Source organism: Electrona antarctica (assembly GCF_951216825.1).
Source record: "Electrona antarctica genome assembly, chromosome: 2".
Classification (NCBI taxonomy): domain Eukaryota; kingdom Metazoa; phylum Chordata; class Actinopteri; order Myctophiformes; family Myctophidae; genus Electrona; species Electrona antarctica.
In genome coordinates, this window is record NC_136807.1 from 52708905 (window position 1) to 52780993 (window position 72089).

The window sequence follows — 72089 nt, forward strand, 5'->3', positions numbered from 1 at the left end:
ACATGCAGGGAAGCCTGAGTGAGTTCATCCAGGATAGCAAGTCACTAAAGATGGCCCAGGGACACTTTAATCGTTTACCCGCCAGGAACATAGGAATTTTAAAACGTAGAATCTTGTAGCCTGCCACAAACGGAAAAGCCGTTTTAACAGCGATGTATTCATTAATGCATGTTTTAATACGATCGTATCGAAATCTACCGTCAGTTAGCTTTGTTATGCTTCTGACACAATGGGCGCGGCCATTTTGAAAATGCGCGCGCATCCACTAACATTGTCGGCTCTGTTTTCAGACGGCTTTATCTCACAGAAGCGACATTGCAGAGGACGCTTTGTCCCAGACAAGCGTTTTCAACGGCCTGTAGCAGGCGCTGTGATACTCGCGGTCCACTTTTTCCACCACCGACCGAGAGAACGAGCACCAGCTTCGTCAACACACACGGAATGGTTTCATAGTAAAATGCGATTACGGATATTTGGCTCTTCAAAGTAAGTGTCACGCGTGATTAAACCATGGCAATACGCAATCGAGGGATTAATTAATGGCGGCAGGCTAAGAGTTAAGATAGTCAGTTTGCAACAGCTGTGAGTTCATCCTGTCATATAGTACGGACAGTGACTTTTACCACTCAGGAATCCGTTTACAAAAGGACCCCTGCTGTGGTAACTTGCTGAACCTGTGGTAACTTGTTGACTGAGAGGCTTAAGGGTCAACACACACACACACACACACACACACACACACACACACACACACACACACACACACACACACACACACACACAGGAACAAGGTGACACCCACAGAAATGTATAAGATGGACTGAGAGAGTGAGTGAGACACAGCAGAGAGATACAAGGGGGGACTAGGCATTCTGCCTGGGACGAAGGCCTCGATTTGCTGTAACTATGGAACGATGATATCTGTAACCTGTCTGTAAAACTGACCAATAAATGGAAAGAAGGATATGTGCCTGCTTGGATCTCCTAGTCATTTCAACAGCAACTTCAACAAAGGAATTAGGTAATCTCCACAGAACCCTGAAGAAAAGAGACATCAACGTGTAGATGTTTTCGTGCATTTTGATCAAAGATCCTGGGAGGAGATGCATTTTAATTGATTTTCATATAATTCAAAATGGCGGGTGATCTAGAGGTCAGAGGTCAAAAGTAACAGCACGGAACTTGTTCGGCATGAGGAGACGCATATGTGTGTCGAGGTTTCATTGCCGACGGTTTCTCCTAGTTAAAAGACAACATAGATTCATACAAGAATAAAATATCAAGTACAAAACAATACTCTGACATTAAATAAATCCTAAAGACTAGAGGAATGCATGTAAAAAAGCATAGCCAGATATATAGATTTCATGTCAATTATTTTGTATTGAGGGGTCTCGCTAGGAAACCCCCGACCAGGTGAGTGCGTTGCCATGGTAACCAGACGCGCTGTCAGACACATACCGCCCTCGGACACAGATACATACCGAACCTCCTCCAGCAGTGTGAAATGATGCCGGGCCGCGCCCTAATCAGCAATCAGCGGCAGCCGGATCCCCCAGGAGGGTCGATATAAAAGACGTCGTCATTCCGCGTCTGACAGCGGCTGGTTTACCACGGGCACAACGGAGGCGCGCCTCACTAACGACGTCGGGTGGTAAGTCAGATTCACACTGCCTCGCACCCCCCACATATACATGTGCCAAAACTGTCCACTTCCTATGCTAAACGCTATTCTAAAGCCCTACGCTAAAGCCTAGGCTATACCACTCATCTCGCCATCCGCTGGGTCCACCACCGCCACCTAGAAGAGAAAAGAAAGAAAAGAAGCCAGTTATTGTTTAATTATCCCCATCACCGCCCCTCCAGAGAGGAGCAGGCCTGACGTAAATTTGTGGCAACAGGCATTCTGATTGGCCACCAAGTATGAGATGATGCATGATGATGTATGATGATAAGAGCGCCCCTCACTTCACACAAATGTGATTTTTTTTATACAGAATTGTATATTTGTACGTCTCAAAATGTTCTTATGAATTGAAAATGGTGGACCCTATTGTAAACAAGTGTAATGCTTTATGGTGCCGTCCACAGTTAACAGTTTTTGTATTGAGTTGTGCTTGTATGTACCTATTCTCCATACTGTTAATAAATACTTCAATCAATCAATCTATCAATCCATAGACGGTCATTGGATGGTGTTGTGGCCTGATTCTCGTCAAGAAGTCGACAATCAATTCCTTGTTTTTGGGGTTTTTTTTGGTGTACACATTACATATGCCACTAACATGGAAAAACACCCTACCAACAGGGTATCCGGAGAACTCGCAAGTTTACCAACTCGCCACACCGAAAACCCCTCATCAATGTCTCTCATCGATGCTGTCTTCATCAGTGTAGTATGTCAAACTCACAGATGTTATAGTTCATTTCCAAAGTGATCAAATTATTTTGTGCAATGAAATGGTCAGCTATTCAATGATAAAAGGTTGAGTATGTGAATACCAATGATAGTAGGCCTATTCAGGATATTGTTTACTAATGAATTACATTGTTTTGGTACTTTGGTGTATAAACTTTAGCATTCCCACTTCATCTAGTGTAAACTCTAAACAACTATCCTCTCTGTCTCAATTCAATGCAATTTAAATGAAGGTGAAATAAAACTAAAATGCACTAAACCGCAGAGAGTCGGTATACTGGCGAGTTCTCCGGTATCCGTTAAGAAATGTGAAGTCCCTAGACTCCTTCAAAACCGCTCTCACAGAGCACTTGCGGGCGGCTGCAATTCAAAACTGGCCCCTGTAAAACATTGAAGATAAAATTGAGGATGGAAAAGTGAGGACACTAATAGGCTATATATGATGACACACTTCATACAGGTGTGATTTCCTTTTTTTTCCCTTTTTTAACTTTCTTTAACTAGGCTATATGACGATTTCCTGTTTTTCATAGAAGTGTACATTTGTACGTCATTAAATGTTCCAGTGAATTGAAAATGACCCTGATGTAAACAAGTCTTTAGTGCTTTTTTCTGGTTTTACTTTTATCCCCATTTGCAGTTTTTGTACTGACTTGTGCTTTCTTTTGAAATCTATCTCATCTTCATTCAGTGACAGTTACACACCTCCTCCACAAGGCGGCGGATTACAACAGTGCTTGGATCCTTTGCTGCTCGTGCTTGTAGCACGTTGACCCGGAAGTAAATGAGTGTTGTTTCTTTTTAGCGTAATGGTGGGAGCATGCTGCGTCCATTGCTCTTTGTCGACTTTGTGCCTAAAGTTTACACATTACTTTAGACGTTATAATATAAATATATTACAGTAGGAACAGAACGCGTGGATAAAATGTGTCCTAAAGGAGGTAAAAGGAGTCAAATGGAGTCTGTACGGCTGAAGATGAATGAACACATGACGTTGGTGGGAGAGGAGATATTGTGTGTTTTGGACAAACAGCGTGGTGTTGATGTTTGTAGTGTGACGCTTAATGTCAGAGTTTTTGTGTTGGAGCGCCTCGGCGCGGTGGGAGAGTTCATGTGCAACCTTTTCCAGAGAGAGATGGAAACACTAGAAACTCTGCTGGAGAAACGGAACAAACTGTTGGACGTGATGCTGCAGCCACACATCAGACTACACAGAGCAGGTTGGTAAACACATGAACTTTTACAAGTAGCAGCTGCCTTCTAGGAATGACTAGGAAACATGTCCCTTTTTACCTCCATTATGATGAATTCCTGTTCTGTTCTTTGTCTATATAGAAGTGTCTTATTTGTACGTCTCTAAATGTTTTGATGAATTGAACATGGTGGACCCTCTTGTAAACAAATGTAATGCTTAATTGGGTCGTCCACTCACAGTTAACAGCCTTTGTATTGTGTTTGTGCTTGAAATGTACTGTAATTCTGCAAACTGTTAATAAATATTTCAATCAATCAATCAATCAATCAGGCTGCAGATGAGCCAAAACATTTTTTATAGTGTACTCTGTGTTGTTTTTCTCTAGATCGAGACAGTCATAGTAAAACACACAGTGTCCCGATTGCGCTCTGTCTAGCTGCCACATATTAGATCGCAAATATAAGACTTCCGGTGGACGATCTGTTAAAAATAAGAGTACCCTCTAGTGAACTGAATCCATTGAAAAACTATTCATTTACACATTACAACTATAAATTAAGCATTTGATTCTCTACAACATTATGTTTCTTTGTAAAACTAATAATAATAATAATTTTAAAAATATAGCTAAATGGATACATTCTGAGTGCATGGCCAAATTGGACGCTGGACAACAATCGGTTCTATGTTTCAACTGGTCTGACATACGCACACGTTCAGATAGACCTCCTCTACGTTCCACATTTTGGTGGCATAAGAGCGAAATGAATTTAGTCCCTTGTTTGTGCCGAATCTGGGTTGCACATGGTTTGTTGAACTCCCTCTGGTGTTGTGGGTGTGGACTTCATTGACATTAAGGAAGTATTTAGACGGGTACATGGGTATCTTGGTGGAGTAGCGAATCTTGTGGACCAGACCCATTGCAAGATGCTGTACTCTGGCGTTCAGGGAGTGAGGCCAAGTAGTAACCTAACCAGTTTGTTTTGGGACGTCTGGAGCCTTGTTTTAACTCTTTGAAAGATTCAAGTCAAATCAATGTAGTTGATGGACTTCTCTATGGGAGAATATTTTGAATGATTTATTGAAAATTCTCTGTTGTGAATGTGCGACTGAAAGACCTTCAGAGACAGCTTGACTTGTCTGCTTCCAGGAAAGAAATGAACTGAGTTGATAAAATGTTTAGTTTTTGTGTTGGAAGCCATTTAAAAGCCTGCATTTACACTCTGTAGTGTTTCTAGGACAACAAAAAAAATGATGCCCGTTTGAAGTTTTATTTTCCAAATAACTTTTTTTCTGCTGGGCGTACATACCCATGCCATATCTCATTTTAAAGGGTGAGTTGTCTAGTTTCTCACATGCCATCTATAAATAGCATGGTCAGTCATGACCAATCTGACCAATCCATCTAAAACTGCCGATATCTCTGAATTGGAACATGATAGAAACTCATTTTTTTGGATAAAATTAGACATTCTAACGCACATTTTGATGTATACCATGTTTACATAGTCTGACCAGTACCTTGTCTATTCATGTATCTCAAAAACCTGTTATGAAGAAACACAGTTTTGATAAAAACACATCCAAGGACATTGTTTTGATATGACTTGGTGCCCATGATATGTATCAAAATATAGGCCCTCATTTATCAACTCGGGTGCATGTGGAATATGGGTGCATGCCGAAATCACAGCAATTTTCGGCATTTACCATTTCCGCAAAACCTTGAATTTGAACGTGTGCCAGGACAAAAATCACGTTAGGTCGGGAGCTGTCGTACGCTTTGTCCCCACCTGTTTTTCTGTCGTAGAACATCGGAGCAGCATTGTTTGACCAGCTGAGAGGCTGTCACAGGCATCTGTTTTCACTCCTAAAATGTATAAAACTAATAATACATGTGAAAAAAATATATTTTGTAAAGGCATGTCATATGAAATTGGTAGGATATTTATAAGTGTGCAAGCAATTAAAATCGCGCAATTAAAAACAATGTTGCAAGTCATGCTTAAGCCATGTTTTGCATGAGCACATACCGGTAGCCCCCCCAATCCCCCCCCCCTCTAGTTAACTATACCAGTAGTTCACTTCCATGACATGGATCGAGAGGCATTTGCATAGCTGCACTGCTGCAGCTATATAGCTTTTATTTTCGCAGATAAGTAAGCCTGGGACCGAGGCTATGCAGCTATAGTCAAGTCTACCAACCAACTGCAATCTACAGCCATGTCTTTCTCGCATTACGTCTCGTCCTTTTAATTAAGGATAAATCTGACGCGCTCTAATGCCAATAAATGTGACATGCCGACAGTGCCGAGGCAGCGCAAGTGGGGACCGCATCTTATTATTATTTTTTTCATATGGAAAATCACGGGGTGCCAACTTCACGGACGGCACTATAGCCTACCACCTGTACCACATAAGGTTTAGGCTGCGCAGGGAGGCAGTCTAATATACAGTAATGTCATAAACGTGCACGACAGTGACCTGCATGTCACGACAGTGACAGACAGAACAGGAGCGGAGGAGGAGATGCAGCTATTTGCAAAACAGCATTTGTCACGGGTTGTGCGTGTCCAAACTCATTCCAATGACGTGAGCAATATTATCTAATTAATGCTTCACAGAATCACAGGTTCAGGTTTTCGCTCACTAATCTTGTTGTATATTAAATGAATAAACATTTTAATAATTGTATATACAACTAACAACACACAGTGACAGTTGCTTGCAAGTTGCGTGTGCGTGCGTGCGTCTGTGTGTGTGTGTGTATGAGAGGGGGGGTGAGGCGGTCAGCAAGGCAAGGCAAGGCTTGACTTTTTTCGTCATGTAACTATGGTTTCCAAGGTCGTACTGCAGTTGTTCATGTCGCAAAAACGAGGGCGAGGCTTGATTTCATAGGGCGTGCCAGCCGTCACATTTATTAACGTCGGAACGAAATTAAGGAAGGATCAGCTGTTTGCGATCACTTTATAAATGTGTGTGTGTAGGCTAAATAAAAAAAACACCCACCCACTTACTGCCCCCCTGAAATGAATGAATGAATCCGGTTCAGTGTGTCATGTTGCGCCTGAAATGGGGGGGAGCAACTCCATCGCAGTCTTAACTCTTCATCATCATCATCTTTACGCCAGTCATCCTCATCTGTTGCCAGTTCTACATATATAAAAATAAATAAACATTTAGCTGTAGTCAGTGCACACTACTATTACATTATTTTGGTGTAACCTAATGCATACACATTTTGCCAATCACATAGTAATCGTAGCCAACCGACCATTCTTTATTGGCGTGGGTTATTTTTTACCCGGCTGGTAGCGATCAAATTAATTTATTGTACCGTGGCTTTATAGGCCAAATCATAACATGATCGCTACAAATAGATGCTTGTATAATTAGCATCACGATACAATAATATGGCGACGTGAGAATGACACACCAATGTGTGATCGTGGCTAGCAGTGATGAGATCCTGTATAGGCATTCTTTGGTTGACTTTTTTTTATTACATTGGTGGCCATTTCATCACCGGAAAGATTTGCCTCCAGGATGGAACCTAGGTAGGTAATTTCATCTTTTTGTGTGATAATATTGTCACCCACTCTAACCAAGAAGCCATCAGCCTTGCTGAGATTACTATTTGATCCAAAGAGAATGGATTCAGTTTTTCCCAGGTGTAAAGATAGTTTGTCATCAGCGAGCCAGGTGCAGATTCTACCGAGCTCAGAGCTGAGGGCCTTTTCTTTTCTTTTAATTTTTATCCCACGATTTTGCAACCCATTTTTTTCCACCCATTGTCGATTATTTAATGTAATCCTGGGTGCTACACTTCCTCTGCCAACCTGGGGGGGGGCAGCGGACTGACCTCATGCTTCCTTCTATGCATGAGGAGTCCAAGCTGCTTCTTTTCACCTGACAGGGGGGAGTTTCCCCGGCCAGACATATCGTGTGGAAGGAACACGTTATTCCGACCAGTTCCTTTCCCCTCCATCAGCTGCCCTGGCTGGTCAGGGGGAGGTCGTTTAAAGACCAGGATTACTGCATGTTTTTTGTGAGGGTACCTACCCTAGGCGACACGGGGAGAACATGCAAACTCCACACAGAAAGGCCCTTTCGCCAACCCCGCCTCGGGTATGGGCACTGATGACGCGGAGGAGAGAACACGCCCACAGCGTCCCCAGCGGGAATTGAACCCAGGACCTTCTAGCTGTGAGACGACAGCACTACCGACTGTGCCACCGTGCCCCTCCTGAGGTCCTTTTCAACCATCAGTTTGTTCCTGTCCGAGACCAGCAGTGCTGAGTCATCTGCGAACAGGAACAAGTTGCAGTCACAAGCAGATGTCATGTCGTTTACATATATTAGGAACAGTAAAGCAATAATGCTTCCTTGTGGAAGGCCACAGCTCACTGGGAGGAGGGGGGGGTGGGGGCAGTGTTCCGTTCACCGCCACCATCTGTTCTCTTCCCTCCAGGTAGGATTTCATCCAGCTCACCGATATGCTATCAAAATAGTGGAATTGGCCATATCGGCCATACAAATGCCATAGCGGTATCGGATCAGTCTTATCCCGATTATTTAATATATGAAAAATGTAAACAATCATAAATTAGTTCAATATAAATCAAGTGTGTCTATTATGTCAAGTGTGTCTAGAACAAAAGCCAAATCAAATACTGTGTAAAATGTTACATTTTATTTGTGTATTAATCTCATTCAGTAGTCATTCAGTTGTGAAAACACGTGGAAAATTATAGGCTTTTTTATTTATTGATTGAATACTAACTTACTTTATTAACAGGCTATGGGCCAAGCCACTAGGGCCTAGGCTTGTTTCCATTGTGGTATAATCAGCAGATATGACCCTGCAAATAATCGGAGTTCGGATATACCAATGAGGACCAATTAAACTAGGATAGGCTGAAAAGTGGTGAAGTGGTCCTTTAAGTAATAATTATGTCCTTATTGTATTCCTTCATTCCAGACCAGTGTGTGGAGTCCAGTCTGCAGGGGAAGATCAGTCCTCCAGCCACCACTGTTTCTATTAAACAGGAACCTAAAGACCACCTTAAACAGGAACCTGAAGACCACCTTAAACAGGAACCTGAAGACCATCTTAAACAGGAACCTGAAGACCACCTAGATCTCAGTAAGTTTCAAGCACTCTGTCTTCATTTATTTTATTGGTGAAAGTGGGTCGGTACTGAGGGTGTAAGATGAACTGATATGAATCATTTCTCGATGTAAGCATTAACAATGTGACTTCATTGATGCATTGATCTAAATGTACCATGAATCGGACAATGGTTGGGTTGTACAAATATTTACTAGTTAATTCTACTTCAGTGTTAACTAGCCTGCTGTAGAGGACTCACTGAAATCATGTCAAGTTCAAACCTTTTATAGAGTTTCACTGTATCTTTTTCCTAGACTACCTGCACATCCCTGTTTTTTCCCTAGACATCCTGCACCTCCCTGTATGTAAAGAGGAGGTTTCATCTGAAGAGGAGAGGATCTCCAGTCTGGTCCAGGAGGAACCACAACCTCCACAGATTAATGATGAACAAGAGGAGCTACCCCAAAGGCCAGAGGAGGCTGGTGGGTCAACGTTGACAATACTAGCAGTGAAAAGTGAAGATGATGATAAAAACAGAGAGGACCAATTAAACTAGGATAGGCTGAAAAGTGGTGAAGTGGTCCTTTAAGTAATAATTATGTCCTTATTGTATTCCTTCATTCCAGACCAGTGTGTGGAGTCCAGTCTGCAGGGGAAGATCAGTCCTCCAGCCACCACTGTTTCTATTAAACAGGAACCTAAAGACCACCTTAAACAGGAACCTGAAGACCACCTTAAACAGGAACCTGAAGACCATCTTAAACAGGAACCTGAAGACCACCTAGATCTCAGTAAGTTTCAAGCACTCTGTCTTCATTTATTTTATTGGTGAAAGTGGGTCGGTACTGAGGGTGTAAGATGAACTGATATGAATCATTTCTCGATGTAAGCATTAACAATGTGACTTCATTGATGCATTGATCTAAATGTACCATGAATCGGACAATGGTTGGGTTGTACAAATATTTACTAGTTAATTCTACTTCAGTGTTAACTAGCCTGCTGTAGAGGACTCACTGAAATCATGTCAAGTTCAAACCTTTTATAGAGTTTCACTGTATCTTTTTCCTAGACTACCTGCACATCCCTGTTTTTTCCCTAGACATCCTGCACCTCCCTGTATGTAAAGAGGAGGTTTCATCTGAAGAGGAGAGGATCTCCAGTCTGGTCCAGGAGGAACCACAACCTCCACAGATTAAAGATGAACAAGAGGAGCTACCCCAAAGACCAGAGGAGGCTGGTGGGTCAACGTTGACAATACTAGCAGTGAAAAGTGAAGATGATGATGAAAACAGAGAGACAGGGCCTGTAGCCGGCACCTCAACTGAACACATGAAAACACAAACTGACTGTGGTACATCACAACCAGCTAGTGATGAGCAGCTCCTCTCTTCACACTGTTCTGAATCTGACATCACTGAAGACAGTGATGAGTGGGAGGAGACTAGGGGAGATCAGTCAGCTTTAAACGCACTGAAATCACAAAACACACAACTTGTGGGAGGACAGCGCAAGCTGTCCCAGGACCTGAAATCATCTAAACAAACTCACTCCATGAGGAGTCACACAGGGAAGAAACCTTTTAGTTGTACAGAGTGTGGCAAAATGTTTAGATCAAAGCATGATCTGAAGCGGCACACACTGATTCACACAGGGAAGAAACCTTTTAGTTGTACAGTGTGGCACAATGTTTAGATTAAAGCAAACACTGAAGCGTCACACAATGACTCACACAGGGAAGAAACCTTTTAGTTGTACAGAGTGTGGCAAAATGTTTAGATCAAAGCACAGGTTAGAGAGTCACACAATGATTCACACAGGGGAAAAGCCCTTTTATTGTAGTGTTTGTTGTAAAGGCTTTACTCAGAAAGGTAGTCTGAAAACACACATGATGACTCATACTGGCGAAAGGCCCTATTCCTGTACAGTATGTGGTAAAGGCTGTTGCCACACGTAATCTAAAATTACACATGATGACCCATACAGGGGAAAAGCCCTTTTCTTGTACAGTTTGTGGAAAAGGCTGTGCTCACAAATGTCATCTAAAAATACACATGAGTCATACAGGCAAAAAGCCCTTTTCTTGTACAATTTGTGGAAAAGGCTCTGTTAGCACAAATTATCTAAAACTACACATGAGGAGTCATACAGGTGAAAAGCCCTTTTCTTGTACAGTTTGTGGTAAAGGCTATACTCAGAAGGGTAATCTAACTCATACAGGGGGTGAAGTCTGTTAGTATAAATTTGTCACACACAGACAATTATATGATCATTCAGTCTAATCCAGGATGACAATGACGAGGATACTAAAGGAGAGAAATCACATAATCTGACAATATCAACATGTTAAAATAAAGATGAATAGTTTGTTGGATGGATTTTTGTTTCATCTTGTGTATGGATCTTATTTTCTTATTTTCTTATATGCATTATGATATTCATGCAATCATTATTATGTTCATTGATATGCAGTAAAGGCTGTAAATAAAGGTTCCATAAAGTGCTGACATGCTGCTATTCACTGTGTTGACGTTGTGTGTTGTTTGGATTGTTAAATGATCATAGTACATCATATGCTAGATTCCAGAGACACGGTGTACATCAATGGTTCATAAACCTTTTCATGTCAAGGACCCCCAAATTGACACTCATTATCCCTGCGGTGCGGACCCCCCATTTGAAAATATATGCCAAGGAGAAGATTTTTACGACTCTAGCAGTGATTTTCAACCATTTTTATTTCAAGGGCCCCCTATTTAATGGCATTTCTATCTCTGGCCCCAATGTATATTGTAAAATCAAAGTTAATTTAACTCCATTTGGTTCCATTTGTACAATCTCTGATTTACAGATGCATAAGGGTCCATTTGATTTCCTAACTGTCTTCATAGAGGTGTTTTATAACCTCATTATACTGTTGTGTCTTCATAGAGGTGCTGTTATAACCTCAAAGATCTCCTTTTATGCCTTTGGGGGAAATTATATATGTTTTGTCAGTTTATCTAATAAAGGTTTCACCACTACAGCTCCTCTGTGTTGTGCTATATCACTGAAATGTTCAACTTCTTGTTTATGCCCAGAAGGATATCCACGGCTTCTGTAGAAATGTGTTATATCAAGTACGAAACAATACTCTGACATTAAATAAATCCTAAAAACTAGAGGAAAGCATGTAAAAAAGCATAGCCAGATAAAGAGATAGATATAGATTTCATGTCAATTATTTTGTATTGTGGGGTCTCGCTAGGAAACCCCCGACCAGGTGAGTGCGTTGCCATGGTAACATGGCAACGTACTAGACACATACTAGCGCCCTCGGACAAAAGACCCGCCCTCGGCACGCTGATAGATCACAGATACATACCGAACCTCCTCCAACAGTGTGAAATGATGCCGGGGCCGCACCCTAATCAGCGGCAGCCGGATCCCCCAGGAGGGTCGATATAAAAGACGACGTCATTCCGCGTCTGACAGCGGCTGGTTCACCACGGGCACAACGGAGGCACGCCTCACTAACGACGTCGGGTGGTAAGTCAGATCCACACTGCCTCGCACCCCCCACATATAGTTGTTTGATTACTTTGTCTATTTACTATTTGTAAAATTATCTTTGGTGAGAACCACATATAAGCCCTCCATGGGTTTCTTTTCTCACCTGCACATATTTCTCTTTTATTGATGTTACCCTTTTTTTTGTACTGTTTTTATCGTGCGAATAAACTAAACTAAACTAAACTATAAGCCCTGTGCTAAGAGGCCTGTGCTAACTGCTAATAAGGCTATACAAATGTGAAATGGCTTGCCTTTTGCAGTCAAGGAACAGGGGCGCTTGTTATAAAGCTTCTTGTAAAGCAATTTCTCGTTCTTGATCAGATAAACAACTGTAAATGCTAGCAGTTTTTTTAATGTGTAGCCTTATGTTTTTATCTTCATATTGTAGGCTACATCCTTTAATATTGTATGAGGAGAGTCATGTAATTGTTTGCCAGAGATGGCATTTCTATGTTTGATTGCAAATAAAGGGATTGCTTTTAAAGCCTATAGGAAAACGAATACAACACCAGGGTATAATCATGGCAAACAATAATAACCTATAGCTGCAGTTATTACAAGGAAATAACGGCAAACTGTAAACTCACAGCTCTGACCATCTAGAGATGTTTTAAACTCACAGCTCTGACCATCTAGAGATGTTTTAAACTCACAGCTCTGACCATCTAGAGATGTTTTAAACTCACAGCTCTGACCATCTAGAGATGTTTTAAACTCACAGCTCTGTTGGGAAATGTTGATGGCCTGGATGCCAGTGGACAACCTGTCCTCCTCTCCCTCCAGCAGCTTCCTGTAGGTGGCGATCTCGATGTCCAGCGCCAGCTTGACGTTCATCAGGTCCTGGTACTCTCTGATCTGGCGGGCCATGTCCTGCTTGGCTCTCTGCAGAGCGTCCTCCAGGTCCTTGATGCGTTCCCTAGCGTCCCTCACGGCCATCTCTCCCCGCTCCTCAGCCTCAGCAATCTGGGCCTCCAGGTTGGCCCGCTGATCGAAGACAGAGAACAGAAGACATTAACCACTGAACCCTTGTATGGTTGAGTGAAGTCCCTCAGGGATCTGTGCTGGTGTGTTGGTTTTTTTTTTACAACGCGTCACGTTGTCAGCTTGCCGATCTGTTTTTTTCTGCGGAAGCTTTCCCCACAATACTACAAATGTGTCAATGGTGAGAATTAAAAAAGTTCAGAAAATAAAATTGTGTTATTCTCAGTTAAAACTGGCAAAGCTAAAATGTTAAAAACAAATGGTTCAGTGTTTTTCAAGTGTTTTTGCACATCTACTGTGCCATTCCTGGTCACATGACAGTAAGAACAAAAATGCTGGAACAATATCTTTATGATTCTCAAAGACTAATGTCGTATGGCAATTAAAATGACTAAATTACTCTGGGATAAGTTGCAATGGTCCAAAATAAGAAAACAATGATGGCAACTACAGAAGTCTATTCTGAGCTACATAATGTTTTACCTGTCCCTTGACGCCATCGATCTCTGCTGTCAGTCTCTGGATCATGCGGTTCAGGTCTGAGATCTCTGTCTTAGTGTTCCTCAGGTCATCTCCGTATCTGCCGGCAGACGTCTGCATCTCCTCGTACTAAACAGACATCAGGAAAACAACCAATCAGTATTTTGAAAGCCTCTTGATAATGCGCAGAGAAATGTTAACTTTGTGATTTCAAATGTCATCGTTAGGTGCCAATTCAATTTGCCTTATAGCGCTGTCGTACTTTTTGGCGGATCTACAAGCTCACGGCGGGCCGCACTGTGACACGTTGTGAACTTGCAGATCAGCTATTTTCAAGCGTATACACACAGGCACACAACTAGGTTTTGCCTTTGGCTTTATTCCACATGATGAGAGCTACACGTGTCAGTGTGTGAGTGACCTCACCTTGGACTTATACCACGTCTCGGCCTCTTGGCGACTGCGGTTGGCTACGGCCTCGTACTGAGCGCGCACTTCGGCCACAATGGCGTCCATGTCCAGGGAGCGGCTGTTGTCCATCTCCACGACCACTGAGGTGTCCTTGATCTGTGACTGTAGTTCACGCAGTTCCTGGAGGAAGAACCATGACAGACATGGGATTAAAACACCAGGCAGAAACTAATTCTGAGGCTGTTTAAAGCTGCAGTCCACAACTTCCGTGTCCTACCCGCGATATGAACCCAGGTCGCTCGTGCAAGACGAGTGCAGAACGTTTTACTGTAATGCAATACCTCTGGTCAACCACTAGTGGTCCTACCTGTACACAGCATCTACATGTCTCAATAGAAGGGCAGGGAGACCAGACCACACCTCTAACCACTGCAGTTATGTTGTTCTTATTTATAGTGTATTAACAACATACTCTACCATACATGATACAGATTTATTTAAATTAAGTTGTATTCACTACAAAAAGTTATGGATTGAAGCTTTAAAACTATTTGATATATTTAAAAAAAAAAAAGATCATTTCCAAGGATCAACACGGTCCTTCAACATTGTATAAATTAAAATCCTCAATCCTGTCAATTCAACCCAAGTTAATTCAACCATCTCCTTCAGTTCCAAAGGTAGGGCAAACATCTCGTCAAGATGCTAAACAGATGTGGAAAAACCCATGAATGCAGTAAAGTAACAACCCACACCAACATGGCATCATAGGGACCATACTGTACCATAACTCAACAAAGACAGCTCGCTAATTAAACCCGGAATAATGTTGATGAAAGCAACCCAATTCATCTGTTTGCAATCAAAATAAGCCATGCTTGCTACACGGAATTGCTACCATTTCTACTCTGTAACCTTTATGATTCATCAAGGATGGTTTTATAATTTCTTCTCTTTGCTTCTTTTGATTTTATTCTAGTGAGTCTGTGAGTAGTGAGTGCAACCAAGGCCCAAAACAGCTGGTGCTTGTGAGGCCCTAGGGTTTGTCTGAGCCAATCAGGATGCAGTGGGTGAGTGACATCAGGCAGTGGATCATTGCTTACCTCCTCATAGATCTGTCTGAGGAAGTTGATCTCATCTGTCAGGCTCTCCAGTTTGGCCTCCAGCTCGACCTTATTCATGTAGGCTTCATCGACGTCCTGAAACATACGGAATCGTCAAACCGTCAGGGACAACAGAGCACAGAGAACAAATATGTTCAGTTTCAAATATTGAATCTGGATACTGACCTTCTTGATGAGCACAAAGTCGTTCTCGCACTCTGTACGCCTGTTGATTTCATCCTCGTACCTGAGTGCAAACATTATTGAGACTGTCATTAGTATAAAATTAAAAACAAAATCACACAGACAGAGCTTTGACAGGATTCTATCAAGTCATGTTCATAATCGTCGCTGTTGGGCAGAAACATTGTCTCCATACTTCAACAAGTTGCATAAATCATCACAATGGGATGCGTTGTGGGATTGTGCTGTATCTTTACTACTTTTCAATTTGTTTGAAAAAAGATTGTTGAACATTCTGAAAACCTGCATGCCCAAAATGAGAATGCCAGTTTAAAGGTGATTAAGACTGTCTGTACGTTCTATGAATAAAATATTTAACATTGGAATGGAAACACATGTTCCATTTTCATGGACATACAAGCTAATATGCTACTTCAACACTAGGAGGCGTGAGTACTCTGTCCCTGGTGCTGCACCGGTGCAAAATGTTGATTTAGAGCAACTTGTGAGTAGTTTCAGGTGTTCATATTTCTCCCTTTCAGGCCCCCTCTGACTTCAGTTAACATGCTCCAGGTGTCTATAAGAAGCCAATAGATTTATGCAGCACTGCATCGTCTATGCACTGCTGTGCATGGGTGTGTTTGTGTATCTCGTGCATGTGAAAGGTTCATGTCTCTAGTCATTCTGTCTCTAGTTATTTTGTATTGTGTTGGTTTTATAAATCAGGACATGCCTATTGTGTGCTGTCATTCCCTGCAGATCTGCGGTCAGACAGATGTGGGGAGTAGGTCACATAGCGATCAACTCCAGCGTACGGCTCGTTCCGTGTAGTGTCAAGTTACTTGAAACTTAATAATTTCAGAACTTGTTTGAACCCTGAGCCTTGACTGTTCCGAGTCAGTGTATTTTTTAATTTAGAACAGATGAGACATGCATGTCCATAAAGAATATGAGTCCACAGAAAGACCAACAAGAATCCTTTCACCTACATGTTCCCTTAAACTTCATTGGAATAATGCATCCTTCTGTGGTTTAGGGTTAAGCTTATTTTCACACCCTTGCTCCTGATCTTCTAGTCATGTGTATGTCTGGTGACATCTAAACTCAATGTTGTTTCTAAAACTGAGTTTTAGGGGAAAGGAACTGCATTGTGGAACCAATGCAAATACTTTAAAGGTGGTCCTTCATATTAGATCGGTGATGTGATTGGTTTTCAACGCAGTGCATGGTCATTGTCTCCACTGTTCTAGCCCCTACATTGACGTTAGAATTCCACCGACATATCAGTAGGCGGAAATCTCTCATCGTCTGGCTAGGCAAGACTACTGACGGTAGAGTCCGTGAATCATAAGTTCCAGATCTATCCCTCCCACCCTTTCCTCCTGTGTTCTTCCTCCCTTCCCTTCCCACCACCTAAGGGTTGGCTATCACGTCCTCGCATAGAGTATATAAAGGATAGAGACCGAACTGGAGCGTTAGCCCCGCCCCCCCCCACACCCCCCCGCTATTCATTTCAGTGGAAGTTGCTCAGTGGCGTTTTGAAGCACCCGGAAGACTTCCGGAAGTATAATTATAACTCAATGGCTCGAGTGAGCGGAAGTTTAGCCTAGCCTAGCCCCGGACCTCAACTTTGAGGTCCGGGCTTTTCACGTGACGTCATGAACGTCCGTCGACTTCCATTAAGTGCTGCAATTCCACATTTCGCCAGTAGGTAGTGGCAACTTCAACGTTGGATAGCCTTACTGGGGGCTTGGGTCCTCGTGCCTCACAGACACTCACTTGTTCTTGAAGTCCTCTACCAGGCCCTGCATGTTGTGCAGGTCCTCTACCAGGTCCTCTACCAGGTCACTCACTTGTTCTTGAAGTCCTCTACCAGGCCCTGCATGTTGTGCAGGTCGGCCTCCAGCCTCATCTTGTCGTTTCCCAGGCCGTCGAGCTGCCGGCGCAGGTTGGTGATGTAGGCCTCGAACATGCTGTCGATGTTGGAGCGCGTGCAGGTCTGCCCCTGCAACAGGTTCCACTTGGTCTCCAGCATCTTGTTCTGCTGCTCCAGGAAGCGCACCTGGTATGGAGAAAGATGAAGGCATGTCATTATAGGCAAACATTTCCCGCGAATTTCCGAAATTAGAACGAATAAATAGCCTTATCATAATGTAATAATGGAAATGTAACTATTCTTCTTGGACAATATAATAGGGGCGCCAGGTTGTAATTGCCTGTAATGGTGATGGAAACGCTGCTCGCTGACATGAGAACCACATACAAGGTTGGATATCATCCTGGACATCAACCAAAACGGCAGGATTCAGCCGCTATTCACAATCAACTGTGTTTATTGTTCTAATCTGCGTGGGCCAGCTGCTCATTGGTCATTCCAGCGTGTGTCTCTCTTTCCATAGGAAGGCCACGCTGTACAAGCATCCTGACAGGAGGTCGTGTACTGTGGAGGGAGGTGTGCATTTCGGGTTTGGAAAAATGGATGACGAGGAAAGAGGTATTTAACCCCATCCCTCCCTTTGTGTCTTCCTGTTTTCACAGAGCAAGGGAGACTGATGTCCGTTGTCACGGGTGCCAGACCAGATGAGAGGAGGAGGGAGGGGGGAGGGCATGGTTATGAAGCTAGGCAACCTTTTTCGTTTACATACACACACAAGCAAGGTAAATATTTAACTGTGAGCTAGGTGCGATGAGGGGAAAGAGAGATTGAGAGAGGGGGGGGGGGGGGGGAGAGTCACTCCATTGGGGGTGGGAGGGGCTGGAGAAACCCGTGGGGGTGGGGAGGCGAGAGAGACATTTGTGGACATTAATAACAGGGTGTGACAACAGGTATGTGATGGCCAGCGACTGAACCTTGCCCCTCCCCACCTCGCTGCTGCATTCTATTCACAGAGCAGCTCTGAAGTCTGGAGGACAAAGCCTCTTGACAGGCAGCTCCTTTGAGCTGCAACAGACATCCTAAAAATGAGGAGGCACGTATAGGAACAGACCGTTGTCACCAATTATCAAGCGATAAGCCAGTTTCCCTATAATCTCTCTGTTTGACGGTCCGCAGGCCTCAGAGAGAAGAAGAGTGGTTATGTAACCAATCTACCAGTGTTGACCAGAACATGAAACCAACTGGCCTTCTAAAATATGAACCTGCTGTGGCCTGGGGAGACCTAACTATACGCCTAGCAGCAGCAGAATGGGCTCAATGTCAGGAAATACCTTATGAAAAGCTATAACATTGGACACTACTTTGTCATGTCATTGGCATGTCACTGTAGTGAACATTTCCGTTATTGTCAATTAGGTAGATATGCTTGGTTTCTGTGTCACTGGTGTATGTGTGTGTGTTTGTGTCTGTGTCCGTAAGGGCCACATATTAAGAGCCACACCCCAGCAAAGGGCAGGCCCGTTCCCAAGGTAACTCGTATCACTAGCTATGGGCTTCATATGGACACACCCTTCGCTCCCTTTCCTCGCCCCTCGCTCTCCAATCCTCGCTCCTCCGCGTGTCTGTTTTCCATCACTATAAAAGGACTGCCAAAAAAGCATTAGATATGAGCCCTGAAGCCAAACCCCTAGAGACAAACATTCTTATCTCCTGTCTTGACTGCGTTCCGTGGGAGGTGATGAAACCATAAGGGAGAGTAAATCTACTTTTTCTCCACGCCGTCGAACCCAAGGTATTAGCATAGTATTGCAGACACATGGATCAAACCTTTGATCAAACACAGCTTGCATAACCATTATGGCTGAGAGAAGGAGGAGAAATGGGCTCCCCGTGTATAATTAAGTTGTACAAGCACAAGGCAACCTCGACACAGAGAAGGTTCACACACACACACCTACAAAGTGAAATCATCAGTATCCAGAGGGTCAGTGTAACTCAGAGAGGTCAACGCGGACCTGTAAGGGTCAGTTTTGACCTCTCGGAGTTACATTGACACTCAGGGTTTCACTGCATGCTCTTATTGTACAGCACAAGCACTGACCTTGTCGATGAACGAGGCAAAGCGGTTGTTGAGGCTCTTGATCTGTTCCTTTTCCTGGGTGCGGACGGACTGAATCTTGGGGTCGATCTCCAGGTTGAGTGGGGCCAGCAGGCTCTTGTTCACCGTGACGGCCTGGATAGGGACATGGCCGCCCATACCCATACCTCCACCCATACCCATACCTCCACCCATACCCATACCGCCACCCATGCCCATGCCCAGGCCCATGCCACCTCCGTAGGCACTGGAGCTGGATATGTAGCCGCCACCGGAACCTCCTCCAAAGCCCCTGCTGGGTCCTGAGCTGCGGACGCTGTAGTCCAAACCTGGGCCCGTAGCGCCTCCAGCCTTTCCAATTCCAATTCAAGCCGGGCGAGGAAAGGTCCAGAGACGCGGTGGTGGAGGTGATCATCATCATCGCGTTAGCGACGAGTCCAAACCTGGGCCGAGTGGTGTAGCTCCAGCCTTTCCAGTTCCAGGCGGGCGAGGAAAGGTCGCGAAACACCGCCGCGGGGGAGGTGGAGGAGGAGGTGCTGCTGGCGACGAGTCCAAACCTGGGCCGAGTGGTGTAGCTCCAGCCTTTCCAGTTCCAGGCGGGCGAGGAAAGGTCGCGAAACACCGCCGCGGGGGTGGTGGAGGTGGAGGAGGAGGTGCTGCTGGCGACGATGCCATACCGGGGCCCAGTGTCGCTCCAAGCGTTACAGCTCGTGGCCGGTCCAGTGGTACCCGTGGGGGGCGCAGGCTTCCGCTAGCTCCGGGCCGTGGTCAGTCGACGCTGGATGCGTTTATCCGTGCCATCCCCCGGCCTGATACGGGTTCTGAGTTCGAGAATGAAGAGGAAGATGAACCACAGCATTTGATCAAGTTATCCCAGTCTTCTATTCCGATCGATCCTGGTCAGTCCATCCATCCTGTTTCCCTCCCATCATCCCAGTCTTCTCATGTGTCGGGTGCGTCGACTCCACGTTCCCGTCACACCCGTGCATGGTTGGAAAGACAGCGGCTAGAGTCTCCATACAGCTCGCACAATAGTTTACATCAATCTCCTCTCAAGTCTGGGCTCGATTCTGGAGACGAGAGTTCCGGCCAGTCTTGGTCACCGACGCGTGCACGGCGCAGCGGCAGGGACGAGCGACGATTTACCGATGGTAAGCGTATAGGCCAGACCTATTTATGTAATTATTTATTTATGTAATATTTATTTGAATCGCTAAAATGTAAGTTGTTAGTCTGGATAGTGTCTAATTCATGCATATTGATTTGTATTCTTTTTTTTTTTTTACCTTTTTGTAGAGCGATCTGACGAGTTTACCTGGACTTCTTCTGACGAGTCAGACCAATACGGCTCGTCAGAATACGAAGATGAGTCGTCTCTTTACTCTGGAGGCAAGATTTGTTTTATTCATTTTCAGAACTAACTAAATTGCAACTGTCTGGGACTGTCTGAATGATGTCATTCAAGCAAAAAAATAATCATATAAAATAGTGCACATCACCCTAGATTGTTGATGTTATCTGACTAAAATATATATTGTATGGTCTGCGCCATTTTCAGATGTCGAGATACGTGATGCAGCTCCCCCGCCACCAGATGCCGCTGTTGGTGCTGGCAGGACAGGCAGAGGTAAGCTACAGTGTGTGTGTGGGGGGTAATAAGTAATTATGTATGTGGGCTCTATTTACATCGATATATTTTATTGTGAGCTTGTAGATTGGCTATTTGAACTATTCAAATAGGTTTAAAAAAAAAAAAAAAGGCAAATAAGTTTAGGTATAAGGGGTTTAGCATGTCATTCAAGCATGTCATTCAAGCTGGGTGTGCACATCCTATATTATCTATAGGAGTGCAGTTACATTTCTGCACTATTGCACACAAAATTCATTTATGTGTGTGTGTGTGTGTGTGTGTGGGGGGGGTAATAAGTAATTATGTATATGCATTTTCAGGTCTGAAGAGGTCTGCATCTCTCCAGCCCAGTGATGGTGGTGATCCATTTGACTTGGAAGGTAACCTATAGTTATGTAATTTCAGAACTAAATGGCAACTGAGACTGTGGGGTCTATTTACATCGATATATTGTATTGTGAGCTTGTAGATTGGCTATTTGAACTATTAAAAAATGGTGAAAAAAAAGGCAAAGAAGTTTAGGTACAAGGGGTTTAGCATGTTATTATTCAAGCATGTCATTCAAGCTGGGTGTGCACATCCTATATTTATCTAAATAATAAATATATATTGTACTGTGTTTTCAGCTAAGAGTGCAAGGGAAGCGACACCACAACCACCCGATGCTGCTGTTGGCAGAGCAGGCAGAGGTAACATTACATTTCTTCACACAAATAAAATGCATTTATTGTATTGTATATGTAAATAGTGTGTTTATGGTAAATAATTATTTATTTCTTTATAATTCTAGGTCGGGGAAGGGGAAGAGGAAGGCCTGCACCTCACCAGCCCACTGATCCAGAGGCCGCTGTTGGCAGCACAGGCAGGGGTACGTTTATTTTTCTGTATATCACACTTACACACACAATGTCCATCCATCTTCAACCGCTTATCCGTAGTCTGGTTGCGGGGGCAACAGCTCTAGAGAGCTCTAGATTTCCCTCTCCAATTCACAAAGTATGTATTGTATATGTACTTGCATATCACACTTACACACACACACACACACACACAATGTCCATCCATCTTCAACCGCTTATCCGTAGTCTGGTTGCGGGGGCAACAGCTCTAGAGCGCTCTAGATTTCCCTCTCCAATTCACAAAGTATGTACTTGCATATCACACTTACACACACACACAATGTCCATCCATCTTCAACCGCTTATCCGTAGTCTGGTTGCGGGGGCAACAGCTCTAGAGAGCTCTAGATTTCTCTCTCAAATTCACAAAGTATGTACTTGCATATCACACTTACACACACACACACAATGTCCATCCATCTTCAACCGCTTATCCGTAGTCTGGTTGCGGGGGCAACAGCTCAACAGCTACAGCTGTTGCCCCCGCAACCAGACTACGGATAAGCGGTTGAAGATATTTATTTATTTATTTATTTTTTTCACATATCACACACACACACACAATGTCCATCCATCTTCAACCGCTTATCCGTAGTCTGGTTGCGGGGGCAACAGCTCTGTTGCCCCCGCAACCAGACTACGGATAAGCGGTTGAAGGATTTCTTTTCTTTTTTCACATATCACACACACACACAATGTCCATCCATCTTCAACCGCTTATCCGTAGACTGGTTGTGGGGGCAACAGCTCTCTAGAGCTGTTGCCCCCGCAACCAGACTACGGATAAGCGGTTGAAGATTTTTTTTTTTTTTTTCACATATCACACACACACACAATGTCCATCCATCTTCAACCGCTTATCCGTAGTCTGGTTGTGAGGGCAACAGCTCTAGAGCTGTTGCACTCACAACCAGACTACGGATAAGCGGTTGAAGATTTTTATTTATTTATTTATTTTTTCACATATCACACACACACACACAATGTCCATCCATCTTCAACCGCTTATCCGTAGTCTGGTTGCGGGGGCAACAGCTCTCTAGCTGTTGCCCCCGCAACCAGACTACGGATAAGCGGTTGAAGATTTCTTTTTTTTTTTTTTTTTTTTCACATATCACACACACACACACACACACACACACACACACTGTCCATCCATCTTCAACCGCTTATCCGTAGTCTGGTTGCGGGGGCAACAGCTAGAGCTGTTGCCCCCGCAACCAGACTACGGATAAGCGGTTGAAGATTTCTTTTTTTTTTTTTTTTTTTTCACATATCACACACACACACACACACACACACACACACACACACACTGTCCATCCATCTTCAACCGCTTATCCGTAGTCTGGTTGCGGGGGCAACAGCTAGAGCTGTTGCCCCCGCAACCAGACTACGGATAAGCGGTTGAAGATTTTTTATTTTTTTATTTTTTATTTCTTTCACATATCACACACACACACAATGTACATCCATGTGTGTATGTACTAGAAGTTCGGGCCGCTTCCCTCTAGCGCTGATGTTTATTGTAAGTAATTATATATTTCTATTTTTTCAGGTCGAGGCAAACCACGGCGTGTCCAGACTTCACGCATTGAGCCAGAGTGGCGTCATCTGGATGAGAGTGGTTGGCAGCCCCAGTCCTTACCATTCACTGGAACCACAGGACCTCGCAGCGAGGCAGCGGCACTTCAGTCTGTAGAGCCTTCTGACTTTGTAGAACTTTTCCTCACCGATGAGTTGCTGACTCTGATGGTGAACAAGACAAATGCTTATGCAGCGCGGAGCATTGCAGCGATGCCACCAACGGGCCAATCCAGGGTCAATGCATGGAAGGATCTTGACCTCAAGGAGCTCAAAGACTTTTTCGGTCTTGTCTTCCTTACCGGGCTCATACACAAACCAGAGCTGGCGGACTACTGGTCAACAGACGAAGCACTGGCCACGCCGTACTTCGGGAAAGTGATGGGTCGGAACCGGTTCCAACTCATATTGAAGTTCCTCCACTACACAGATCGCCTGGAGGATAGAGAGGACCGGATCTTCAAGATCCGTCCCATCCTGGACTACCTGGTGAAGAGATGGCGGGAGATGTATGAGCCGGGTCAGAACATCGCCATAGATGAGGGTACGTTGCTATGGAAGGGACGCCTTTCCTTCCGCGTTTACAACCCGCTGAAGCCCGTACGCTATGGAATAAAATCCTATATCCTAGCAGATTCCTCTACAGCGTACTGCCATAACCTGAAGCCGTACATTGGAGAGTACCACTCCTTGTTGGACACTGTCACCACTCTTCTTGGAGACTTGGCAGGGAAGGGTCATGTCTTATACATGGACAATTTCTACAACAGCGTGTCCTTGTGTGAGCACCTCCTCCAACTGAAGACCCATAGCTGTGGGACCATTCGGGGTAACAGAGGCCCACCCCCAGAGATCCAGGAGGCCAGCCTTTCCACCCTCAAAACCAACGACAGAATAGCCATGACCACTGGCAAAGTGATGTCTGTTGCTTGGAGGGATAGCAAGGTGGTGAGGATGGTGTCGACCTTCCACCAGGACACTGTGGTCAACGTGCTAAAGTGGCAGAAAGGTGGGACCCAGTTTGCCTACGAAAAGCCCCAGTCGGCGGTTGACTACAATCAGTGGATGAATGGGGTGGATCGGCTGGACCAGCACATCACCTATTATCCCTGGACCAGGAAGACCTCGAAGTGGACTACAAAATTCCTCATGTACCTTTTTCAGATTAGCATGTACAATGCCTTTGTCCTGTACCGTATCCAAAACCCTGAAGGTTGCTGTGGAGACATGAAGAGCTTCATACATTCAGTGATCCTGAAGTGGTCTACACCCAAGCGAGAGACCCGGAGAGCGCCTTACAGGAACCCAAGGGTCAGGCTAACAGCCAACATTGCACCCCTGCCAACACTCCATGTCCTGGAAAAGCTTCCCCCCACTCTAAAGAAACAAAACCCTGGCAAACGATGCAGGATGTGTAGCCAACACAGAGAGGGGGGCCCACGCCGTGAGACCTGTTTTCAGTGTGTGGTGTGCTTCGTCCCTCTGCACAAAGGTCCATGTCACATCCGGTACCACACGGAACAAGAACTACCCTATGAATGATGTGACATGCACCTTTGTACAGAGGGACGAAGTTTTTTTTTTTTCATGTCATGTTTCTTGTCTGTATTTCTTTGTTTTTGAAGAGGTGCTGTACTGAAAGAGGATGGCCATGTATCAGTGTTTTTGGCAGCACATGTTGATTGTAGTTTTAGTCACCTGGGATGTGTTAGTCTAGTTTTAGTCGACTAAATCTACAGTTTATTTAGTAGACTAAAATGTATTTTGACGGGCCTTGATGCCGTCGTAATGGCTGATTTTACACTGGCTGAAAATAGCCGATTGTTTTTCTATTTGTCTATTTCTATATTTCTATATTATCTATATTTGCGTCACGACGCGTTGTGAGTTTGTAGATCTGCTGATTTCAGCACGCAACCAAGTGATTTAGTAGACTAAAATGTATTTTGGCCGGCCTTGATGCTGTCGTAATGGCTGAAAATAGCCGATTTTCTATTCTATTTTATATTTTTCTATTTCTATATTATCCATATTTGCGTCGCGACGCGTTGTGAGTTTGTAGATCTGCTATTGTCAGCACGCAACCAAGTGTAAGTGATTTAGTAGACTAAAATGTATTTTGGCCGGCCTTGATGCCGTCGTAATGGCTGATTTTACACTTGCTGAAAATAGCCGATTGTTTTTCTATTTGTCTATTTCTATATTTCTATATTATCTATATTTGCGTCACGACGCGTTGTGAGTTTGTAGATCTGCTGATTTCAGCACGCAACCAAGTGTAAGTGATCTCTTGTCCACTTCCATGTATACTGTCTGTAAACTACACTTATTTCTCCCTGAAAAATAAATTCATGGTGGAGAGAATTCAAAAGTGGCTGTGTTCTTTTCTCAAACCAAGGTGTATGCAACTGCCTAGAAGTAAAGCACTGAATATGCTAGACACTTATTATTTTTGGGTAAAGTAGAGTCCTTGATGTTTCATTTGAGCTATTTCATGTCTTGGTCATCATATCACATGGTTTATATTGGCCTTTATATTGGCCTTGAAAGAGTTCATTCAGAAATGCCTGGATTTCTCAAAGGGCCTTTTTTCTCAAACTATTGTTTATTCAACTGCCTAGTAAGTAAAGAACACAACATTCTAGAAACATGTCCTTCCTCCTGTGTAAAGTAGAGATTTAGAGCTTCCAAATGAGCTATTGTGTGTCACTGTAGTCATATCACACAGTTTTTTATAGGACTTCAAAGATTAGTGTAAATGGCCTAAAAGCAGGGCCTACTTTAGTCAGAGCATGGTGTTTTCAACGGCCCATAAATATAGAATGCAACATGCTGGAAACTTTTTTTCTTTTTTCTGGGTAAAGTAGATATTTAAAGCTTTAAAATGAGCTATTGTGTGTCACTGTAGTTAAATCACACAGTGTTATATGGGGCTATAAACGTTACGAAACTAAAACGGCTTGTAACTCAAAATCGGTTCTCAGAAGGGAACCTTTTTCACTCGAACCAAGGTGTACTAAAATGCTTATTAGTCAACCATGGAACATGCTACGAACATAATCTTTTTTTCTGTATAAAGTAGACACTTGCAGCTTTAAAATGAGACATTTCTTGACATTGTGGTCATATCACACATATTTCTATTGGCATTCAAATATCTCGTCAATAGCTGGCATAAGTCACAATAAGCTGTAATTAGGGGGTGGCAGCCTAGTTAACCGCCAAAGACGGATATATTGGTTTAAGGATTATATTGCAGAGTTGCACTCAAGGACTACTGTCCCTTTTTACCGTGTGGTGTTCTTTTTGGCTTTTAGCCTTTGTGTTATTTTGCAGTGTTTAATGCCAACCATATTTGGCTCAGAGTGCTATTGCGTTTCTTTGCAGTGCTTAACTGTGTGTCTATGGACATAGGAAATGAGTGCATCCTAGTGCAATTGATTCAAATCCCTTTTATCTGTGTAGTGGAAGACTTGATAACCTTTTATTGGTAACGCTGTGAATAGTGAATATACGTTTTAAAGGAAATGTCAATACTGTGAATAGTGAATATACGTTTTAAAGGAAATGTCAATACTCTGTACTTTCTCCGAATAAAGTTATGTTCCCATGAAGCAACCGACAATTATTGTTCACTCAACTGAACACTTACCTTCATATGTATTCCGGGTCTCCCACCCTGTAATTGGGAGTGGCGTAGTATCACTGACATTAGGAGTACGTAGCGACTCCATCTGGTTACAATTGGCGTAGTCGGCAGGACTTATTGTTGGTCGGTTGGAGAATTGTACGTTGTATTGGCATTTGTTAGTAGCAGCATAGCAGGTTTTTATTTTTTATTTTTTTAAAGAACAGCGGTTGGCACAGTCAACTGCGGTCGCTATGGATGAAGAGCTCCAGAGACTACGGGAAGAAATGGCCCAGCTTCGAACTGAAAATGAAAGGCTGTCAGGTCGAGCTGAGAGACTTTCAGTGTCAGACCAAATATCTGACCCTTCTAACAATGCACTCCCACCCCCACAGAGAAGAGAACAGACTGTTTACCTCCCTAGGGAGCGGAAATGCCACAAATTTTCAGGCTCTTCACTTGCTGGGGTTTTAACTGTGGATGAGTGGGTGGAGGAGGTGGAGGGTTGTTTAAGGGCAAGGCACATGTCTACCATTGACAAAGCATTGTTCGTGTACGACCATTTGGAAGGTGCTGCTCGTACCGAAATTAAATTTAGAGATCAAAGGGTAAGGGAGGATTCTGAGCAGATTATTGCAATATTACAGGAAGTCTATGGGTGTTCAAAATCATATGTGTCGTTACAACAGAAGTTCTTTGACCGAAAGCAGAAGGAAGGAGAATCACTGCAAGATTTCTCCCATGCACTTATGATGTTAATGGAACGAGTGACATTGTGTGAACCTCAAGCTATGTCCAATTCACAGACTTTGCTAAGAGACCAGTTCTGCGAAAACGTACGAGACCATATGCTGCGTAGAGAGCTAAAGAGGATGGTGAGGCAAAATGGAGAGCTGTCTCTACTCGACGTCCGTAAGGAAGCAATCCGATGGGTTGAGGAGGGCCAACCCACCAGAGAAAAGTATGTACGCCCCCTCCCTCAAACATGCGAAGCTCAGGCCACTGCCACTAGTGAATCAGTTGGAATAGGTAAATCCGAACTGGCAGAATTAAAGAGCATGTTTATCAAACAACAAGCCCAATTGGATGTAATTACACAAAGATTGGATTCTGGTGGGGGAGCGAGTAGAGACAGATCTTTCTCCCGGGGTAGCAGGTACCAACGAGCCCCTGACGGCCGACCCATCTGTATTAAATGTACGCAGCCAGGTCACATAGCTCGTTACTGCACACAGGGGAACTCACCCATACAGAATAGCACTGCCCCTGCTCCGACTATGCCGTCGGGAAACTAGCACCCTCCAGAGTCACACACTGGGAGGGGGGTTTCCAGACTCTAATACTGTACCCCAAGAAACGATTCGCAAGTTGATTGGACCCTGCTCGGTGGTGGTGGTGCCCATGGGTGGTGTGGATGTTCCCTGCTTATTAGACACAGGCTCCATGGTCACCACCATTACCGAAAGCTGCTTTCATGAACATTTCTCGCACCTGTCTAAACGTGAACTGCATGATTGTAGGTGGCTGGGTCTCAAAGCAGCAAATGGGTTGGACATACCTTATCTGGGCTACATTGAGCTGGATGTAAAAGTGCTAGACACGTGTTTGCCTAGTATGGGTATACTGATTGTAAAAGATCCACCGGAGGGTGTCCTCACTAATCGTAAGAGGGCTACACCTGGTATTCTTGGCATGAACATTATCATTGACTGTTACCGGGGGCTATTTGCACAGCATGGCACCAACCTATTTCAGAGTCCCACCTTGCAGGCTGCTGCTGTGGCATGGAAACTGGCCTTTCGTCACTGTGAGAGGGTGGAAGCCATAGTAAGTTCCTCCTCTGCATTTAAAGTTAGGGTTCAGGGTAAAAGCCCCATATGTATTGCTGCTGGAACCCTTTCCATGATCCCTGTTACTTGTCCCCAGGTCCCACCTATGGAGTTTTTGCTGGAACCCCTTGGTCCCTTGGACGTTGGCCTCCCGGAGGTGTTGCTCGTCTCCCCTGCATTAGTCCATGCTGAGAGAGGTACCCTCCATGCCCCTATCACTAATGTAGGACAGTCTGATGTGTGGCTAGTGCCACGGAGAGTGATAGGAACGGTACAAGTTGTTGAGGAAAGGGACGTTGTAACTGGTGATGCACCACATGTTGAACTCTCTTTAGATGAGTCCACAAGAGAATGTACAGCCTTCGTTTCAGTGCAGTCTGTGCACATTGACCATAATGTTGCGAGCGATGTACAACAGTTTAACTTTCCTGGCCTCGATCCCAGTGACACGGTTGAGGCTAGGCGGTTACTAACTAAATACCAGCATGTATTTTCTAAAAATGAGGGTGACTTAGGCTGTACTAACCTTAATACCCATGAAATCCCACTGTTAGAAGAGGCACCAGTAAGACAACCCTACCGGCGTATTCCCCCTTCACAGTATGAGGCAGTCAGGGCACACATTAAGCAATTGCTGGATAGCCAAGTAATCAGAGAGAGTTGCAGCCCCTATTCTTCCCCCATTGTGCTGGTGATGAAGAAGGGAGGAGGGCTACGTATGTGCGTTGATTATCGGCAACTGAACGCGAAGACACGGAAGGACGCCTATCCACTTCCAAGAATTGAAGAGTCCTTGGACGCCTTAACTGGAGCAAAGTGGTTTTCCACACTAGACTTGGCAAGTGGATATAACCAGGTGCCAATGGCTGAAGCTGATCGGGCCAAAACAGCCTTTTGCACTCATTTTGGGCTATTTGAATTTAACCGAATGCCCTTTGGTTTATGCAATGCGCCCGGGACCTTCCAGCGCTTAATGGAGCGCATGTTTGGGGACCAACGTTTCCAGTCGGTCCTGTTATATCTTGATGACATCATTGTTTTCTCATCTACAGTTCACCAACACCTGGAACGCTTAGAAAAAGTGTTCTCGCGACTTGACCAACAAGGGTTGAAGGTAAAACTGTCCAAATGCCACTTTTTCCAAAAGGAAGTAAAGTACCTGGGCCATGTTGTCTCCGAACAGGGGGTAGCTACCGACCCAGAAAAGTTGGCTGCGGTGCGGGAGTGGAAGCGGCCTTCGCACTTGGCCGAGTTACGCTCTTTCCTTGGTTTCGCCTCTTATTATAGAAGGTTTGTGGAGGGGTTTGCCAAGCTAGCAGCTCCCCTCCATCACCTGGTGGCAAGGTTGAGTGGGCCCAACAAGAAGGGTAAGACCCCTAAAACCCCCCTATCAGATTTCTGGGATGAGCGATGCGAGCATGCATTCCTTGCGCTGAGGGAAGGTCTGACTACAGCCCCAGTCCTGGCTTATGCAGACTTCCAAAAGCCTTTCATTCTTGAGACCGACGCCAGCCATGGTGGATTGGGCGCAGTACTCTCGCAAGACCATGATGGGAAGCGCCGGCCGATAGCCTTTGCGAGCAGAGGACTTAAGCCAACTGAGCGAAACATGGATAATTATAGCTCCATGAAGCTCGAGTTCCTGGCTCTTAAATGGGCTGTTACTGAAAAATTTAGAGAATACCTCCTAGGCAACAAAGTCACTGTCTACACAGATAACAACCCTCTCCGGCACCTCCAAACGGCCAAGCTTGGTGCACTGGAGCAGCGATGGGCTTCTCAATTGGCCTCTTTCGACTACACCTTAGAATACCGTCCAGGTCGTAGTAATGGAAATGCTGACGCTTTATCCAGACAGTACCTGGACCGGTTCACCACTGGGATGGAAGTTCCCCCAGCCCCACGCCACCCACTGTCGGATTCCTCTGTCTTCCGGGAAACTCACATTCGTGAGATGGCTGCTATGCCAGGGTTTTCACAACTTGAATTGGCATCTTTACAGAAGCAAGACCCTGTCATTAGCCCGGTGTTGAAGTACTGGAAGGAAGGACAGACCCCCGGACGAGAGGAACGTGAACATCTGAGCCAGGAGAGTAGGGAGCTACTTCGCCAGTGGGGACGCCTGGTGGAGAGAGATGGAGTGCTGTATCGGAAGATCTACCCCCCCGGAGGTGGTAAAGAACTATTCCAAATACTATTACCCCAGTGTCTTAGAGAAAAAGTGTTCCAGAGCGTGCATGATGGCCACGGACACCAGGGCGTTGACCGCACCTTACAGTTGACACGGGATCGTGGATACTGGCCAGGTATGGCTAAAGACATTGAACATTGGTGCCGTAGCTGTGGGAGGTGCATGCTAGCAAAAGAAGGCCCTCGAATCAAGGCATACAGAGGAAGCCTCCAGGCATGTCGACCCAACGAGCTACTGGCTATGGACTTCACCTTACTAGAGCCAGCCAGTGATGGACGGGAAAATGTCTTAGTCCTCACGGACGTGTTTTCCAAGTTTACACAAGCTATACCAACAAGAGACCAGCGGGCGAGCACAGTGGCAGATGTCTTGGTCAAACACTGGTTCCACCTGTTCGGAGTCCCCAGCCGCATTCATTCAGACCAAGGTAGAAACTTCGAGAGCAAGATCATAAAGCAGCTGTGTGATACCTATGGCATTAAGAAAACCAGGACTACCCCATACCATCCTGAAGATAACGGCCAATGTGAGCGGTTCAATCGGACGCTCCACGACCTCCTTCGCACTCTGCCACCAGAGAAGAAGAGGCGTTGGCCCCAGTATCTGTCCCAGGTAACCTACTCCTACAATACCACTGCTCATCAGACCACCGGTTTGGCTCCACATTACATCATGTTTGGCCGTGAACCCCAGCTACCGGTCGACTTTCTCCTTGGTGCTGACGAAGGATCTGGTGAGGAGGCCCCAGAGGAATGGGTCAAGAAACATCAAGAATCCCTAAAGACAGTGTATGACCATGTCCGACAGCAACTGCAGGCCAAAGCAGAACAACGGAACCGAAAGCACAACCAGCAGGTGACCAATCCTGGTCTAGAAGAGGGTCAGCTTGTCTACAGGAGGAACCACCAGGTTAGAGGCAGGAACAAGATCCAAGACCTCTGGCACCCCTGCCTCTATCGAGTGGTGAATAGACCCCTCGATCAGGGAATGGTGTATACCATCGCCCCTGTCCACCAGGATGGCCCTGCTCTGCGAATACACCGGACCGAGCTGCGGACTGCACCAGAGGGAGGGGGGCCCGATGCCCAACCGGTGACTCCAGTACAGGTCACTCTAGACCATACACCTCCAGTTGATGCCACAAGTGACTCTGATGAGTCTATCGTTCTGGTAGTAGAGGATAATGAGAGAGGAGACCCAGGTGTACGAACACCAGAACCGGAGGCTCATGGGAGCCCACCGCATCCGGTACCAGACCAGGGAGGTAGCCCAAGATCAACTGAAGGCTCGGAAGAACATTTATCACCACCTTCTCCTGGCCTGCGCCGCAGCAGCCGGTGTAATGCTGGTTTCCACCCCAACCCTCACCGGCTACCATACAGACAAACGGTGTCACCAGCACAGGGGGGGAGAATGGGGGCCTGCTCGTCCCAGTACCAGGTTGATACATCGTCGGGACGCCGATTCAATTTAGGAGGGGCGAATGTAATCAGTGGGACAGTCCCACTGGGACTGGGAACCAATACGTTTCATAGCACCACCCCCTCAGCTCAGCATATAGGGTAGCTGGCCAGGCATAGGGAATAGGCGGTGTTTTACCCAGGTTGTTTCCTGTTCCAGTCAGGCTGTTGGGTGGTGTTTTGTTTGTGCTCGTAGCATCGAGGTAAGCTCTTGGTTTTACTAATATAGGGTTACCTGTCTCTAGGTTGATTTATGTCAACAACCTCCAGTTTATTTATTCTTTTTCTTCGTCAGAAACTGTGGAGCTCTGATCTAGTGACAGCCCTGTCAGCGTGTGTGTGTACACAGTTCAGAGAAACCAAGGTAGGCTTGCCTCATACCGCAACAGCACAAACGAGCCGTTACGTTAAATTGTCTCCCAGTTAATTATGCAAATGCTTGTCTCGTTGTTAGACGCAGCGGCGAACGAGCCGGCTAATGTGTGTGCGTGTGTGTGTACACACCAGAGTCTTGAGGTAGGCTTCCGTCCGTATTTTGACAGCATAAAAGTTTGTGTTTGATGAATGACGTGAGTCCTCATGATACGTTTGTTACACAGACTGTGTTTCTACCCAGTAATACACTGACAAGAGCTGGCTAGCGTGGTGTCCGTTGTGCGTGTGTGTGTAAGCATACACACCAGAGTTTAGAGGTAGGCTTGCGTCCATACTGCGACAGCATAGCAGTCTTTGTTATGAGTAAAATGCAAGTCCTCATGATATGTTTATATTACACAGACGGTGTCCCGACCGAGCAAACACTGACTGTTTTACCAACAACCTGGATGCCCTGATCACCTTAACAGGGTATGTGCTCATTAGCAGTACAAAGTACATTTAATGCATGTTATGTATGATTGTTTGGCTACCTCAGCGTTGTACTCAATCTGAGTACAACCATGAAAGCGCTTTAACTATATGGTAAATCATGAGGCTAATTGAGGTTTGTGTTCCATTACAGATTGGACCTCATACTGTGAACCGCTGTTCTTTTTATCTTTTTTGTTTTGAATTCAAGGCTATGCTGCTATAGTTTTTATATTTGTTTTGTACTAGATCACACCCAAGTGGTGTTTTTATAAGGGTCCTCACTTTTACTGCTCTAACCAAGGAGTTAACTAGTTAACCGCCAAAGACGGATATATTGGTTTAAGGATTATATTGCAGAGTTGCACTCAAGGACTACTGTCCCTTTTTACCGTGTGGTGTTCTTTTTGGCTTTTAGCCTTTGTGTTATTTTGCAGTGTTTAATGCCAACCATATTTGGCTCAGAGTGCTATTGCGTTTCTTTGCAGTGCTTAACTGTGTGTCTATGGACATAGGAAATGAGTGCATCCTAGTGCAATTGATTCAAATCCCTTTTATCTGTGTAGTGGAAGACTTGATAACCTTTTATTGGTAACGCTGTGAATAGTGAATATACGTTTTAAAGGAAATGTCAATACTGTGAATAGTGAATATACGTTTTAAAGGAAATGTCAATACTCTGTACTTTCTCCGAATAAAGTTATGTTCCCATGAAGCAACCGACAATTATTGTTCACTCAACTGAACACTTACCTTCATATGTATTCCGGGTCTCCCACCCTGTAATTGGGAGTGGCGTAGTATCACTGACATTAGGAGTACGTAGCGACTCCATCTGGTTACACGTGGAAAAACACCCTACCAACAGGCTATCCGGAGAACTCGCCAGTTTACCAACTCGCCGCACCGGAAACTCCTCATCAATGTCTTCATCGTTATGCTAACATGCTGTCTTCATCAGTGTAGTATGTCAAACCAACAGATGTTATAGTTCATTTCCAAAGTGATCAAATTATTTTGTGCAATTAAATGGTCAGCTATTCAATGATAAAAGGTTGAGTATGTGAATACCAATGATAGTAGGCCTACCAATTCAGGATATTGTTTACTAATGAATTACATTGTTTTGGTACTTTGGTGTATAAACTTTAGCATTCCCACTTCATCTAGTGTAAACTCTAAACAACTATCCTCTCTGTCTCAATTCAATGCAATTTAAATGAAGGTGAAGTAAAACTAAAATGCACTAAACTGGCGAGTTCTCCGGTATCCGTTAAGAAATGTGAATCCCTAGACTCCTTCAAAACCGCTCTCACAGAGCACTTGCGGGCGGCTGCAATTCAAAACTGGCCCCTGTAAAACATTGAAGATAAAATTGAGGATGGAAAAGTGAGGACACAAATATATCTATGATGATAAGACCGCCCCTCACTTCACACAGGTGTGATTTTATTTTTTTCCTTTTTTTAACTAGGCTATATGATGATTTCCTGTTTTTCATAGTGTACATTTGTACGTCATTAAATGTTCCAGTGAATTGAAAATGACCCTGTGCAGTGACGACGACTACGTGGGGGCTGCGGGGCTCGAGCCCCCTTGATGATTTTAGGGGATTTCTAGTTTTTCTACAATTCGCGCAATTCTCGTCTTGCATTGACTGTGTATACAATCGCGCCGCTCTAACCATCCAAGTCTGGCACCTTAACACGTCTGTTTTTCTCACTGTCCGGGGCGGGGGTGGTGGGGGGTGGACCGCGTTGCCTGTCCCTTGTACATGATGTATCTGAACCATGAGAGCCCCGGAGAAAAGTTGTGACACACGGCAGACAGCAGAAGCAGATCCGAGATGATGTTGTTTATTTCACAAGTACACAGCGCAGCAATGCATACAGGTTAAAGCTCACGCCAGCCAGAGATGGCCTGACGTGCATCCACAAGGCTCGCGCCCGACTGACAAAGAGTCCCATCTTGGTCAACCTTTTAAGCAGTTTACATGAGTGTAGGGTGTCAACAGACATTTTTAGTGACAAGTCCTTTGATCAATCAGTCTGTTCCTTCATGTCAACAAACTCCTTTGTCACACAAATAGCCACAGGAAGGCACATATAGCAAATGGCATGGCCCTCACCACATGGGACTGGGTGTGTGAGCCTGGAATGGAAGACAGTCACACACACCCTACAGACACCTCCAAATGAAAGTCCAAGATGAGCACAGTAGCACACATTACTAAGAATTATGAATTCCAGATTCATCATAACCCCCCTTATGACCGTCCAAAAGACTGTCATACTAAAATATGGAATCATAATTCTTACCACCCCCCTTGATCCTCAGCTGGACGGTACATTCAAGACATCAGAAACAGCAGCATTACAGTAGGACCTTCCCCAAAATGGTTTACAGACATTTAAGATTACAGCTTGTCATAAATGATTACATTACATTACATTTCATCTTCGATGTGCTTTTAGGACTCTCTCTGTGTTACTTTAATCTTAGGCTAAAACATAAAAAAATAAACACTTACAACATTCACTTCATGACCCCTTAGGTCATGAACGGACCAACGCGAGACCTGACCACCTCTTTGTGATTCACACCCACGGAAACAACATATAAAAAACTACATTTTAGCTTAAAAACCACAGTAAAAATCCCCTTTACACCTCGATAACTCAGCTGTCTGTAATTCAAATCATTTTTCTGACAAATACCTAATCCCAAACAAAGAATAATGGTCAAATGATTAGTACAAATAATAACTGACATTTAACAGACGTTGCCGCTTTCAGGAAATTTAGGACGTGCAATAACATATACGTTTATAATGCTTTAGATAAAACTCTGCTCTACTAGGGTAGTACATAATAAATGACGCTGGACCCCAGCTAAACAGTCTGGACCCCAGCTAAACAGTAAGAAAAGATAAAAATACATTAACAGGCCAGAGTTTAAGCAATATTTAACTAATATTCTCTACACGTCTCGAGGAAATTACCTAATTGTTTCATAAGTAGGCTACTCATGACTCAACTTATCTAATTATACGACAAAAACATACACCAACATAATGCCTATTAATTCATGTTGAAAACAAACGCGACACACGATTTGTAATCAGAGAGAAGGGAAGTTCATCTTCGCCTCTGATATATGGACAAAGGAAAATCTTCTGTATGCTGCATTCCGTTACCTCAATGTTCGCCAGGCCACGGATCAAGTTGTGAAAAAGTTCACACTGTTTTCGCTGTCCTCATCATCATCTCATCTCCCCCCTCCCAACTCAGAACTCATCAGAGTTGGGAAGAAAAAGGCCGTTGCGTAACTTCATCACAGACGCCGCGTATGACGACTGCAAGGCCCTCAGCTTGCGTTGGTCAGTCGGCCAAGGAAAGTGAAAACCACCGCCACGCCATGCGTCGAGTGGTCGCCTCTCCCCCGGGGAACCATGGGGTCCCCGCCGCCGTGCCGCGCTGCGTCCCATCACCTCGTCGTCCACCGCCAGCGCGCTGATGCAAAGACGATGGTCCCCGCCAACCGCAGCCGCACACCGCTCACCGTCCCCCCGCCGTCGATGCGACCGCCCCTGTCCATCCTCTCGCAGGGCAGGGTCGTGAGGCAGCCTGTAGCCGGCGAAGGCCTCCATCTCCATGTAGACGCACTGAACGCTGGATCACACGTCCCCGTCGTTGCCCACAAAAACTCCCCACCTCGAATTAGACTGAATAAAAAAGCCGCCGGTTCTGTTTGTCTGGCACATAAAAAATGCCCAATGACAACGGACTTCGGACACCATCTGATGTATCTGAACCATGAGAGCCCCGGAGAAAAGTTGTGACACACGGCAGACAGCAGAAGCAGATCCGAGATGATGTTGTTTATTTCACAAGTACACAGCGCAGCAATGCATACAGGTTAAAGCTCACGCCAGCCAGAGATGGCCTGACGTGCATCCACAAGGCTCGCGCCCGACTGACAAAGAGTCCCATCTTGGTCAACCTTTTAAGCAGTTTACATGAGTGTAGGGTGTCAACAGACATTTTTAGTGACAAGTCCTTTGATCAATCAGTCTGTTCCTTCATGTCAACAAACTCCTTTGTCACACAAATAGCCACAGGAAGGCACATATAGCAAATGGCATGGCCCTCACCACATGGGACTGGGTGTGTGAGCCTGGAATGGAAGACAGTCACACACACCCTACAGACACCTCCAAATGAAAGTCCAAGATGAGCACAGTAGCACACATTACTAAGAATTATGAATTCCAGATTCATCATAACCCCCCTTATGACCGTCCAAAAGACTGTCATACTAAAATATGGAATCATAATTCTTACCACCCCCCTTGATCCTCAGCTGGACGGTACATTCAAGACATCAGAAACAGCAGCATTACAGTAGGACCTTCCCCAAAATGGTTTACAGACATTTAAGATTACAGCTTGTCATAAATGATTACATTACATTACATTTCATCTTCGATGTGCTTTTAGGACTCTCTCTGTGTTACTTTAATCTTAGGCTAAAACATAAAAAAATAAACACTTACAACATTCACTTCATGACCCCTTAGGTCATGAACGGACCAACGCGAGACCTGACCACCTCTTTGTGATTCACACCCACGGAAACAACATATAAAAAACTACATTTTAGCTTAAAAACCACAGTAAAAATCCCCTTTACACCTCGATAACTCAGCTGTCTGTAATTCAAATCATTTTTCTGACAAATACCTAATCCCAAACAAAGAATAATGGTCAAATGATTAGTACAAATAATAACTGACATTTAACAGACGTTGCCGCTTTCAGGAAATTTAGGACGTGCAATAACATATACGTTTATAATGCTTTAGATAAAACTCTGCTCTACTAGGGTAGTACATAATAAATGACGCTGGACCCCAGCTAAACAGTCTGGACCCCAGCTAAACAGTAAGAAAAGATAAAAATACATTAACAGGCCAGAGTTTAAGCAATATTTAACTAATATTCTCTACACGTCTCGAGGAAATTACCTAATTGTTTCATAAGTAGGCTACTCATGACTCAACTTATCTAATTATACGACAAAAACATACACCAACATAATGCCTATTAATTCATGTTGAAAACAAACGCGACACACGATTTGTAATCAGAGAGAAGGGAAGTTCATCTTCGCCTCTGATATATGGACAAAGGAAAATCTTCTGTATGCTGCATTCCGTTACCTCAATGTTCGCCAGGCCACGGATCAAGTTGTGAAAAAGTTCACACTGTTTTCGCTGTCCTCATCATCATCTCATCTCCCCCCTCCCAACTCAGAACTCATCAGAGTTGGGAAGAAAAAGGCCGTTGCGTAACTTCATCACAGACGCCGCGTATGACGACTGCAAGGCCCTCAGCTTGCGTTGGTCAGTCGGCCAAGGAAAGTGAAAACCACCGCCACGCCATGCGTCGAGTGGTCGCCTCTCCCCCGGGGAACCATGGGGTCCCCGCCGCCGTGCCGCGCTGCGTCCCATCACCTCGTCGTCCACCGCCAGCGCGCTGATGCAAAGACGATGGTCCCCGCCAACCGCAGCCGCACACCGCTCACCGTCCCCCCGCCGTCGATGCGACCGCCCCTGTCCATCCTCTCGCAGGGCAGGGTCGTGAGGCAGCCTGTAGCCGGCGAAGGCCTCCATCTCCATGTAGACGCACTGAACGCTGGATCACACGTCCCCGTCGTTGCCCACAAAAACTCCCCACCTCGAATTAGACTGAATAAAAAAGCCGCCGGTTCTGTTTGTCTGGCACATAAAAAATGCCCAATGACAACGGACTTCGGACACCATCTGATGTATCTGAACCATGAGAGCCCCGGAGAAAAGTTGTGACACACGGCAGACAGCAGAAGCAGATCCGAGATGATGTTGTTTATTTCACAAGTACACAGCGCAGCAATGCATACAGGTTAAAGCTCACGCCAGCCAGAGATGGCCTGACGTGCATCCACAAGGCTCGCGCCCGACTGACAAAGAGTCCCATCTTGGTCAACCTTTTAAGCAGTTTACATGAGTGTAGGGTGTCAACAGACATTTTTAGTGACAAGTCCTTTGATCAATCAGTCTGTTCCTTCATGTCAACAAACTCCTTTGTCACACAAATAGCCACAGGAAGGCACATATAGCAAATGGCATGGCCCTCACCACATGGGACTGGGTGTGTGAGCCTGGAATGGAAGACAGTCACACACACCCTACAGACACCTCCAAATGAAAGTCCAAGATGAGCACAGTAGCACACATTACTAAGAATTATGAATTCCAGATTCATCATACACATGCAGATCAGGCATTGAAATGCTAATCTGAGTGCTTAACCTGCCAGGTATGTGTGTGAGGAGCTGATCACAGTCACAGATAGAGGGAAAGTGTTATATTTGGCCTATTATTTATGCTATATATTATTGACTGCGTCTGTGTCAGTCTCACAGTCACAGACATTGCGCACACGAGAGAGAGGGAGAGAGAGAGGGAGAGGGGTGCTGTGTGTTAAAAAATAAATAGGCTACTCATCTTTGTGTTCTGTTTCACCTTATTGCTGCGTGACCATCACAGGGAAAAGCAACAAGGGGTTTAGAAGCGAAAAAGTCTGTTGTGGAGAAAAGGAACTATAGCCTATGCACTCCTCACACAGTGATTAGACTACTAATGAGTGACAGGTGATGCCACTTTTGGCCCCCTAGAGGATTATGAAAACTATTCGTCCCTGCCCTGATGTAAACAAGTCTTTAGTGCTTTTTTCTGGTTTTACTTTTATCCCCAGTAGCAGTTTTTGTACTGGCTTTCTTTTGAAATCTATCTCATCTTCATTCAGTGACAGTTACACACCTCCTCCACCAGGCTGCGAAAGACAACAGTGCTTGGATCCTTTAGTGCTCGTGCTTGTAGCACGTTGCCCGGAAGTAAATGCGTAAAGTAAATTTATTTTTAGCGTGATGGGGGGAGCATGCTGCGTCCATTGCTCTTTGTCGACTCTGTGCCTAAAGTTTACACATTACTTTAGACGTTATTATATAAATATATTACAGTAGGAACAGAAAGCTTGGTGAAAATGTGTCCTAAAGGAGGTAAAAGGAGTCAAATGGAGTCTGTACGGCTGAAGATAAATGAACACATGACGTCGGTGGGAGAGGAGATATTGTGCGTTTTGGACAGTGCTGTTGATGTTTGTAGTGTGACACCTAATGTCAGATTGTTTGTGTTGGAGCGCCTCAGCGCGGTGGGAGAGTTCATGTGCAACCTTTTCCAGAGAGAGATGGAGACACTAGAAACTCTGCTGGAGAAACAGAACAAACTGCTGGATGTGATGCTGCAGCCACACATCAGACTACACAGAGCAGGTTGCTAAACACATGCACTTTTACAAGTAGCAGCTGCCTTCTAGGAATGACTAGGAAACTTGTTGGCTGCAGATGAGCCACATTTTTTTAATAGTATACTCTGTTTTGTTTTCCTGTAGATCGAGACCAATTAAAACACATCTATAGTGTCCCGATTGCGCTCTGTCTAGCTGCCAAATATTAGATAGCAAATATAAGACTTCCGGTGGACGATCTGTTCAAAATAAGAGTACCCTCTATTGAACTGAATCCATTGAAAAACTATTCATTTACACATTACAACCATGAATTAAGCATTTGATTCAAACATTGTTTCTTTGTAAAACAAATAGTGCATGGCCTTTACAAATTGGACGCTGGACAAAAATCTGTTCTATGTTTCAACTGGTCTGACTGAATCCAAGCTAATAGAAACTACAGGCTTTCTATTCCTTAAAAGTTGCAATGCGATAATGGCCATTGCTCTCACAATAATAAAAACGCTGGACGTGTTTCTGAACTTAACAGCCCTCCTATGAGACACAGATATGAGTGGAAAACAATTGTGGTATTTTATCATGAACATTAGTGAGGACTAGGGATGCACAATATAATTGGTAGCATAATCAGATTGATTGATTAGACTGAGCTGTGGACATTGCTTTCTGCCCTTATGTTCTCTATGTATGTAACTGTATTTTATTTCTTTTTTTGTCCTGTGTTATGTCAAATGTGTATATGTATTGCATACAAGGCCGCTGGGTCGCAAAACGAATTTCAGTGCGAACTGACAATAAAGTAATATATCATATTTATTTAACAGTTTGCAGAATTACTGTACATTTAAAATAAAACTCAATACAAAAACTGTCAACCTTGAGTGGACGACACCATAAAGTATTACACTTGTTTACAAGAGGGTCCACCATTTTCAATTCATCATAACATTTAGAGACGTACAAATATACACATTCCAAAAATAGGAAATCATCATAGAGTAAAAAGGGGAACAAATATATACAGTGAGGGGAAAAAGGGGTGGGTGGGGGATTCAGAATTTACGGGGGCCAGTTTCGAATTGCACCCGTCCGTAGGTGCCCTTTGAGAGCAGTTTTGAAGGAGTCAAGGGATTTGCATGTCTTAATGACTGTTGGCAGGGCGTTTCACATTTTGGTGGCATAAGAGTGAAATTAATTTAGTCCCTTGTTTGTGCCGAATCTGGGTTGCACATGGTTTGTTGAACTCCCTCTGGTGTTGTGGGTGTGGACTTCATTGACATTAAGGAAGTATTTAGACAGGTACATAGGTATCTTGGTGGAGTAGCGAATCTTGTGGACCAGACCCATTGCAAGATGCTGTACTCTGGCGTCAACCCTAAGCCATTCCAGCCTGTCAAAATGGGCAGGGTGAGGTGCGTTCGGGGAGTGGGGCCAAGTAGTAACCTAACCAGTTTGTTTTGGGACGTCTGGAGCCTTGTTTTAACTCTTTGAAAGATTCAAGTCAAATCAATGTAGTTGATAGACTTCTCTATGGGAGAATGCAGTTTTTGAATGATTTATTGAAAATTCTCTGTTGTGAATGATCGACAACGAAAGACCTTCAGAGAAAGCTGGACTTAACTGAGTTGATACAATGTTTATTTTTTGTGTTGGAAGCCATTTAAAAGAGCCTGCATTTACACTCTGTAGTGTTTCTAGGACAACAATGCCCGTTTGAAGTTTTATTTTCCAAATAACTTTTTTTCCGCTGGGCGTACATACCCATGCCATATCTGATTTTAAAGGGTGAGTTGTCTAGTTCAATTTAAAAAAAAGTTTCTCACATGTACCACTGCAGATATTTTGCCATCTATAAATAGCATGGTCAGTCATGACGAATCTGACCAATCCATCTAAAACTGCCAATATCTCTGAATTGGAACATGATAGAAACTCAATTTTGTTTGGATAAAATTAGACATTCTAACGCACATTTTGATATGTGCCATGTTTACATAGTCTGACCAGTACCTTGTCTATTCATGCATGTATCTCAAAGACCTGTTAAACACACCGTTCACCTCCACCATCTGTTCTCTTCCCTCCAGGTAGGATTTCATCCAGCTCACCGATGTGCTATCAAAATAGTGGAATTGGCCATATCGGCCATACAAATGCCATAGCGGTATCGGAACAGTCTTATCCCGATTATTTAATATATGAAAAAAAGTACAAATTCATAAATTAGTTCAATATAAATCAAGTGTGTCTAGTACCTCTAGTCAAGAACAAAAGCCAAATCAAATATTGTGTAAACCTTAAGTAAAAATAAACGTTACATTGTATTTGTGTACTCATCTCATTCAGTAGTCATTCAGTTGTGAAAACAGACACGTGGAAAATGATAGGCTTTTTATTTATTGATTGAATACTAACTTACTTTATTAACAGGATATGGGCCAAGCCACTAGGGCCTAGGCTTGTTTCCATTGTGGTATAATCGGCAGATATGACCCTGCAAATGATCGGAGATCGGATATCGGTAATAATTTCATAATTTGACAAACCCAATGAGGACCAATTAAACTAGGATTGGCTGAAAAGTGGTGAAGTGGTCCTTTAAGTAATAATTATGTCCTTATTGTATTCCTTCATTCCAGACCAGTGTGTGGAGTCCAGTCTGCAGGTGAAGATCAGTCCACCAGCCACCACTGTTTCTATTAAACAGGAACTTGAAGACCACCTTAAACAGGAACCTGAAGACCACCTTAAACAGGAACCTGAAGACCACCTGGATCTCAGTAAGTTTCAAGCACTCTGTCTTTATTTATTTTATTGGTGAAAGTGGGTCGGTACTGAGGGCGTAAGATGAACTGATATGAATCGTTTCTCGATTTAAGCATTAACAATGTGACTTCATTGATGCATTGATCTAAATGTACCATGAATCGGACAATGGTTGGGTTGTAAAAATATTTACTGGAGCTTTTCAGTTAATTCTACTTCCGTGGTAATTTACCAGCTTTAATGCCGTGATTAAACTTTCATAAACCAGATCTCACTGCCGTGATTTAACTAACCTCTGAGCCACAATTGATGAGTTGCTTGTCATGAAAATCCACTTTAAAACGGTGTAATCGCTTGTCGTAGTGTTGAAGAATATTCCAAAGTGCCGACCACAACAACAGAGTGGAGGAGGAAGCGCACCGCTCCGCTCCACCCCCACCATTGTAATGAATTGGGACTCAATTTCCCATAACCCTATGCATACCGGAGCGACGGACCTTTTTGCGTTGACGTCATCAAAACGCGTCTCCTATCCCCCTCTGTCCGGTCGAAAGTCTGTATGACTTTAATCCATAAAAACATAACTCGGGAAACTCGCGAACGGGAGGGAAAGTGTTCTACAGTCTATTCGCTCGTGTAACTCGTGTTCAGAAGTCAAAGTGTTAACTAGCCTGCTGTAGAGGACTCACTGAAATCATGTCAAGTACAAACCTTTTATAGAGTTTCACTGTATCTTTTTCCTAGACTTCCTGCACATCCCTGTTTTTTCCCTAGACATCTTGCACCTCCCTGTGTCTAAAGAGGAGGTTTCCTCTGAAGAGGAGAGGAGCTCCAGTCTGGTCCAGGAGGAACCACAACCTCCACAGATTAAAGACGAACAAGAGGAGCTACCCCAAAGACCAGAGGAGGCTGGTGGGTCAACGTTGACAATACTAGCAGTGAAAAGTGAAGATGATGATGAAAACAGAGAGACAGGGCCTGTAGCCGGAACCTCAACTGAACACATGAAAACACAAACTGACTGTGGAACATCACAACCAGCTAGTGATGAGCAGCTCCTCTCTTCACACTGTTCTGAATCTGACATCACTGAAGACAGTGATGAGTGGGAGGAGACTAGGGGGGATCAGTCAGCTTTAAACGCACTGAGATCACAAAACAAACAACTTGTGGGAGGACAGCGCAAGCTGTCCCAGGACCTGGAATCATCTAAACAAACTCACTCCATGAGGAGTCACACAGGGAAGAAATCTTTTAGTTGTACAGAGTGTGGAAAAATATTTAGATTAAAGCATGATCTGAAGCGTCACGCAATGATTCACACAGGGAATAAACCTTTTAGTTGTACAAAGTGTGAAAAAATATTTAGATTAAAGCATGATCTGAAGCGTCACACAATGATTCACACAGGGGAAAAGCCCTTTTCTTGTAGTGTTTGTTGTAAAGGCTTTACTCAGAATGGTAATCTTATAAAACACATGCTGACTCATACAGGTGAAAGACCCTTTTCTTGTAGTGTTTGTTGTAAAGGCTTTACTCGGATGGGTAGTCTGAAAAGACACATGATGATTCATACTGGTGAAAGACCCTTTTCTTGTACAATTTGTGGAAAAGGCTCTGTTAGCACAAATGATCTAAAACTACACATGAGGATTCATACAGGTGAAAAGCCCCTTTCTTGTACAGTTTGTGGTAAAGGCTTTACTCGGAAGACTCATCTAAAAATACACATGAGGACTCATACAGGGGGTGAAGTCTGTTAGTATAAGTTAGTCACACACAGACAATTATATGATCATTCAGTCTAATCCAGGATGACAAGGATACTAAAGCAGAGGAATCACATAATCTGACTATCAACATGACTGATTAAAATAAAGATGAATAGTTTGTTGGATGGATTTTTGTTTCATCTTGTGTATGAATCTTATTTTCTATTCAACATGATGGAATTTCATTTTTATTCTTTTAAATCTTGTATTATTCCCTCCAGCTCAAAGGTTACTGGTACAGCATTATATCAGTGTGTGTCCACATTTGTCAGGATTTAACGAGTCATATTCATTATGATATTCATGCAATAATTATTATGTTCATTGATATGCAGTAAAGGCTGTAAATAAAGGTTCCATAAAGTGCTGACGTGCTGCTATTCACTGTGTTGACGTTGTGTGTTGTTTGGATTGTTAAATGATCATAGTACATCATATGCTAGATACCAGAGACACGGTGTACATCAATGGTTCATAAACCTTTTCATGTCAAGGACCCCCAAATTGACACTCATTAGCCCCGCGGCGCGGACCCCCCATTTGAAAATATATGCCAAGGACCCCCATAAGAGAAGATTTGTACGACTCTAGCAGTGATTTTCAACCATTTTTATTTCAAGTTTGATTACTTAGTCAAATTAGTCTTCATAGAGGTGTTTTATAACCTCATTATACTGTTGTGTCTTCATAGAGGTGCTGTTATAACCTCAAAGATCTCCTTTTATGCCTTTGGGGGAAATTATATATGTTTTGTCAGTTTGTCTAATAAAGGTTTCACCACTACAGCTCCTCTGTGTTGTGCTATATCACTGAAATGTTCAACTTCTTGTTTATGCCCAGAATGACAAGGCTATCCACGGCTTCTGTAGAAATGTGTTGCAATTGTAGAAATAAATGAATGAGCCCGACCGATGCCACATTGTTTTTATTCCAATGCCGATACCGATGTTGGATAGTCCTGGATCACTGATTACAGATGTTTTTGACAAATCAATTTGTGAATGTTGGAGCATGAATGTATATTCAAGATTCAATCAAGATTGCTTTATCTGGCATTGTTTTTCCAACTGCAAGCAGCCTCAATAAAAAATATGTATGTTTCTCCTAGTTAAAAGACAACATAGATTCATACAAGAATAAAAAGTACAAAACAATACTCTGACATTAAATAAATCCTAAAAACTAGAGGAATGCATGTAAAAAAAAGCATAGCCGACTTCCGGTAATGGCGGCGAACAGGACGGTCGCATAAAGTTGAGAGCTCCCACAGCCAACTTATTTATACTACGGTAGATACTCGAAAAGTAGAAATCAAGAACCACAATCAACGGGAAATGCACATGAGAAAGAGTAGCAGAAACAAAGACGGAAAAAGAGAAGAAACACACCAGGAAAAAGACAAGGAGGAGGACGCGCTAACACCCGGAGCTAACGAGATCAGCATGGCTTTCCTCCAGGCTAGTTTGGACGCTATCAGCAGTCAACTCAATGCCCTACGACATGACGTGAAAAGTGACTTGAAAACATTCAAAAAAGAAATTACAGCGAAGATGGATGACAAGCTGACTGGGATCAACAGGGATTTCGCACAAAAATTCACCAAGATCAACACGGAGATGAAGGAGCAACATGCTAAAATGGACGACGCCCTGCTGCGCACCAAATAAATTGAACAGTGGAGCACCGAGGTAAATCAGACTTTGCAAGAAATGTTGGAAGAACGTTAAATGATGATGGATAAACTGGATGACTTAGAATCACGGTCCAGACGCTGTAATTTGCGTTTGTACAATTTCCCGGAGGATGCTGAGTCAGAGAGTGAATCGATGGTAAAGTTTATCAACGAATGGCTGAGAAAAGAAATCCTGACCAGCCAGGACAGGGTGGCTGATTGTGGGGAAAACGTAAGAAATTTTGATAACATATGTGCCTGCCTATGCCATGTATGTCCCCCAGTCGCCCATCTACATTGTGGATGGAGGGCTGAGGGATAATTAATGTGAAACAAAAAGGGATCAAAGGGGCATTGGTTTGCGCATGTGTAAGTAGATGGAAAGACGTGTTTGATATGAAGGGAGGCAAATAAGCATATCATTAGATCCTTCAATGTTTGTTTTATTTATTTTATTTTTCTACCAATAAGAAATATAGAATAATTCGAGTTGGCTTGAAGGGAAGTGAAGCAACTTTATACTCTAGTATGGGTACACCTCTAGGGGTAAACTGTAATGCTGGATGGGGGCCCCTCCTTAACGCAGGGATTTCCCCCACAAAAACACAGGAGGGTCAACAAGAAAGGGAGGACGTTGACAACTCTTTTTGGAAGTCCGTATTTGTATTTGTATATGTATTTGTATTTCTGTTTTTGTTTATAGTTGAAAGGGTTTACAATTCTATGTTGATGTTTGCATATGTTTGCACCAAGAACCTAAGAGGGAACCATCATAATTATTTTCTCAGATATTCCATAACCAAATATGACCACAAAACAGGAGATTACATTTATGTCTTTGAATGTCAACGGTCTGGGAAACCCAGTCAAAAGAGCTAAGGTTATGACCAAACTTAAAAAAGAAAAAGCACAAATAAGCTTTCTGCAGGAAACCCATCTGTCCAAGTCGGAACATGAAAAACTGAAGAAATCTGGCTATAAACACACCTATTATAGTTCGCACACTAATACCCGTAAAAGAGGAGTAGCAATTCTGATCTCTAATCAAATCAAATTTGAATGCCAAAAAGAAATAAGAGACAAAGAAGGCAGGTATATTATTGTTAAGGGAACAATTCAGGAGACAACAGTGACACTGGTTAATATTTATGCACCACCTGAGAGCGATAAACAATTCTTTAAAACATTATTTGACACCATAACTTTGGAATCAGAAGGAATATGCTGGTGTGCAGGCGATCTAAATGTTGTGATAGACTATGATTTAGACACCACTAGCTTGAACAGGAATAAAAAGCCTATCTCAAGATTAGTCAAAAACGCATGGGACGAAATGGGTTTTGTTGATGTTTGGAGAGACCTCCACCCCCTCCAAAGGGATTATAGCCATTACTCTCAGACTCACTCTGTCTACAGCAGGCTAGACTACTTCTATACACAAATGGAAAATAGGGAATTGATCCAGGGATGTGATATTGGAATAGCGGACGTGTCTGACCATAGTGCCGTTTACATGAGGGTCTGTTTATCTGACAGGAAGAGAAATACAATATGGAGGTTAAATGCTGGACTATTGAATAATAGCCAGCAGAACAATAATAGGTAGAACAAATCAAAACCGACATTGAGAATCACTTGACTGACAATGATAATGGTGAAACTACTCCAGTAATACTATGGGACTGGTTATTAGGGGAAATTAATTGCAATCTCGAGCAGAATGAAAAAGGAAAAACTGGCTAATTATAAGCAGCTATTATCTGACCTTAAAACACTGGAACAAAAACACAAGATAAAAGCAGACCGGCAGATATTTACACAAATGATTGAGGTAAGAAAACAAATCAACAACATTCTCCAACAGGAGGTGGAAATGAAAACAAGGTACCTTAGACAAAACTACTATGAAGCTGGCCCTAGGGCAGCGAGGCTATTGGCCAGACGCCTAAGGAAACAGCAAGCGGATATAACAATTAACAAACTGCTGGACCCTAAAACAAATAAAATAAAATACAAGCAAGGAGAAATTGAAAATATATTTCAGAACTATTATAAAGAACTGTATACCCAATCACCCACCTCCTCTGAAGAAGAAACCAGAGCATTTCTTGACAAATTGGACCAACCTCACATTGGTGAATTAGAAAATAAAAGGATAACAAAAGCTATAACCATAGATGAAATCAATACAGCAATAGTAAGGTCAAAGGCTAGCAAGACCCCTGGAAGCGACGGTTTTCCGTCAGAGTGGTACAAGAAGTTTGCAAATTAGTTATCTCCACTGTACAACACCTTCAACTGGGTTAAAAAGAATGGCTCTACCCCCCCCCCTCCCCCCTCCTGGAAGGAAGCTGTAATTACAGTTTTACCAAAACCTGGTAAAGACAAAACACTTTGCCAGAACTTTAGACCAATTTCACTACTGAATGTTGACTACAAACTATATACCTCAGATATGATAGATGCGGACCAAGCAGGCTTCATTTTAGGAAGAAAAACACAGGATAATATTAGGAGATCTTTACACATTATGCACAAAATAAAGAATAATAAGATTTCTGCAGTGATGGTCAGTCTGGATGAAGCCCAGGCATTTGATAAAATTTCCCACAGGTTCTTATTCCTAACACTGGAAAGATTTGGGTTTAATGAAAAGGCAATTCAGTGCATTAAGATGCTTTATACTAACACGACAGCTAGAATAAAGGTGAATGGTTCTTTAACAGATATATTTGAAATAGAACAAGGATGTAGGCAAGGATGCAATTTAAGTCCTTCATTATTCACATTTTTTATAGAGCCGCTGGCCCAGATGATAAGAGACAACGAAAATAAGAGCGCCCCTCACTTCATACAGGTGTGATTTCCTTTTTTTCCCCTTTTTTAACTTTCTTTAACTAGGCTATATGATGATTTCCTGTTTTTCATAGAAGTGTACATTTGTACGTCATTAAATGTTCCAGTGAATTGAAAATGACACTGATGTAAACAAGTCTTTAGTGCTTTTTTCTGGTTTTACTTTTATCCCCATTAGCAGTTTTTGTACTGACTTGTGCTTTCTTTTGACATCTATGTCATCTTCATTCAGTGACAGTTACACACCTCCTCCACAAGGCGGCGAAAGACAACAGTGCTTGGATCCTTTGCTGCTCGTGCTTGTAGCACGTTGACCCGGAAGTAAATTAGTGTTGTTTCTTTTTAGCGTAATGGTGGGAGCATGCTGCGTCCATTGCTCTTTGTCGACTTTGTGCCTAAAGTTTACACATTACTTTATACGTTATAATATAAATATATTACAGTAGGAACAGAAAGCGTGGAGAAAATGTGTCCTAAAGGAGGTAAAAGGAGTCAAATGGAGTCTGTACGGCTGAAGATAAATGAACACATGACGTCGGTGGGAGAGGAGATATTGTGTGTTTTGGACAAACAGCGTGGTGTTGATGTTTGTAGTGTGACGCTTAATGTCAGAGTGTTTGTGTTCGAGCGCCTCAGCGCGGTGGGAGAGTTCATGTGCAACCTTTTCCAGAGAGAGATGGAAACACTAGAAACTCTGCTGGAGAAACGGAACAAACTGTTGGACGTGATGCTGCAGCCACACATCAGACTACACAGAGCAGGTTGGTAAACACATGAACTTTTACAAGTAGCAGCTGCCTTCTAGGAATGACTAGGAAACATGTCCCTTTTTACCTCCATTATGATGAATTCCTGTTCTGTTCTGTCTATATAGAAGTGTCTTATTTGTACGTCTCTAAATGTTTTGATGAATTGAGCATGGTGGACCCTCTTGTAAACAAATGTAATGCTTAATTGGGTCGTCCACTCACAGTTAACAGCCTTTGTATTGTGTTTGTGCTTGAAATGTACTGTAATTCTGCATACTGTTAATAAATATTTAAATCAATCAATCAATCAATCAGGCTGCAGATGAGCCAAAACATTTTTCATAGTGTACTCTGTGTTGTTTTTCTCTAGATCGAGACAGTCATAGTAAAACACAGTGTCCCGATTGCGCTCTGTCTAGCTGCCACATATTAGATAGCAAATATAAGACTTCCGGTGGACGATCTGTTAAAAATAAGAGTACCCTCTAGTGAACTGAATCCATTGAAAAACTATTCATTTACACATTACAACTATAAATTAAGCATTTGATTCTCTACAACATTATGTTTCTTTGTAAAACAAATAATAATAATAATTTTAAAAATATAGCTAAATGGATACATTCTGAGTGCATGGCCTTTACAAATTGGACGCTGGACAACAATCGGTTCTATGTTTCAACTGGTCTGACATACGCACACGTTCAGATAGACCTCCTCTACGTTCCACATTTTGGTGGCATAAGAGCGAAATTAATTTAGTCCCTTGTTTGTGCCGAATCTGGGTTGCACATGGTTTGTTGAACTCCCTCTGGTGTTGTGGGTGTGGACTTCATTGACATTAAGGAAGTATTTAGACGGGTACATGGGTATCTTGGTGGAGTAGCGAATCTTGTGGACCAGACCCATTGCAAGATGCTGTACTCTGGCGTTCAGGGAGTGAGGCCAAGTAGTAACCTAACCAGTTTGTTTTGGGACGTCTGGAGCCTTGTTTTAACTCTTTGAAAGATTCAAGTCAAATCAATGTAGTTGATGGACTTCTCTATGGGAGAATGCAGTTTTTGAATGATTTATTGAAAATTCTCTGTTGTGAATGTGCGACTGAAAGACCTTCAGAGACAGCTTGACTTGTCTGCTTCCAGGAAAGACATGAACTGAGTTGATAAAATGTTTAGTTTTTGTGTTGGAAGCCATTTAAAAGCCTGCATTTACACTCTGTAGTGTTTCTAGGACAACAAAAAAAATTATGCCCGTTTGAAGTTTTATTTTCCAAATAACTTTTTTTCTGCTGGGCGTACATACCCATGCCATATCTCATTTTAAAGGGTGAGTTGTCTAGTTACATTTTTTTTTTTAAAGTTTCTCACATGCACCACTGTAGATATTTTGCCATTTATAAATAGCATGGTCAGTCATGACCAATCTGACCAATCCATCTAAAACTGCCGATATCTCTGAATTGGAACATGATAGAAACTCATTTTTTTGGATAAAATTAGACATTCTAACGCACATTTTGATGTATACCATGTTTACATAGTCTGACCAGTACCTTGTCTATTCATGTATATCAAAAACCTGTTATGAAGAAACACAGTTTTGATAAAAACACATCCAAGGACATTGTTTTGATATGACTTGGTGCCCATGATATGTATCAAAATATAGGCCCTCATTTATCAACTCGGGTGCATGTGGAATATGGGTGCATGCCGAAATCACCATCGGCATTTACCATTTCCACAAAACCTTGAATTTGAACGTGTGCCAGGACAAAAATCACGTTAGGTCGGGAGCTGTCGTACGCTTTGTCCTCACCTGTTTTTCTGTCGTAGAACAGCGGAGCAGCATTGTTTGACCAGCTGAGAGGCTGTCACAGGCATCTGTTTTCACTCCTAAAATGTATAAAACTAATAATACATGTGAAAAAAATATATTTTGTAAAGGCATGTCATATGAAATTGGTAGGATATTTATAAGTGTGCAAGCAATTAAAATCGCGCAATTAAAAACAATGTTGCAAGTCATGCTTAAGCCATGTTTTGCATGAGCACATACCGGTAGCCCCCCCAATCCCCCCCCCCCTCTAGTTAACTATACCAGTAGTTCACTTCCATGACATGGATCGAGAGGCATTTGCATAGCTGCAGCTATATAGCTTTTCTTTTCGCAGATAAGTAAGCCTGGGACCGAGGCTATGCAGCTATAGTCAAGTCTACCAACCAACTGCAACCTACAGCCATGTCTTTCTCGCATTACGTCTCGTCCTTTTAATTAAGGATAAACCCGACGTGCTCGAATGCCAATAAATGTGACATGCCGACAGTGCCGAGGCAGCGCAAGTGGGGACCGCATCTTATTATTATTTTTTTCATATGGAAAATCACGGGGTGCCAACTTCACGGACGGCACTATAGCCTACCACCTGTACCACATAAGGTTTAGGCTGCGCAGGGAGGCAGTCTAATATACAGTAATGTCATAAACGTGCACGACAGTGACCTGCATGTCACGACAGTGACAGACAGAACAGGAGCGGAGGAGGAGATGCAGCTATTTGCAAAACAGCATTTGTCACGGGTTGTGCGTGTCTAAACTCATTCCAATGACGTGAGCAATATTATCTAATTAATGCTTCACAGAATCACAGGTTCAGGTTTTCGCTCACTAATCTTGTTGTATATTAAATGAATAAACATTTTAATAATTGTATATACAACTAACAACACACAGTGACAGTTGCTTGCAAGTTGCGTGTGCGTGCGTGCGTCTGTGTGTGTGTGTGTATGAGAGGGGGGGTGAGGCGGTCAGCAAGGCAAGGCAAGGCTTGACTTTTTTCGTCATGTAACTATGGTTTCCAAGGTCGTACTGCAGTTGTTAATGTCGCAAAAACGAGGGCGAGGCTTGATTTCATAGGGCGTGCCAGCCGTCACATGTATTAACGTCGGAACGAAATTAAGGAAGGATCAGCTGTTTGCGATCACTTTATAAATGTGTGTGTGTAGGCTAAATAAAAAAAACACCCACCCACTTACTGCCCCCCTGAAATGAATGAATGAATCCGGTTCAGTGTGTCATGTTGCGCCTGAAATGGGGGGGAGCAACTCCATCGCAGTCTTAACTCTTCATCATCATCATCTTTACGCCAGTCATCCTCATCTGTTGCCAGTTCTACATATATAAAAATAAATAAACATTTAGCTGTAGTCAGTGCACGCTACTATTACATTCTTTTGGTGTAACCTAATGTATACACATTTTGCCAATCACATAGTAATCGTAGCCAACCGACCATTCTTTATTGGCGTGGGTTATTTTTTACCCGGCTGGTAGCGATCAAGTTAATTTATTGTACCGTGGCTTTATAGGCCAAATCATAACATGATCGCTACAAATAGATGCTTGTATAATTAGCATCACGATACAATAATATGGCGACGTGAGAATGACACACCAATGTGTGATCGTGGCTAGCAGTGATGAGATCCTGTATAGGCATTCTTTGGTTGACTTTTTTTTATTACATTGGTGGCCATTTCATCACCGGAAAGATTTGCCTCCAGGATGGAACCTAGGTAGGAACAAGAGGAGCTACCCCAAAGACCAGAGGAGGCTGGTGGGTCAACGTTGACAATACTAGCAGTGAAAAGTGAAGATGATGATGAAAACAGAGAGGACCAATTAAACTAGGATAGGCTGAAAAGTGGTGAAGTGGTCCTTTAAGTAATAATTATGTCCTTATTGTATTCCTTCATTCCAGACCAGTGTGTGGAGTCCAGTCTGCAGGTGAAGATCAGTCCTCCAGCCACCACTGTTTCTATTAAACAGGAACCTAAAGACCACCTTAAACAGGAACCTGAAGACCACCTTAAACAGGAACCTGAAGACCATCTTAAACAGGAACCTGAAGACCACCTAGATCTCAGTAAGTTTCAAGCACTCTGTCTTCATTTATTTTATTGGTGAAAGTGGGTCGGTACTGAGGGTGTAAGATGAACTGATATGAATCATTTCTCGATGTAAGCATTAACAATGTGACTTCATTGATGCATTGATCTAAATGTACCATGAATCGGACAATGGTTGGGTTGTACAAATATTTACTAGTTAATTCTACTTCAGTGTTAACTAGCCTGCTGTAGAGGACTCACTGAAATCATGTCAAGTTCAAACCTTTTATAGAGTTTCACTGTATCTTTTTCCTAGACTACCTGCACATCCCTGTTTTTTCCCTAGACATCCTGCACCTCCCTGTATGTAAAGAGGAGGTTTCATCTGAAGAGGAGAGGATCTCCAGTCTGGTCCAGGAGGAACCACAACCTCCACAGATTAAAGATGAACAAGAGGAGCTACCCCAAAGACCAGAGGAGGCTGGTGGGTCAACGTTGACAATACTAGCAGTGAAAAGTGAAGATGATGATGAAAACAGAGAGACAGGGCCTGTAGCCGGCACCTCAACTGAACACATGAAAACACAAACTGACTGTGGAACATCACAACCAGCTAGTGATGAGCAGCTCCTCTCTTCACACTGTTCTGAATCTGACATCACTGAAGACAGTGATGAGTGGGAGGAGACTAGGGGAGATCAGTCAGCTTTAAACGCACTGAAATCACAAAACACACAACTTGTGGGAGGACAGCGCAAGCTGTCCCAGGACCTGAAATCATCTAAACAAACTCACTCCATGAGGAGTCACACAGGGAAGAAACCTTTTAGTTGTACAGAGTGTGGCAAAATGTTTAGATCAAAGCATGATCTGAAGCGGCACACACTGATTCACACAGGGAAGAAACCTTTTAGTTGTACAGAGTGTGGCACAATGTTTAGATTAAAGCAAACACTGAAGCGTCACACAATGACTCACACAGGGAAGAAACCTTTTAGTTGTACAGAGTGTGGCAAAATGTTTAGATCAAAGCACAGGCTGGAGAGTCACACAATGATTCACACAGGGGAAAAGCCCTTTTCTTGTAGTGTTTGTTGTAAAGGCTTTACTCAGAAAGGTAGTCTGAAAACACACATGATGACTCATACTGGCGAAAGGCCCTATTCCTGTACAGTATGTGGTAAAGGCTGTTGCCACACGTAATCTAAAATTACACATGATGACCCATACAGGGGAAAAGCCCTTTTCTTGTACAGTTTGTGGAAAAGGCTGTGCTCACAAATGTCATCTAAAAATACACATGAAGAGTCATACAGGCAAAAAGCCCTTTTCTTGTACAATTTGTGGATAAGGCTCTGTTAGCACAAATGATCTAAAACTACACATGAGGATTCATACAGGTGAAAAGCCCTTTTCTTGTACAGTTTGTGGTAAAGGCTATACTCAGAAGGGTAATCTAACTCATACAGGGGGTGAAGTCTGTTAGTATAAATGTGTCACACACAGACAATTATATGATCATTCAGTCTAATCCAGGATGACAATGACGAGGATACTAAAGGAGAGGAATCACATAATCTGACAATATCAACATGTTAAAATAAAGATGAATAGTTTGTTGGATGGATTTTTGTTTCATCTTGTGTATGGATCTTATTTTCTTATTTTCTTATATTCATTATGATATTCATGCAATCATTATTATGTTCATTGATATGCAGTAAAGGCTGTAAATAAAGGTTCCATAAAGTGCTGACATGCTGCTATTCACTGTGTTGACGTTGTGTGTTGTTTGGATTGTTAAATGATCATAGTACATCATATGCTAGATTCCAGAGACACGGTGTACATCAATGGTTCATAAACCTTTTCATGTCAAGGACCCCCAAATTGACACTCATTATCCCTGCGGTGCGGACCCCCCATTTGAAAATATATGCCAAGGAGAAGATTTTTACGACTCTAGCAGTGATTTTCAACCATTTTTATTTCAAGGGCCCCCTATTTAATGGCATTTCTATCTCTGGCCCCAATGTATATTGTAAAATCAAAGTTAATTTAACTCCATTTGGTTCCATTTGTACAATCTCTGATTTACAGATGCATAAGGGTCCATTTTATTTCCTAACTGTCTTCTTAGAGGTGTTTTATAACCTCATTATACTGTTGTGTCTTCATAGAGGTGCTGTTATAACCTCAAAGATCTCCTTTTATGCCTTTGGGGGAAATTATATATGTTTTGTCAGTTTATCTAATAAAGGTTTCACCACTACAGCTCCTCTGTGTTGTGCTATATCACTGAAATGTTCAACTTCTTGTTTATGCCCAGAAGGATATCCACGGCTTCTGTAGAAATGTGTTATATCAAGTACGAAACAATACTCTGACATTAAATAAATCCTAAAAACTAGAGGAAAGCATGTAAAAAAGCATAGCCAGATAAAGAGATAGATATAGATTTCATGTCAATTATTTTGTATTGTGGGGTCTCGCTAGGAAACCCCCGACCAGGTGAGTGCGTTGCCATGGTAACCAGACGCGCTGTCAGACACAGCGCCCTCGGACAAAAGACCCGCCTTCGGCGCGCTGATAGATCACAGATACATACCGAACCTCCTCCAGCAGTGTGAAATGATGCCGGGGCCGCACCCTAATCAGCGGCAGCCGGATCCCCCAGGAGGGTCGATATAAAAGACGACGTCATTCCGCGTCTGACAGCGGCTGGTTCACCACGGGCACAACGGAGGCACGCCTCACTAACGACGTCGGGTGGTAAGTCAGATCCACACTGCCTCGCACCCCCCACATATAGTTGTTTGATTACTTTGTCTATTTACTATTTGTAAAATTATCTTTGGTGAGAACCACATATAAGCCCTCCATGGGTTTCTTTTCTCACCTGCACATATTTCTCTTTTATTGATGTTACCCTTTTTTTTTACTGTTTTTATCGTGCGAATAAACTAAACTAAACTATAAGCCCTGGGCTAACAGGCCTGTGCTAACTGCTAATAAGGCTATACAAATGTGAAATGGCTTGCCTTTTGCAGTCAAGGAACAGGGGCGCTTGTTATAAAGCTTCTTGTAAAGCAATTTCTCGTTCTTGATCAGATAAACAACTGTAAATGCTAGCAGTCATTTTAATTGCATGCTGCATTAATTTGATAGCACATAGTATAAATACATAATAAGGATTAGATGTATTTTATTCCGGTTTCTCTAATTTGTTCATTCATTCGTTAATTGAGCAGTTGAGACGAATAACAGTCTAAGTCCACACTAATTATCCATAATGTATAAATGATGGATATGGGGTCAGGACAGCTAGGCCTTTTCGGGGAGGGGTCAGAATAAATTAGGGACTTAGACTGCTTATTAGTCTCAACTGCTTAATTCATTCATTCATTCATTCATTTATTCGTTAATTAATTCATTCAAAACCTTAAACCATAATTTGCTAATTCATTTATTCATACTTTCATTTGAATGAAGGATAAATTCATCACAACATGGAGATTTCAGTAAACACTGTTTTATTTGGTTTGGTAGCAAAAACAGCACCTCAGGACAACAGTATTGTGTGGGCAGTCTCCTAAGGACACCTCAGGACACCTCAGGACAACAGTATTGTGTGGGCAGTCTCCTAAGGACACCTCAGGACACCTCAGGACAACAGTATTGTGTGGGCAGTCTCCTAAGGACACCTCAGGACAACAGTATTGTGTGGGCAGTCTCCTAAGGACACCTCAGGACAACAGTATTGTGTGGGCAGTCTCCTAAGGGGTCGCCCGTTGACAGTTACAGGACACACACATAGGGGTGACATGCACTACCTACAGACATTTTTAAGACATTAGTTGACCAAAAACACCTCTGCACTGTTTAAGTACATTCACAATACTACTTTACCCATTTCATGCAACCTGTATTTATGTATTCTTTAAGGGAATAGCCCTTGTAGTGTGGAATAGTAAAGTTGCATAGATTGGAGGGAATGTGTTGTATGTTGCTTTTTGTTTTTCAACTATTACATAGTTGCAATTTGCCCATAGATCCTTTTTCTATTTTTTTGTTGCTTGTGAGACAAAAACTTCAAACAACTGTTTTAGTAAAAACAAACATTCATCTCAAGACATACAAAATGTGACTGACAAAAATAGATTATTTGGTCCCTTTCAGATCTTTTTTTCTTTTCGGGTCAGGACTATTGCTTCTTTTAGCGGACACATAGAAGGCCTATGCATGGTACTGTAGAAGGAATGGCGAGGAATTGCTTCAGACTGGGTTATTAGACAGCGGTTTAGTCTCTCCAGACAGACGTGTTAGGCTCCTACAATTCTCAAATGCTTCCGCCTGAAAGTCTGTACTTCATTTTCGTGAACACCGCATTGTGATAGGTCGAATAATACCCTTCCAGCCTGAAGAGCAGATGACAGCTTCCTGTTCTCAACTTTTACCGGGCGGAATTGCACCCTCTGTAGCATTCAAAGATTGTGGAAGAGATAGTCATGGCTTGAGAGACTAACGGTTTGGGGGAAGTGAGCTGTGAGTATAAAACTACTAAGGCAAACAGGAGAAGATCCTAGCAGGCCGCGGCGGACTCTCTCATCTGAACGGCTCAATCCTCCACCACCTCGGAGGACTCCGACACCACTTTGCCGTCCTTGGTCTCGATCATCTTGATGATGACACTCTTCTTGTTCTGGACAACGCTGCTCAAGCTGACGCCGCCGTAGCCGCCGCTGCTGCTGCCGGAGCTGAAGCTGCTGCTGCTGCCGTAGCCGCCACTGCTGTAACCACCGCCGTAGCTGCTGTAGTTGCCGCTAGAGTAGCTGCTCTTCAGCTGCTCTCCACCGCCGTAACCGCCGCCGTAGCTCGCTGGTGAGAGGGGACGAGGACAAGAATGAAAATGGGCAATTGAAGAAATCTATCAAATCATTGACCATCTAGAGATGTTTTACACTTTGTTCAGTTTTCATTTGTATATACTTTTTTTTTAATGTGTAGCCTTATGTTTTTATCTTCATATTGTAGGCTACATCCTTTAATATTGTATGAGGAGAGTCATGTAATTGTTTGCCAGAGATGGCATTTCTATGTTTGATTGCAAATAAAGGGATTGCTTTTAAAGCCTATAGGAAAACGAATACAACACCAGGGTATAATCATGGCAAACAATAATAACCTATAGCTGCAGTTATTACAAGGAAATAACGGCAAACTGTAAACTCACAGCTCTGACCATCTAGAGATGTTTTAAACTCACAGTTCTGACCATCTAGAGATGTTTTAAACTCACAGCTCTGACCATCTAGAGATGTTATAAACTCACAGCTCTGTTGGGAAATGTTGATGGCCTGGATGCCAGTGGACAACCTGTCCTCCTCTCCCTCCAGCAGCTTCCTGTAGGTGGCGATCTCGATGTCCAGCGCCAGCTTGACGTTCATCAGGTCCTGGTACTCTCTGATCTGGCGGGCCATGTCCTGCTTGGCTCTCTGCAGAGCGTCCTCCAGGTCCTTGATGCGTTCCCTAGCGTCCCTCACGGCCATCTCTCCCCGCTCCTCAGCCTCAGCAATCTGGGCCTCCAGGTTGGCCCGCTGATCGAAGACAGAGAACAGAAGACATTAACCACTGAACCCTTGTATGGTCCCTCAGGGATCTGTGCTGGTGTGTTGGGTTTTTTTTACAACGCGTCACGTTGTCAGCTTGCCGATCTGTTTTTTTCTGCGGAAGCTTTCCCCACAATACTACAAATGTGTCAATGGTGAGAATTAAAAAAGTTCAGAAAATAAAATTGTGTTATTCTCAGTTAAAACTGGCAAAGCTAAAATGTTAAAAACAAATGGTTCAGTGTTTTTCAAGTGTTTTTGCACATCTACTGCGCCATTCCTGGTCACATGACAGTAAGAACAAAAATGCTGGAACAATATCTTTATGATTCTCAAAGACTAATGTCGTATAGCAAATAAAATGACTAAATTACTCTGGGATAAGTTGCAATGGTCCAAAATAAGAAAACAATGATGGCAACTACAGAAGTCTATTCTGAGCTACATAATGTTTTACCTGTCCCTTGACGCCATCGATCTCTGCTCTCAGTCTCTGGATCATGCGGTTCAGGTCTGAGATCTCTGTCTTAGTGTTCCTCAGGTCATCTCCGTATCTGCCGGCAGACGTCTGCATCTCCTCGTACTAAACAGACATCAGGAAAACAACCAATCAGTATTTTGAAAGCCTCTTGATAATGCGCAGAGAAACGTTAACTTTGTGATTTCAAATGTCATCGTTAGGTGCCAATTCAATTTGCCTTATAGCGCTGTCGTACTTTTTTGGCGGATCTACAAGCTCACGGCAGGCAGCACTGTGACACGTTGTGAACTTGCAGATCAGCTATTTTCAAGCGTATGCACACAGGCACACAACTAGGTTTTGCCTTTGGCTTTATTCCACATGATGAGAGCTACACGTGTCAGTGTGTGAGTGACCTCACCTTGGACTTATACCACGTCTCGGCCTCTTGGCGACTGCGGTTGGCTACGGCCTCGTACTGAGCGCGCACTTCGGCCACAATGGCGTCCATGTCCAGGGAGCGGCTGTTGTCCATCTCCACGACCACTGAGGTGTCCTTGATCTGTGACTGTAGTTCACGCAGTTCCTGGAGGAAGAACCATGACAGACATGGGATTAAAACACCAGGCAGAAACTAATTCTGAGGCTGTTTAAAGCTGCAGTCCACAACTTCCGTGTCCTACCCGCGATATGAACCCAGGTCGCTCGTGCAAGACGAGTGCAGAACGTTTTACTGTAATGCAATACCTCTGGTCAACCACTAGTGGTCCTACCTGTACACAGCATCTACATGTCTCAATAGAAGGGCAGGGAGACCAGACCACACCTCTAACCACTGCAGTTATGTTGTTCTTATTTATAGTGTATTAACAACATACTCTACCATACATGATACAGATTTATTTAAATTAAGTTGTATTCACTACAAAAAGTTATGGATTGAAGCTTTAAAACTATTTGATATATTTAAAAAAAAAAAGATCATTTCCAAGGATCAACACGGTCCTTCAACATTGTATAAATTAAAATCCTCAATCCTGTCAATTCAACCCAAGTTAATTCAACCATCTCCTTCAGTTCCAGAGGTAGGGCAAACATCTCGTCAAGATGCTAAACAGATGTGGAAAAACCCATGAATGCAGTAAAGTAACAACCCACACCAACATGGCATCATAGGGACCATACTGTACCATAACTCAACAAAGACAGCTCGCTAATTAAACCCGGAATAATGTTGATGAAAGCAACCCAGAATTCATCTGTTTGCAATCAAAATAAGCCATGCTTGCTACACGGAATTGCTACCATTTCTACTCTGTAACCTTTATGATTCATCAAGGATGGTTTTATAATTTCTTCTCTTTGCTTCTTTTGATTTTATTCTAGTGAGTCTGTGAGTAGTGAGTGCAACCAAGGCCCAAAACAGCTGGTGCTTGTGAGGCCCTAGGGTTTGTCTGAGCCAATCAGGATGCAGTGGGTGAGTGACATCAGGCAGTGGATCATTGCTTACCTCCTCATAGATCTGTCTGAGGAAGTTGATCTCATCTGTCAGGCTCTCCAGTTTGGCCTCCAGCTCGACCTTATTCATGTAGGCTTCATCGACGTCCTGAAACATACGGAATCGTCAAACCGTCAGGGACAACAGAGCACAGAGAACAAATATGTTCAGTTTCAAATATTGAATCTGGATACTGACCTTCTTGATGAGCACAAAGTCGTTCTCGCACTCTGTACGCCTGTTGATTTCATCCTCGTACCTGAGTGCAAACATTATTGAGACTGTCATTAGTATAAAATTAAAAACAAAATCACACAGACAGAGCTTTGACAGGATTCTATCAAGTCATGTTCATAATCGTCGCTGTTGGGCAGAAACATTGTCTCCATACTTCAACAAGTTGCATAAATCATCACAATGGGATGCGTTGTGGGATTGTGCTGTATCTTTACTACTTTTCAATTTGTTTGAAAAAAGATTGTTGAACATTCTGAAAACCTGCATGCCCAAAATGAGAATGCCAGTTTAAAGGTGATTAAGACTGTCTGTACGTTCTATGAATAAAATATTTAACATTGGAATGGAAATACATGTTCCATTTTCATGGACATACAAGATAATATGCTACTTCAACACTAGGAGGCGTGAGTACTCTGTCCCTGGTGCTGCACCGGTGCAAAATGTTGATTTAGAGCAACTTGTGAGTAGTTTCAGGTGTTCATATTTCTCCCTATCAGGCCCCCTCTGACTTCAGTTAACATGCTCCAGGTGTCTATAAGAAGCCAATAGATTTATGCAGCACTGCATCGTCTATGCACTGCTGTGCATGGGTGTGTTTGTGTATCTCGTGCATGTGAAAGGTTCATGTCTCTAGTCATTCTGTCTCTAGTTATTTTGTATTGTGTTGGTTTTATAAATCAGGACATGCCTATTGTGTGCTGTCATTCCCTGCAGATCTGCGGTCAGACAGATGTGGGGAGTAGGTCACATAGCGATCAACTCCAGCGTACGGCTCGTTCCGTGTAGTGTCAAGTTACTTGAAACTTAATAATTTCAGAACTTGTTTGAACCCTGAACCTTGACTGTTCCGAGTCAGTGTATTTTTTAATTTAGAACAGATGAGACATGCATGTCCATAAAGAATATGAGTCCACAGAAAGACCAAAAATAATCCTTTCACCTACATGTTCCCTTCAACTTCATTGGAATAATGCATCCTTCTGTGGTTTAGGGTTAAGCTTATTTTCACACCCTTGCTCCTGATCTTCTAGTCATGTGTATGTCTGGTGACATCTAAACTCAATGTTGTTTCTAAAACTGAGTTTTAGGGGAAAGGAACTGCATTGTGGAACCAATGCAAATACTTTAAAGGTGGTCCTTCATATTAGATCGGTGATGTGATTGGTTTTCAACGCAGTGCATGGTCATTGTCTCCACTGTTCTAGCCCCTACATTGACGTTAGAATTCCACCGACATATCAGTAGGCGGAAATCTCTCATTGTCTGGCTAGGCAAGACTACTGACGGTAGAGTCCGTGAATCATAAGTTCCAGATCTATCCCTCCCACCCTTTCCTCCTGTGTTCTTCCTCCCTTCCCTTCCCACCACCTAAGGGTTGGCTATCACGTCCTCGCATAGAGTATATAAAGGATAGAGACCGAACTGGAGCCTTAGCCCCCCCCCCACACCCCCCCCGCTATTCATTTCAGTGGAAGTTGCTCAGTGGCGTTTTGAAGCAACCAGAAGACTTCCGGAAGTATAATTATAACTCAATGGCTCGAGTGAGCGGAAGTTTAGCCTAGCCTAGCCCCGGACCTCAACTTTGAGGTCCGGGCTTTTCACGTGACGTCATGAATGTCCGTCCACTTCCATTAAGTGCTGCAATTCCACATTTTGCCAGTAGGTAGTGGCAACTTCAACGTTGGATAGCCTTACTGGGGGCTTGGGTCCTCGTGCCTCACAGACACTCACTTGTTCTTGAAGTCCTCTACCAGGCCCTGCATGTTGTGCAGGTCCTCTACCAGGTCCTCTACCAGGTCACTCACTTGTTCTTGAAGTCCTCTACCAGGCCCTGCATGTTGTGCAGGTCCTCTACCAGGTCCTCTACCAGGTCACTCACTTGTTCTTGAAGTCCTCTACCAGGCCCTGCATGTTGTGCAGGTCGGCCTCCAGCCTCATCTTGTCGTTTCCCAGGCCGTCGAGCTGCCGGCGCAGGTTGGTGATGTAGGCCTCGAACATGCTGTCGATGTTGGAGCGCGTGCAGGTCTGCCCCTGCAACAGGTTCCACTTGGTCTCCAGCATCTTGTTCTGCTGCTCCAGGAAGCGCACCTGGTATGGAGAAAGATGAAGGCATGTCATTATAGGCAAACATTTCCCGCGAATTTCCGAAATTAGAACGAATAAATAGCCTTATCATAATGTAATAATGGAAATGTAACTATTCTTCTTGGACAATATAATAGGGGCGCCAGGTTGTAATTGCCTGTAATGGTGCTGACATGAGAACCACATACAAGGTTGGATATCATCCTGGACATCAACCAAAACGGCAGGATTCAGCCGCTATTCACAATCAACTGTGTTTATTGTTCTAATCTGCGTGGGCCAGCTGCTCATTGGTCATTCCAGCGTGTGTCTCTCTTTCCATAGGAAGGCCACGCTGTACAAGCATCCTGACAGGAGGTCGTGTACTGTGGAGGGAGGTGTGCATTTCGGGTTTGGAAAAATGGATGACGAGGAAAGAGGTATTTAACCCCATCCCTCCCTTTGTGTCTTCCTGTTTTCACAGAGCAAGGGAGACTGATATCCGTTGTCACGGGTGCCAGACCAGATGAGAGGAGGAGGGAGGGGGGAGGGCATGGTTATGAAGCTAGGCAACCTTTTTCGTTTACATACACACACAAGCAAGGTAAATATTTAACTGTGAGCTAGGTGCGATGAGGGGAAAGAGAGATTGAGAGAGGGGGGGGGGGGGAGTCACTCCATTGGGGGTGGGAGGGGCTGGAGAACACCGTGGGGGTGGGGAGGCGAGAGAGACATTTGTGGACATTAATAACAGGGTGTGACAACAGGTATGTGATGGCCAGCGACTGAACCTTGCCCCTCCCCACCTCGCTGCTGCATTCTATTCACAGAGCAGCTCTGAAGTCTGGAGGACAAAGCCTCTTGACAGGCAGCTCCTTTGAGCTGCAACAGACATCCTAAAAATGAGGAGGCACGTATAGGAACAGACCGTTGTCACCAATTATCAAGCGATAAGCCAGTTTCCCTATAATCTCTCTGTTTGGCGGTCCGCAGGCCTCAGAGAGAAGAAGAGTGGTTATGTAACCAATCTACCAGTGTTGACCAGAACATGAAACCAACTGGCCTTCTAAAATATGAACCTGCTGTGGCCTGGGGAGACGTTGCACCTAACTATACGCCTAGCAGCAGCAGAATGGGCTCAATGTCAGGAAATACCTTATGAAAAGCTATAACATTGGACACTACTTTGTCATGTCATTGGCATGTCACTGTAGTGAACATTTCCGTTATTGTCAATTAGGTAGATATGCTTGGTTTCTGTGTCACTGGTGTATGTGTGTGTGTTTGTGTCTGTGTCCGTAAGGGCCACATATTAAGAGCCACACCCCAGCAAAGGGCAGGCCCGTTCCCAAGGTAACTCGTATCACTAGCTATGGGCTTCATATGGACACACCCTTCGCTCCCTTTCCTCGCCCCTCGCTCTCCAATCCTCGCTCCTCCGCGTGTCTGTTTTCCATCACTATAAAAGGACTGCCAAAAAAGCATTAGATATGAGCCCTGAAGCCAAACCCCTAGAGACAAACATTCTTATCTCCTGTCTTGACTGCGTTCCGTGGGAGGTGATGAAACCATAAGGGAGAGTAAATCTACTTTTTCTCCACGCCGTCGAACCCAAGGTATTAGCATAGTATTGCAGACACATGGATCAAACCTTTGATCAAACACAGCTTGCATAACCATTATGGCTGAGAGAAGGAGAAGATATGGGCTCCCCGTGTATAATTAAGTTGTACAAGCACAAGGCAACCTCGACACAGAGAAGGTTCACACACATACACCTACAAAGTGAAATCATCAGTATCCAGAGGGTCAGTGTAACTCAGAGAGGTCAACGCTGACCTGTAAGGGTCAGTTTTGACCTCTCGGAGTTACATTGACACTCAGGGTTTCACTGCATGCTCTTATTGTACAGCACAAGCACTGACCTTGTCGATGAACGAGGCAAAGCGGTTGTTGAGGCTCTTGATCTGTTCCTTTTCCTGGGTGCGGACGGACTGAATCTTGGGGTCGATCTCCAGGTTGAGTGGGGCCAGCAGGCTCTTGTTCACCGTGACGGCCTGGATAGGGACATGGCCGCCCATACCCATACCTCCACCCATACCCATACCTCCACCCATACCCATACCGCCACCCATGCCCATGCCCAGGCCCATGCCACCTCCGTAGGCACTGGAGCTGGATATGTAGCCGCCACCGGAACCTCCTCCAAAGCCCTTGCTGGGCCCTGAGCTGCGGACGCTGTAGCTCTGACGGGAGGCCACACTGGGTCCGCTGTAAGACATGCTGCTGAAGCTCCTGGGGGCCGTCCCCGAGGAGGACGACTTGACACTGTAGGTGACGTTCCTCTTCACTGACATGGTGAGTTCTGGAGTGGCTTCAGACTGTACTGAGGAAGGATTAGGCTGGCGGGCAGGCTAGATGGCTGGATGGCTGGGGAGAGACCAGAGTGGATAGGCAGAGCACAAGTTAGTGAAGTGTTTTTAACTGCCTGCCGTCATGGGAGGGGATTGTGGTCAGCTGCGATTGGCCAGCAGCTACGGCTGGGAGGGGGGAGAGAGAGGCGGTGCTGTAACTAAACACTTCTGGGTTTCTATGACGCATCGTCCAGTCATTCCAAACCATTACCTGGCCTTTCTACAGGACTTTCTGTAAGGGAAAACTTGTTCTTTTTCTGGATTGTCAGGGAGGGCATGTATCATTCCCATTGTTTGTTAGATTCTTAGATAATTAGGTTTGTAGAAAGTTAGTGAGTGTGTGAGTGTGTTAATGAGATAATAGTTAGTTAGTTAGTTAGTTAGTTAGTTAGTTAGTTGGTTAGTTGGTTAGTTAGTTACGTAGTTATAGTGTCTTTCTATTTTTCTATCTTTCTTTCATTCTTTCTTTCTGCCTAAATTCCTCTTTCTTTAGGGATTACTCTTCTAAATGGTATGCAGCTACTCTTACACAGCGAGTGTGTGCGTGCCTGCGTGTGTGTGTGTGTGTGTGTGTGTGTGTGTGTGTGTGTGTGTGTGTGTGTGTGTGTGTGTGTGTGTGTGTGTGCATGCGTGCGTGCGTGCGTGCGTGCCATCATGGCTGTCAATTAGACAAGTGGCTTGTTGTCACAGCTAGTTGTGTGTCAGAGAGTAGTGACCTGTTGTTACAGTATGCATTTCTCCAAGGCCTTTTTCATAATGTGAGGTGGACATCTTTTTTACCTTAATGCTAACATTAGCTGACAGTTCAGTTATTTAAGGTTGTCTTTGAATATGTGGAGTTAAAGCAGAGCTTTCAAGTAGCTTCATTCCCCTTCTAATTAATACATCTTCCTAAGCAGCATTGGCTTGCTGCACAAGCTGACCCACCCCACCCCTAATGCAATTTACATTATTCAAATGCACTCCAGAGTGAGTTTCACTCATTTCACTCATTACACACATTGCATCTTCAGGCAACACATTGGGTGGTCTTCTTGTCAGAGACAAGAGATAAGCATCATGCCAGTGGCGGAAAGTACCGATAAGTACTTGTACTCAAGTACTGTACTTAAGTACAACTTGGAGTTACTTACTTTACTGGAGTATTTCCAATTTGCAATACTTTTACGTCTACTCCACTACATCTCAGAGGCAAATGTTGTACTCCACAACAATTATTTGAAAACTAAACTAGTTACAAGTTACTTTGTTTATGTTTATTATTGATTCCCTGAAGAAGGCAACTTGTTGCCGAAACGTTGGAAAAATAAAGATTTTGATTGGCATCGTGACTACGAGCTGTGCGGCCTCTCTCCTTTTTCAGTCATTATTATTACAAAACATATAAACCATACATAACCACTTCATCCCTATACTGTATATAGTTTGGCTATGTACAAGCTCAACGCGTTGAGGTGCGACGCGTTGTGAGCTTGTAGATCTGCATAGACTTTTAATACATTTTGAAAACTTGTGAAAAGGGACATTCTGCATAATGATCACTTTTACTTTTGGGACTTTAAGTAAATGTTGATGCCAATACTTTTGTACCTTTACTCAAGTTAAATTTGAATACAGGGCATTTACATGTCATTTCTACATTGTGGTATTGATACTTGTAGTGTGAGTACAAAAATGTGAGTGAGAGATATTTTGGGCATGTCAGCACATGTGAACAGTTTCCAAAATGTCCAAAAACATTTGAAAGAATTTCTAAAATATTTCTAAAAGTCTATAGAAATCTATAAAACTTTCCAAAATGTCACATTCTTTTTAAATAGCATCTCCAAGCTCACAATGAACCACAACCAGAAGTGCAGAAAGTATAGCCTACAGGGCATGTACTTCTTGCACTTCCGGTTACACCAAGGCTCCACCGGGCGCGTCAGCGTCGCGTCTCCGTCACCGTCACCGTCAGGGAATGTTCCCTTTTTAATCAATGAAGGGTGGCTCCACTGCCCGCATTGCGTTGCGTGACTGCATTAAAATTGCCCCGGTTCGTTTTTTGACGCATGCGACGGAGACGCAATGCGTCCGCCGTCCGGTGGAGCTCCGGCTTTAGGCACTTTAGGCAGTAGTTCATTCCAGGCTTTATCTCGTTGTGACATGGAGATAAACCTGTTAATTTAAATCATGTGTTTCTATTCACCGTGTCACATACAGGTATGTATGTGTATATGCAAAGAAGGTGAACTGCGCAAACCAGCCTGTTGGCCTGATTGTTGGTGATAATTTACTTGACATTTAATATACAGTGTCAGATGGACGTGAGGGATGGCTGTAAAAATGCAGAAGGCTGCTGAAAAACATGTGTGTCTACAGGTGCTTGCAGTACTGTATGTTTATTTGTGCGTGCATGCGCATGCATGTGTGTGCGTGTGTTGATGTGATTGTGTGCGCGTGTGTGTGTGTGTGTGCGTGCGTCCGTGCGTGCGTGCGTGCGTGTGTTTCCGACTGCTTCCTTATGTAACTCCAGGTACTGTAGATGAGTTCACATGACATTTCGTACTTAAGGCCTTTTCAGACGGGCATCGACTGACACGCCTGGTAATTCGTAATTCGCCTGCGAATTTGTTTTTTTGTGAGAAGTTGAGGGGTGACAACGAAAGCGTATTTTCATGGGCACGGTCCCGTGAAAATTGTCGCGCGGCACGTGTGCTCGTTTCGTGCACACGCCCGCGACTGACTATAGACCTGGATTGTGTTGAGCTTTTTTTTTAACGCAACGGGAGTCGCACCCCTCATGAGCAGACCTGGAGCAGACCTGTCGTTGATCCAGGCGACACCGTCTGCGTCACACGCTCCCCATTTGAAAAGGCCTTTAAATCTAGCTTGAAGCTACGCTTTGTCTTAAAATGAGTAAATGACCATGACGGTCCCAATGACACCGATGTGATAAATGTCACATTTGTGACCCTCAGGAGTCACACAGTGATGAGGCCCATTCCTGAACTGACGGCGTGACATTACGAGCACAAGTGTCACCTTTCCGGCACTCAAAGAGTCACACACACGGTAAAATTCTTCACGTTTAATGTAACCATTTCTAATCCTCAGAGTGTGCAAATGGAACCAAACAGGCCCGTGTCCTACCGGCGAGTTTAACCCGGGCCTTCCGCCTGAGAGACCAAACATCTACTATGAGCTTCAGGCAATACCACTAGACATGTCTCAATGGATGAGTAGGGAGACCAAGACCACCTCCAAACACTGTAGATCAGTGGTTCCCAAAGTGGGGTCCGGGGAGGGACTTCCAGGGGGTCCCCAGCTAAATGATAGTTTGGAACCAAATGGACCATTATGGGTCTGTACACTCTGAGTTAAATTAACATAGATTTTACAATATAAATAGGTGGTCCCAGAGATAGAAATGCCATTAAATGGGGGTCCGTAGACTAATGCATGTCAAAGTGGGGGGTCCTTGAAATTAAACGGGTTGAGAATCACTGCTAGAGCCGAAAAACTTCTCTTATGGGGGTCCCTCGCATATCTTTTCAAATGGGGGGTCCGCAGGCTAATTTGTGTCAATTTGGGGGTCCTTGACATAAAAAAGTTTGGGAAACCCTGCTGTAGATCACATACGTACTATATTTTATTACCATTCACTCTTGCTTTTAGTTGAGTTTCTAAACCTGCGTGTTCTTATTCATGCATTAAAACAAGCAGAAAACACAGTAACAATAAGACAGTAACGGTAATACAATAGCATTAAAACAAGCAGAAAACACAGTAACATTAAGACAGTAACGGTAATACAATAGCAAAGAGCATAGAAACGGCAGCAAAACAGGCATAACATGGTGAGCATGAATAAGAACACACACATGAATAAGAACACACACATGAATAAGAACACACTATCAGGGGTAATCCAGGTTTCGGTTAGAGCAAGGAAATGCAGAGACTTGAGGGTGGTGTGGGCTGAGATACATTCAGGCATTTCCTCTTTGGTAGCTGCGTGGCAGTTCCAAAGGCCTCCCTCCACCACAATGTGGTGACTGGGTGAGCGAGCTGGGTATATGAGATTTGAGGGATTTCTGTGGCGGGGGAAGTAGTGTCTAGGGCGACATGAAAAGGGCAGGATAGGGATGGTGGGAAAACACATAGTACACAAAAATAAAAAATAAGAAATAAAAATAAACACATAATAATAATAATAAGAAGAAGAAGAAGAAGAAGAAGAAGAAGAAGAGGAAGAAGATTGATACAAAACCCTGGAAGGCTGCCTCCTTCGTTAGATGTGTCTGGATGTCCGGGTCCTATCTGTAGGACCCGGACCTATCTGTAGCTCGTTACTCTTCACTCTACCTGGCTGCGGCCAGGAACCTACCTGGCCACAGCCAGGTAGGTTCCCGTTAAGTGACAGTCTATTCCAATGGGGATTCGTATATTTAGCTACTGTGCTTCATAACAGTGCTTTAGTTTTAAAGGTTTCTTTCCGACCTGAATTCAGTGCGGGCTCCTAGATTTGACGTTTGCGCTGCGCCGCTCCCCGTAGGCGGCACAGAGCCCAGAGATAGGTTTCCCTCCCTCAGTAGATCCCGTCTCCGTCCGTCACGTTTCCAGGTCCCGTCCTAAAAGCCTGCGGTGGGAGAGAGAGAGGTAAGTGGACAGTTTTGGCACATGTACACTGCTACCCCCGCCGCCCTCTCTGTTTCACACAAATTCACACACACCCCTCGCTCAACAGGTAGGGGGGGTGGTACAGGGATACTCATGTCCCCGAAATGGAATTTCCGTGTCTTAAATCTCTCTCACCTTTCTCTCACCACATGTGAATTTCATATATTTCATCTCAATATCACAACCAGTCCCCCTCACCCTCATTGTGCTCTATCGCCCCCCAGGAACCCTTGGGAACTTCCTGGAAGAACTAGACTCTCTGATCAGCTCGTTTCCGGAGGATGGCACCCCCCTGATTCTACTGGGTGACTTTAACCTACCTACGGCAGAGAAGTATCTTCCCGTTACGTCCCTCCTATCCTCGTTTGACCTCTCCCTTTCTCCCTCCCCTCCCACTCACAAGGCTGGTAATGTTTTGGACCTCGTGTTCTGCAGAGGCTGCTCCCCCTCCACGCTCTCTGTTACTCCCTTAATTAGGTCTGACCACCACTTCATAACCTTCTCCCTCTCTCTCTCTACTCTCCCACCTAAACCTACTCACCCTCCGACCGTCACCACCCGACGCAAACTCAAGTCCCTAAACCCCTCCTCCCTCTCATCCTCTATT

At 43.7% G+C, this 72089-nt stretch overlaps 4 protein-coding genes and 1 long non-coding RNA gene across 6 annotated transcripts; 3 read left to right on the forward strand and 2 right to left on the reverse strand.

Annotated features, from left to right (window-relative positions):
* Positions 1-12183: 12183 nt before the first annotated feature.
* On the reverse strand, positions 12184-19727 carry LOC306934096 (keratin, type II cytoskeletal 8-like; the record flags this gene model as incomplete). Its single annotated transcript, XM_079516569.1, has 8 exons — positions 19415-19727; positions 17291-17499; positions 15441-15501; positions 15255-15350; positions 14167-14331; positions 13744-13869; positions 12999-13263; positions 12184-12239 (listed from the first exon to the last, which is right to left on the reverse strand). Exons 1-8 carry the CDS (start codon positions 19640-19642, stop codon positions 12184-12186), a joined length of 1206 nt encoding a protein of 401 aa, XP_079372695.1. The 5' UTR covers positions 19643-19727.
* A 1253-nt stretch (positions 19728-20980) lies between these two features.
* On the forward strand, positions 20981-23642 carry LOC306934103 (uncharacterized protein; the record flags this gene model as incomplete). Its single annotated transcript, XM_079516581.1, has 5 exons — positions 20981-21038; positions 21362-21421; positions 21668-21730; positions 21832-21909; positions 23499-23642. Exons 2-5 carry the CDS (start codon positions 21395-21397, stop codon positions 23640-23642), a joined length of 312 nt encoding a protein of 103 aa, XP_079372707.1. The 5' UTR covers positions 20981-21038; positions 21362-21394.
* Positions 23643-32764: 9122 nt separating this feature from the next.
* LOC306917061 lies at positions 32765-34183 on the forward strand. The gene is made up of 6 exons (XR_013789104.1): positions 32765-32835; positions 32928-32996; positions 33087-33148; positions 33232-33324; positions 33410-33478; positions 33633-34183. It is a non-coding gene; the product is annotated as an uncharacterized lncRNA (long non-coding RNA).
* Positions 34184-50280: 16097 nt separating this feature from the next.
* On the forward strand, positions 50281-56542 carry LOC306917008 (uncharacterized protein). Of its 2 annotated transcripts, none has more exons than XM_079495126.1 (3): positions 50281-50657; positions 54406-54570; positions 54852-56542. In XM_079495126.1, the coding sequence occupies exons 1-3, from the start codon at positions 50363-50365 to the stop codon at positions 55736-55738; spliced, it is 1347 nt and encodes a 448-aa protein (XP_079351252.1). In that variant the 5' UTR covers positions 50281-50362; the 3' UTR covers positions 55739-56542. The 2 variants fall into 2 exon arrangements, with proteins under 2 accessions (XP_079351252.1, XP_079351253.1); XM_079495127.1 differs by having other exon boundaries at positions 54882-56542.
* A 1505-nt stretch (positions 56543-58047) lies between these two features.
* On the reverse strand, positions 58048-66846 carry LOC306916995 (intermediate filament protein ON3-like). Its single transcript, XM_079495109.1, has 9 exons — positions 66332-66846; positions 64222-64430; positions 62301-62361; positions 62115-62210; positions 61026-61190; positions 60602-60727; positions 59868-60132; positions 58281-59413; positions 58048-58096 (listed from the first exon to the last, which is right to left on the reverse strand). Exons 1-8 carry the CDS (start codon positions 66761-66763, stop codon positions 59154-59156), a joined length of 1614 nt encoding a protein of 537 aa, XP_079351235.1. The 5' UTR covers positions 66764-66846; the 3' UTR covers positions 58048-58096; positions 58281-59153.
* Positions 66847-72089: the final 5243 nt, after the last annotated feature.

What these genes read in the sequence shown, in the direction of transcription:
- LOC306917008 (XM_079495126.1), top strand. Translation starts at nt 50,363, where the DNA reads ATGTGTCCTAAAGGAGGTAAAAGGAGTCAAATGGAGTCTGTACGGCTG. An exon ending in CATCAGACTACACAGAGCAG is followed by an intron (nt 50,658 to 54,405) that starts GTTGGTAAACAC and finishes CCTTCATTCCAG; the next exon opens with ACCAGTGTGTGGAGTCCAGT. An exon ending in TGAAGACCACCTAGATCTCA is followed by an intron (nt 54,571 to 54,851) that starts GTAAGTTTCAAG and finishes TCTTTTTCCTAG; the next exon opens with ACTACCTGCACATCCCTGTT.
- LOC306916995 (XM_079495109.1), bottom strand. Translation starts at nt 66,763, where the DNA reads ATGTCAGTGAAGAGGAACGTCACCTACAGTGTCAAGTCGTCCTCCTCG. An exon ending in TCAGACAGATCTATGAGGAG is followed by an intron (nt 61,191 to 62,114) that starts GTAAGCAATGAT and finishes TTCTTCCTCCAG; the next exon opens with GAACTGCGTGAACTACAGTC. An exon ending in TCGATGGCGTCAAGGGACAG is followed by an intron (nt 60,133 to 60,601) that starts GTAAAACATTAT and finishes GTCTTCGATCAG; the next exon opens with CGGGCCAACCTGGAGGCCCA.